Below are 72,089 nucleotides of genomic sequence, written 5' to 3'. Positions count from 1 at the left end.
AATTTTTTGGTTGTTGGTTTGTGTTTTTGCTTTTTGATAATACTAGCTATGAACATTTGCAAAATAGAGGATTTGTATTTTGGGAAACAGTGAGATTTCAAAAGTGATAATTAGTGGTTGTACATAGGTTCTGTGCAGTTTTTCTAAAATATTATTAAAAAACGATTTTGGCTGCAAATGAATGGTGTTTTCATTTGGCCCTTATTTATGATAGCCTTGTGCAGCCGGTGCATCACTTTAAACATGGGAAATAAGTGACGCTCTTGTGGCGCAAGGCCTTCATAAATAAGGCCCTGATTTTTGTTGTTGTTGGTTTGTGTCTTGCTTTTGGATAATACTTGATATGAACATTTGCAAAATAGAGGCTTTGTATTTTGGGAAACAGTGAGGTTTCAAAAGTGATAATCAGTAGTTGTACATATGTTCTGCGCAGTGTTTCTAAAATGTTTTTCAAAAAACGATTTTGGGGGCAAATCAATGGTATTTTCGTTTGGCACTTATTTATGATTGCCTTGTGCAGCCGGTGCATCACTTTAAACATGGGAAATAAGTGACGCTCTTGTGGCGCACGGCCTTCATAAATAAGGCCCTGAGTTTGTTGGCTGTTGATTTGTTTTTTGCTTTTTGATAATACTTATTATGAACATTTGCAAGATAGTGGATTTGTATTTTGAGAAACAGTGAGGTTTTAAAAGTGATATTGAGTGGTTGTACATAGGTTCTGCGCATTTTTTTAAAAATGTTATTCAAAAAACGATTTTGGGTGCAAATGAATGGAATTTTCATTTGGCCCTTATTTATGATTGCCTTGTGCAGCCGGTGCATCACTTTAAACATGGGAAATAAGTGACGCTCTTGTGGCGCAAGGCCTTCATAAATAAGGCCTTGAGTTTGTTTGCTCTTGGTTTGTTTTTTGCTTTTTGATAATGCTTGCTATGAACATTTACAAGATAGAGGATTTGTATTTTGGGAAACAATGAGGTTTCAAAAGTGATATTGAGTGGTTTTACATAGGTTCTGAGCAGTTTATCTAAAATGTTATTTAAAAAACGATTTTGGGTGCAAATGAATGGTATTTTTATTTGGCCCTTACGTATGATTGCCTTGTGCAGCCAGTGCATCACTTTAAACATGGGAAATAAGTGCTGCTCTTGTGGCGCAAGGCCTTCATAAATAAGGCCCTGAGTTTGTTGGCTGTTGATTTGTTTTTTGCTTTTTGACAATACTTATTATGAACATTTGCAAGATAGAGGATTTGTATTTTGGGAACAAGTGAGGTTTCAAAAGTGATATTGAGTGGTTGTACATAGGTTCTGCGCAGTTTTTCTAAAATGTTATTAAAAAAACTATTTTGGGTGCAAATCAATGGTATTTTCATTTGGCCTTTATTTATGATTGCCTTGTGAAGCCGGTGCATCATTTTAAACATGGGAAATAAGTGATGCTCTTGTGGCGCAAGTTCTTCATAAATAAGGCCCTGAGTTTGTTGGCTGTTGATTTGTTTTTTGTTTTTTTATAATACTTATTATGAACATTTGCAAGATAGAGGATTTCTATTTTGTGAAATAGTGAGAGTTCAGTAGTGAAATTGAGTGATTGTATATAGGATCTTTGCTGTGTTTCTAAAATGGTATTCAAAAAACGATTTTGGGTGCAAATCAATGGTATTTTCATTTGGCCTTTATTTATGATTGCCTTGTGCAGCCGGTGCATCACTTTAAATATGGGAAATAAGTGACGCTCTTGTGGCGCAAGGCCTTCATAAATAAGGCCCTGAGTTTGTTTCCTGTTGGTTTGTTTTTTTCTTTTTGATAATACTTGCTATCAACATTTGCAAGGTAAAGGATTTGCATTTTGGGAAACAGTGAGGTTCCTAAAGTGATATTGAGTGGTTGTACATAGGTTCTGCACAGTGTTTCTTAAATGTTATTCAAAAAACGATTTTTGGGGAAAATCAATGGTATTTACATTTGGTCCTTATTTATGACTGCCTTGTGGCACCGGTGCGTCTCTTTTAACATGGGATGCACTGGTGACGCAAGGCATTCATAAATAAGCAACTGAGTTTCTGTGGTATAAACTTTAATATGTTGCAAATTAGTGTTTATATTGTTTTCTTTTTGTCATTACTTTGTTGTTTGCTAATAGTGGTCTTGTATGTGTTATTTTTTTCAGAACCATAGATTGAAATCAACATTTTAAAAGCAAGCAAAAATGCCACCAAGGCAAAGGAATAGAAAATACACTATACGTAAAAAATCAAAATCATCAAAGGAAATACAAGAATCTTCTACAAGTACTTCAAAAAACACCAGAAAAGCTCCTGGTAAGACAATTAAGTCTTTTCTTCACAATTTATGTAGATCAAAAAGTAATGTTAATGGTCATAAGAATATCCATAAGCAGACAACAAATTTAAAAAGGAAGGAGAGGCCCTCATAAAATGTCTCTATTGGATCAGGAGATAAGACTATGGATAGCAATAGAAGGTTAAATCAATTTAGGGACATTCGTAGACGAATGTTTCGCAATAGGGTAGTTTTAAATTTGCTAAACAATGAAAAGAAAGGTAAACAGAGAGCTGCTTTTTACAAAAAAAGGAAAAGTGTAGAGAAGATTGTTGATCAGGCTTTTGAAGTTAAGAAAAAAAATATTTATTTTAGTAATCAATAGAATTTGAATACTTAATAAGGCAATTGATGTTTTCAAATTGAACAGTAGATGGAAAAGAATTATTAATCGGACTAATTTTTTGAAGTATTTTCTGGAGAATGGATGCATAGTTCAAGTTCTGAGCCATTTTTTAATGAGGAGAGTTACTTTCAGGAAAATGATTTGGTGCATGCAGTTGACACCAGTGGTCCAGCATATGAGGTGAAAGACGGTTGTCCGATGGAAAAAGAGAAACTTATGTCTAGAGATGCAGAAGAGGTGTTAGGTGATGAAGTTTTAGGGAGATGTACTAAGCGTCCAGTGTACACATGGAAATGCAGTAGTATTTGTAGTGTGTGACAGGATTCAATCGATTTGCTTCGAAATTTCTTACGTACATATAGTAAGAAAAGTCTAAACAAAAAATGAAGATCTTGCAAGAGTTAGATCCTTGCAGAGTGAGAGAAAGCACAGGTTTGCATGGGCATTCACTGGCTTGTCTTTCTAGAAAGGTATGTCAGAGTGTTTTTCATCATTTTAGGATGTTAGCAGTGCATCATAATAAGGTGAGGAAATTAGTGAGAAGGTTGTATCATGCAAAAAGTCCAGCACTTGATGGGGGAAAACATGGCGGCCGGCTGACTAGCGGGTCGCGGAGGTCTGGAGAGTGGCGGTGTCAGGCTAATGTGAGGTCGAGTGCCGAGCGTCAGTTATCGGAGTTTTGTTTCTCGTCTTAGCGGTACTTACTTGCTGTGCACCACGGCAGGCTATCGCAGGATACTGGAAGCCGTTTGCCGGCTTGATACAGGAGACCAGCGGAGTCGGCAGCGGATGGCGGAAGACACAACGCAGCAACCCGCCGAGCCCGAGACTGTGGGGGCGGAGTCACGTTACCTGCCGGCTGGGAGCTGGGAGCGAGCAGCGCAGGGTGTCTGTAGAGGTCGCCGAGTGCTCGCGAAAATCGGCACTCCAGTAAGCGGAGGAAGGGGTCAAGGCTTGGAAGCTGCTACATGCAACACAAGCAATACGGAGTTGGAAAGTGTTTCACAGCGGATTACCACAGAACAAGAACAAGTAAGCAAGAGGGGGAAGGAGGGGGACAAGCCCTCAGGTTACCAGTTGAGGAGCAAGAAAGTAAATAAGGAAACGTCTGTGGGACTAAGAGGTAATGAAAGCACACAAATTGGAAAAATAAATAACGAGGAGGCAGAGGAAAGTGCTTTCTCTGAGACTATAGTGCATAAATCTAAGGCTTCACCATCTAAAAAAGAGAGGAAAAAAAGACAGAAAAAAGAAAGGGCGCTGTTTAAGAACCCTATAGCTCCCTCACTGAACCTCTACTTTAAGCCAGTCCCAAAGGTGTTGGTGTTGAAACCTGAGCCTGTTTTGCAGCGTCAGTGTCAAAATAAGGTTGGCAAAGAGGTAGAATTTGAAGAAAAAAGGGAATCTCTATCTGAATATAGGGAAGAACTCGAACAGGATTGGTCAACTCTTTCTACACCTAACCCATTTCAGGTTTTAGAGATAGAGATGGATGGGGATAAGGCCAGTAGCGGTGAGGCTGAGGCGATGGAGCAGATATTTCAACCTAGCATACCAGCCACATTAAGTGAATTAAAAGAGAGTCCACCTATTGATGTCATGGATAAAAAAGTGGAAGATGATATATTTACAAGGAAAGAAGAATCCCCTAGGAATGAAAGGTCGGGGCTCTCTAACACGGAATTAACTTTAAGACAACAAGAGAGCTATGCCTCCACAGATGGGACCGTCATGGAACTCCTAAAAAAATTAGAGCGCGACATACATTTAGGATTTGAAGCCTCTAGAAAAAACCAAGAGCGTATTAATGCTACTTGCGTGTTGTTAGAGGACAAGATAGATAAATTAACGACTCGGGCGGGAGAGATGGAATCTGCAATGAAAACTATGCAGGGAAGGGTCCTGGACAATCGAAAGGAGATAGAGACTCTGTATTCCCAAGATAGGCACATGGATGAAAGGCTAGAACGGTTGGAAAACATGCAAAGGCGCAACAACCTAAAAATTCTTAAACTGCCAGAAGGAAAAGAAGGGACAGACTTAAAGGCGTTTGTAGTGCAGCTACTGAAAAAAGAGTTAGCACTAGAAGAAGATGAGGAAAGTCTGGCTCGTGACATACAACGGATACATCGAGATCCTTTTAGGTTGAATCCTGACCGGGCTAAGCCAAGAAAAATTTTGATTAATTTTGCGACTTACTCATTAAAAGAAAAAATTTTGTCATTTGCTTTGAAAAAAAAATCTATTTTAATAGATGGAATATCGGTGGATATAAGGTCAGATCTGTCACCAGCTACAGCAAATAGACAGTGGGAGATGGGAAAGCGGTTGGCGCCATTAAGGGAGCTAGGAGCCACGGCTCAATTAAAATTTCCAGCCTTTCTTAAAGTTATGTGGCACAATAAAATGTATAACTTTCGGACGGTGGAGGAGGTAGATGCCTTTTTGGATGTTGCAAGGGGATAAGGCTTTCGACCATAATAATTTCTAAATTTAAGGGACACCACCACTCAGACATCCACAGGCCTAGGCCATGGGAGTAATGGTTGGGTTTTCCAGGGTGGGAAGTGAGAGTAGGGAGAGGGGTGGGGTAAGGGAAAGGGAGAAAACTATAAAAAATATTCCTCATGAGCAGTCTTGCTGTGACTTAAACAGGAAGAAGAAATGGGCAGCACATGGCAAGCATGATAATTATAATGACCAGGGCCAGAGATAAGGAGTTAAGATTCCTTAGCTGGAACGTTAATGGGCTCCGAGTAAAATCTAGAAGACAGTTGATTCTGAAATATTTGGAGGATTCATCCGCACAGATCATCATTTTGCAAGAAACTCATTTAACACAAAGGGAAAGCAAGGAGATTTTTAGCACCCAAAAATGGATAGCAAACGCAATTTATACATCCCAAGACTTGGTCACAAAGGGGGTAGCCATTCTGATAAGGAAAGGATCCGACATAGTAGTCGAAAATAGTATAGTAGATAGTAGAGGAAGATGGGTGATTTGCAGTTTGCGACTTTCGGGAGAAACATTAACAGTAGTGGGTTACTACGGTCCGAATATAGACGATCCCGCAGTCTTAGAGAAAGTTGAGTTGGAGGTATTGGATTTTCCTGGCAAAGTAATCATGGCAGGGGATTTTAATACGGTACTAGATGGGAAGATGGATAGGGCAGGTAACTCTAGAGCGATAACAAATATTAAAATGACTGCCAAACTTAAGTCAATGATGGGGCAACTTGGGCTTTGTGACATTTGGAGATGGAAACTTCCACAACAGTCAGGGTTTACCTTCTATAACAAAAAATATAAACACAACTCAAGGATAGATTTTTTTTTGGTTGATTATAGATTGAGAGAGAGGGTTACGGATGTAGCTCATTTAGGGGCGCATTTATCAGACCACTCAGGGGTAAGTCTAAATCTGAGTTTGGAAGAAGAGAAAATCACTTCAGTTTGGAGGTTAGACCGGACAATTTTAGCAGATTCAGAAATCTTAGAGATTCTTAAAGAAGAGATACAAGTTTTCCTAGAAGTAAATGAGAGTTCAGCCAGGGACGACATAGTATGGGAAGCGTGCAAGGCATTTATGAGAGGCAGAATGGGAGTTCAGGGCGCAAAGAGAAGAAGATTGTATTATAGCCAGGTATCTAAGTTAGAAGAAGAGATTCGTGAGTGCGAAAGGAACCGGATTCCCCAGGATGATACTATTTTAGATGGTCCTTGTGACAAAAAACTTTTGGACCTAAAAGTTCAGCTAACTGCGATACTTGCACGACGAGTCAAAGAAAGATGGGAAGCTAGCAGGTTGGCACATTTTTCATATGGGGAGGGATGTGGCAAGCTACTAGCCTGGAAAGCTAAGAAAGATGTCGTACGCAATCATATTAAAGAGATTAAAAAACCAGGCACAGATCAAATTATATCGGAAAATAATTTGATGGTAAAAGCATTTCAGGAGCATTTCACGAAGGTATATGCAGAAGATTTGTGTCCAGATACAGGGGAGATTGAGCCCTGGCTATCTTTAATGAAACCACTATCAGATGAGGATATGAGGGGGCTTAATAAGGAAATCACTCAGGAGGAGCTGATGAAAGTTATTAAAGATAGCAAGAGAGGGAAAGCCCCTGGACCAGATGGTCTACCTGCAGAAGCCTATAAAGCTTTTGATACTACATTGGTCCCTACTCTTTGTCACCTATATAATAAAATATTTCGGGGGGAGGTGAAAATCCCAAACTCTTGGAACGAGGCAAATATTATTCTAATCCTGAAGCCAGGGAAATCCCCCAAAAATATGGATGCATATAGGCCGATTTCGCTTTTAAACTGCGACTATAAATTCTATACAAAAATATTGGCTGACCGGCTCAGTAAAATAATTCATAAATTAATACATGAAGATCAAAGAGGCTTTATTAAGAAGAGGTATTTAAAAGATCTTACTTATTCTTTGATAGGCATGATAGATTTAGCCTCTAAGTATGATTATCCCTTGGCAGCGATAGCATTAGATGCTGCCAAGGCCTTCGATCGTGTTAATTTTGTTTATTTAAAAACTCATCTGCAATATCTCAATCTAGGAGATAAATTTACCCACTCCATTTTTTCACTATACAGTGTTCCGACTTCACGTGTACTTATAAATGGCACCCTTACATCTCCCATAAGGGTAATGCGGGGTACTCGGCAAGGATGCCCCTTATCACCTTTACTCTTCAATATATATATAGAACCCTTAGCCTGTAAAATTAGAGAATCAGAAGAGATACCCCCTTTTGCAGTAATGGACTGGTCAAAGAAATTGGGTTTATATGCGGACGACATTATTGTTTATTCTTCTAATTTAGTTAGTTCATTGGAAAAATTAGTAAAAATAACAAAAGATTTTGGAAGGATCTCTGGTTACCAGCTAAACCAAGAAAAGACTGAGATAATGACTTGGAATCTCGATACAAGTACTGTAAAAACAACAGCAGAAATGAGATATCTTGGTGTTAGGATTACACAGAAGATTGAGGACTTGGTGAAAATTAATCTTGACAGAGTAAAAAAAGAGGTTGGAGATTTGCTAAAGGGCTGGATGAATATACCTCTGTCAATATATGGGAGATCTAATCTAGTAAAGATGATGATTATTCCAAAAATTACCTTTTTGTATGAAGCTATTCCATTATGTTTTAAAAAGGAATGGTTGGCGAAAATACAAAGCATGATAATTTCATTTATTTGGGCATCTAAATCCTCTCGAATTTCATGGAGGAAAATAAGAAGAAGCGTAAATAAAGGAGGATTGGCGGCTCCTGATCTACAAATATATGCATGGGCTTTTTGTTTGAAAAATTGCAGGATGTTATTGGGTTCTCTCGTTTATTCACAGATAGGTTTAAGATAATGCTGAAAGTATCGGGTTATCATGAGTTTGGTTACTTATATAAGTTTGGAGACCCTAAGTTTTTAAAAAAAGTGAAACTCAAGACTCTGAAAGATCTGGCTGAGACCTGGTATAAAATAAGAAAAAATACTAAGATTCCTTATCTTAGTTACATGGCTCCAATTTGGGAATCACCGGGAGCTCCGATCTGGACAAGAGATGCCTTAGCTTCAAATTTGATAAAGGAGCCAGATCTACAAAGATGGAGAGATCTATTCCAAGATGGAAGACTAATTTCATGGAGTTTATGTCAGCAAAATTGGGGCTTAGTTTTTTCAAGATACAAATATGTACAAATTCAAAGTTGGGCAAACCACGCTGTATCAGAGATTGGGCAGGAAAATGAACTTGAACTAAAACTGGAACGAGAGGCCTTTAAGAAGGAAGTTGCTTGCTGGTACTGGCAAATATTGGAGATGGAGGATGGGATATTCGACCTACCAGAGACCCTGTGGAAGAATAGCTTGCCAAGGATTGCTACAGAAGACCAATGGCAAGTAACTATGAGCATGCTATATAGAATTGTTAAACCTGCCAATCTAAGGCGAAATGTTTTATTTACTATCCACAGGGCATACTGGTCCCCCTACAGACTTTCCAAATTTAAGAATGGAGGACTGGTGGAATGTTCAAAATGCAAAGCCCCAAATGTTGATGACCTCCATATGTTTGTATCATGCCCGAATATCAAAAAATTTTGGATTGACGTAAGTAACTCCCTCTCCAAATCACTGAATCAACCCATTGAGGTAAGCCCGAGCTAATTATTTCTGGGAGATATGATTTGCAAAATAGAGTTTTGGGTAACAATGTAAGACTTATCTTTTATGCTATGTTATTAGCACGTCGGGCGATATGTAAGTTATGGGTCTCACCACTCAGTCCAACTTTATTGGACTGGATATTAGCCATGAGATATACAGCAAAGTTAGATATGTTAGATACCTCTAAAAGGAATAGAGGTTTTTGGATACCCTTCCTGCTAAATTTTGGTTAAAGTTATAGTTATGTTGAAAGTCCAATGATTAAGCCCGTGCCTGTCTCGCTGGTATTTGGAATCGTTAGCAAGGAATAGAGATGGTGGAGAATACACATCTTGGGTCAGATGGTCAAGAAGGAGTCTAGAAAGGGGACCAGACTCAAAAATATGTGCGGTTCACGCCCCATTACTCTAGACCAGCCCAAGAGACAACAATAGCCCAGAGGTCGGAAAGTAACAAAGATATGGGCGGCAAGACGGCAAATGAGGATAAAAAAAAAAAAACGAAAAAAAAAAAAAAAGTCCAGCACTTAAGCTTAAACAGTTAAACAGTGCTCTTTTGCATGGATCTGAAGTAGATGTGAAGACTATTTGTGAAGAAATTGAGTTTTGTTATTTTGGGAACAAAGAGGACAGTGTAGAAATGGATATAGTATTGGATGGTAATGTGGAAGACAATGTACAGATTTCAAGTACAGAAAAGTTTGATGAGGAAATTACCAAGTTTAAGGTGAAATCAAGTGAAAGGCCTAATTTAACTTGTGTGTGTTGTCGACGGACTCATTATAAGATTCAGACTAGGTTAGTTGATTTATATGCAAAATGTGAATTGGAAAATAATAGTGAATGGCAGGATTTTGTAAGTTATTTGTTGGTGGAGAATTCTTTTGATTTGAGTTTTGATCAGTGTATTTGTAATTATTGTTTAAAAAAATTAAATGAAAATAGAATGCCTGCTAGAGCTGCTCATAATAATCTTCAGTTGATAGATATTCCTTCTGAATTGATGGATTTAAATACTTATGAATCAATTTTGATTCAATGTGTCCATCCTTTTCAAGCTATTGTTCGCATGGAGTCTGAGATAGGGAAATTACCTCCTACAGATTTACAAAGAGGATTAAATGGAAGAGTTGTTTATTTGCCTCTAGATATCAAGAAAAATATTGATACAATTGGTGTAGAAAGAGTAGAAGAGGATCCTCTGGTTATTCTAGTTAATGGGGTTCCGACAAAGAGTAAGAAAATCTGGCAAGATTTAGTGGATGTTAGGAAAGTCAAAAAGGCAACGTTGTATTTGGTCAAAAACAATGAGTACTATAAAGATGTAAGTGTTGGAGCAGAGGAAACAGCTACAGAAGAAGACAGTGACTGTTCAGTTGGCCAAATTGAAAAAGTAGAAGTGAAGAAATATATGAACATCATACTGTTCATCCTTTGCATTCCAAAGAAGCAATGGGGAATGCAATTGACTTGTTTCAAATGAAAGCAGCAAAAGGAAGTCCCATTAGTGTATGGGAAGAAAGTTTGGAAGCTCGTTTTTTTCCACATTTATTTCCAACAGGTCGTGGTGGACGATATGACTAAGTATGAGCGGAAAATCCATTGCGCTCGCAGATTTTGCGGATTTTCGGTAAATTCGCAATCCGCGAGATTTGCGAATTTCCCGCAAAATCCGCAAAGTCGCACGCAGCGGATTTTTTTTGCGGCGCGCAGCGTTGGTGATACAATTTTTGCGGCGCGCGGCGTTTATCATCGTTTGCCGAGTAGTTTTTCTCGATATTTTGCGAGTGCTGCGCCATTTTGGATCTTGCTGTGTGATCCCGCGGGAATTTGGCGAGCGCGATTACGTCATCGCGGCTTGCCAACTTGCACAGCGAGAGTTTGTCAACGCGAGTACGGCGAGATCACGTCTCGCGGTACGTCGCAATTGCGAGATTTGAGATGCGGCGAGCAGCAACAATCTCGCACAAGCGAAAATATAAAATTTGTAATTCTGCACAAGAAATCCACCAGCAAGCAGCATAAACCTTCTTGAAATGATGATTTTTATCTGAATAACTCCTTAGGTTGACATTTGCCTGCACTTTTTTAGCGAGGAGTCCATTTTGGGGAGGGGGGGGAGGGGGTGGGAGGAAGGAAGTGCCCCACAGTCTTCAACTTCCTGTTCCTGTCCAGCAGGCTCCTCCCAGTGCTTTGTCCATCTCCTGGTCACTTTTCATTTGGATCTGGAGCTGGAAGGATTACTTTTTGTGGATGCTGCTGGATATTTGGATTTGAGGCCTTTTTGACTTTCTTTGGATCACTGTTGGATTAGAAATTTTACAAGTAAGTTTGTTTGGGGCATTACAGTTGCTGCAACTACAATTTTGGAATTTTCGATTTTTGGGCTGTTTTGGGGCCTTTTGCTCAGGGGTACTCAGTGGTGGGTGGACTGAGTCTTTCTGTGGGTTGTCTTGAACTTAAACATCATGGAGGGCATGGATGGATTGGGATTGTGCTGATTTTTCAGTGATTTCCGTTTTTTGGGGCTGTACTTGTGGCCTTTTCACCAGGGGCATTTGAGTCTAGCATGGGCCTAGTCTTTCTGTGGGGTGTCTTGAACTTAAACATCATGGAGGGCATGGATGGAATGGGATTGTGCTGATTTTTCAGTGATTTTCGTTTTTTGGGGCTGTACTTGTGGCCTTTTCACTAGGGGTATTGAGTCTAGCATGGGCCTAGTGTTTTTGTGGGGTGTCTTGAACTTAAACATCATGGAGGGCATGGATGGAATGGGATTGTGCTGATTTTTCAGTGATTTTCGATTTTTGGGGGTGTTCATGGGGAGGGACAGGCCATGTGGCTGGGGGCCATTTTGAGTGCTGCTACAGGCCCTGGCCATGTGCAGGGAGGCAAGTGGCCATTTTGAATGTAGGCATTGTTGTTAGGCCTGCAACCATTTTGCCTACTTTTCAACCTTTATGCCCAGGGGTAGTGAGTCTTGCATGGGCATAGTCTTTCTGTGGGTTGTCTTGAATTTAAACATCATGGAGGGCATGGATGGTATGGGATTGTGCTGATTTTTCAGTGATTTTCGTTTTTTGGGGCTGTACTTGTGGCATTTTCACCAGGGGTATTGAGTCTTGCATGGGCCTAGTCTTTCTGTGGGGTGTCTTGCACTTAAACATCATGGAGGGCGTGGATGGAATGGGATTTTGCTGATTTTTCAGTGTTTTTCGATTTTTGGCTGGGGGCCATTTTGAGTGCTGCTACAGGCCCTGGCCATGTGCTGGGAGGCAAGTGGCCATTTTGAATGTAGGCATTGTTGTTAGGCCTGCAACCATTTTGCCAACTTTTCAACCTTTATGCCCAGGGGTAGTGAGTCTCGCATGGGCCTAGTCTTTCTGTGGGTTGTCTTGAATTTAAACATCATGGAGGGAATGGATGGAATGGGATTGTGCTGATTTTTCAGTGATTTTCGTTTTTTGGGGCTGTACTTGTGGCCTTTTCACCAGGGGTATTGAGTCTTGCATGGGCCTAGTCTTTCTATGGGGTGTCTTGAACATAAACATCATGGAGGGCATGGATGGAATGGGATTGTGCTGATTTTTCAGTGATTTTCGTTTTTTGGGGCTGTACTTGTGGCCTTTTCACCAGGGGTATTGAGTCTGGCATGGGCCTAGTCTTTCTGTGGGGTGTCTTGAACTTAAACATCATGGAGGGCATGGATGAAATGGGATTGTGCTGATTTTTGAGCGATTTTCGTTTTTTGGGGCTGTACTTGTGGACTTTTCACCAGGGGTATTGAGTCTTGCATGGGCCTAGTCTTTCTGTGGGGTGTCTTGAACTTAAACATCATGGAGGGCATGGATGGAATGGGATTGTGCTGATTTTGCAGTGTTTTTCGATTTTTGGGGGTGTTCATGGGGAAGGACAGGCCATGTGGCTGGGGGCCATTTTGAGTGCTGCTACAGGCCCTGGCCATGTGCTGGGAGGCAAGTGGCCATTTTGAATGTAGGCATTGTTGTTAGGCCTGCAACCATTTTGCCTACTTTTCAACCTTTATGCCCAGGGGTAGTGAGTCTTGCATGGGCCTAGTCTTTCGGTGGGTTGTCTTGAATTTAAACATCATGGAGGGCATGGATGGAATGGGATTGTGCTGATTTTTCAGTGATTTTCGTTTTTGGGGGCTGTACTTGTGGCCTTTTCACCAGGGGTATTTGAGTCTAGCATGGGCCTAGTCTTTCTGTGGGGTGTCTTGAACTTAAACATCATGGAGGGCATGGATGGAATGGGATTGTGCTGATTTTTCAGTGATTTTCGTTTTTTGGGGCTGTACTTGTGGCCTTTTCACCAGGGGTATTTGAGTCTAGCATGGGCCTAGTCTTTCAGTGGGGTGTCTTGAACTTAAACATCATGGAGGGCATGGATGGAATGGGATTGTGCTGATTTTTCAGTGATTTTCGTTTTTTGGGGCTGTACTTGTGGCCTTTTCACCAGGGGTATTTGAGTCTTGCATGGGCCTAGTCTTTCTGTGGGGTGTCTTGAACTTAAACATCATGGAGGGCATGGATGGAATGGGATTGTGCTGATTTTTCAGTGATTTTCGTTTTTTGGGGCTGTACTTGTGGCCTTTTCACCAGGGGTATTTGAGTCTAGCACGGGCCTAGTCTTTCTGTTGGGTGTCTTGAACTTAAACATCATGGAGGGCATGGATGGAATGGGATTGTGCTGATTTTGCAGTGTTTTTCGCTTTTTGGGGGTGTTCATGGGGAGGGACAGGCCATGTAGCTGGGGGCCATTTTGAGTGCTGCTACAGGCCCTGGCCATGTGCTGGGAGGCAAGTGGCCATTTTGAATGCAGGCATTGTTGTTAGGCCTGCAACCATTTTGTCTACTTTTCAACCTTTATGCCCAGGGGTAGTGAATCTTGCATGGGCCTAGTCTTTCTGTGGGTTGTCTTGAATTTAAACATCATGGAGGGCATGGATGGAATGGGATTGTGCTGATTTTTCAGTGATTTTCGTTTTTGGGGGCTGTACTTGTGGCCTTTTTACCAGGGGTATTTGAGTCTAGCATGGGCCTAGTCTTTCTGTGGGGTGTCTTGAACTTAAACATCATGGAGGGCATGGATGGAATGGGATTGTGCTGATTTTTCAGTGATTTTCGTTTTTTGGGGCTGTACTTGTGGCCTTTTCACCAGGGGTATTTGAGTCTAGCATGGGCCTAGTCTTTCTATGGGGTGTCTTGAACTTAAACATCATGGAGGCATGGATGGAATGGGATTGTGCTGATTTTTCAGTGATTTTCGTTTTTTGGGGCTGTACTTGTGGCCTTTTCACCAGGGGTATTTGAGTCTTGCATGGGCCTAGTCTTTCTGTGGGGTGTCTTGAACTTAAACATCATGGAGGGCATGGATGGAATGGGATTGTGCTGATTTTTCAGTGATTTTCGTTTTTTAGGACTGTACTTGTGGCCTTTTCACCAGGGGTATAGTGTCTTGCATGGGCCTAGTCTTTCTGTGGGGTGTCTTGAACCTAAACATCATGGAGGGCATGGATGGAATGGGATTGTGCTGATTTTGCAGTGTTTTTCGATTTTTGGGGGTGTTCATGGGGAGGGACAGGCCATGTGGCTGGGGGCCATTTTGAGTGCTGCTACAGGCCCTGGCCATGTGCTGGGAGGCAAGTGGCCATTCTGAATGTAGGCATTGTTGTTAGGCCTGCAACCATTTTGCCTACTTTTCAACCTTTATGCCCAGGGGTAGTGAGTCTTGCATGGGCCTAGTCTTTCTGTGGGTTGTCTTGAATTTAAACATCATGGAGGGCATGGATGGAATGGTATTGTGCTGATTTTTCAGTGATTTTCGTTTTTTGGGGCTGTACTTGTGGCCTTTTCACCAGGGGTATTGAGTATTGCATGGGCCTAGTCTTTCTGTGGGGTGTCTTGAACTTAAACATCATGGAGGGCATGGATGGAATGGGATTGTGCTGATTTTTCAGTGATTTTCGTTTTTTGGGCCTGTACTTGTGGCCTTTTCACCAGGGGTATTGAGTCTTGCATGGGCCTAGTCTTTCTATGGGGTGTCTTGAACTTAAACATCATGGAGGGCATGGATGGAATGGGATTGTGCTGATTTTTCAGTGATTTTTGTTTTTTGGGGCTGTACTTGTGGCCTTTTCACCAGGGGTATTGAGTCTTGCATGGGCCTAGTCTTTCTGTGGGGTGTCTTGAACTTAAACATCATGGAGGGCATAGATGGAATGGGATTGTGCTGATTTTGCAGTGTTTTTCGATTTTTGGGGGTGTTCATGGGAAGGGACAGGCCATGTGGCTGGGGGCCATTTTGAGTGCTGCTACAGGCCCTGGCCATGTGCTGGGAGGCAAGTGGCCATTTTGAATGTAGGCATTGATGTTAGGCCTGCAACCATTTTGCCTACTTTTCAACCTTTATGCCCAGGGGTAGTGAGTCTTGCATGGGCCTAGTCTTTCTGTGGGTTGTCTTGAATTTAAACATCATGGAGGGCATGGATGGAATGGGATTGTGCTGATTTTTCAGTGATTTTCGTTTTTTGGGGCTGTACTTGTGGCCTTTTCACCAGGGGTGTTGAGTCTTGCATGGGCCTAGTCTTTCTGTGGGGTGTCTTGAACTTAAACATCATGGAGGGCATGGATGGAATGGGATTGTGCTGATTTTTCAGTGATTTTCGTTTTTTGGGGCTGTACTTGTGGCCTTTTTACCAGGGGTATTGAGTCTTGCATGGGCCTAGTCTTTCTGTGGGGTGTCTTGAACTTAAACATCATGGAGGGCATGGATGGAATGGGATTGTGCTTATTTTGCAGTGTTTTTCGATTTTTGGGGGTGTTCATGGGGAGGGACAGGTGAGGTTCCGTGACGATTTGAACCCGTGTTTTCAATATTGTCGGAAATACATAATTTTGGTATCAATGAACCGCAAATGATCCATTTAGCATATCCTGGTGTTTTCGCTATGCTACGAGCAAGAGTACTCCTGTTACAAACACATTTCCGAACTACCCATGACATCCATCTTAGATCATGGCAGCCATTTTGTGTTTCTTGCCCTCACATACGCAATAACCTCTGATTACTTCATTTCGATTAAGGACACGTAGGCTTAGCCGGTGATTCACCTTTCCAGTGACACGTGCACCTTAGAACAGAACACGCTGTAGCTGCATGACTCGACAAAGGCTGCCTCCTCTGCCCGAGGCCAGTCCTGCTATACTGGTTCTTGTGTTCGTTGGCCTGATCATGATTAGGCGGCCGAAGCCGGTAGCCTTGCCCATTTTACAACCCACAAACATCCCTTATCCTGCTTTTCTATCTTCTGCACCTGGCTCTGCTCCTTTCCTTCTGGGCCTTTATTAGGGGGAGGTAATGAAATTTACGATGAGGCGGTCCGGGTCTTGAATGAAAAGTTGACATGAGATTATGATGGAAAAGTGGGAACCCCTCGTTCGTAATGTTTTGACATCAGATATTGTCGACGATTCCTGTGCAACGCCAAATATTTATTGTTTAGGACACAAAGGTTTGGGAATGTTTTACATGTAAAGAATTTGCCTCAAGCTCAAATTTTAGTATATAAGGAGCAAGCCTTTTTGTACAAATCGAACAGGCTCCTAGATACTGCCCGTGTGTAGTTTCTGTGACTTCTGTGTCCCTGCAGTAATAAACCTTTGGTCTTTGACGCCACCATCGAGACGCCCGTGTTTCTGTTTATTTGTGCACCGAGACAGGTGGAACTCCGGGGTCTTCGGGTGTTATCCCTGACACCTCTGGACGGAACCAAAAAGTCCAGAACTCCAATTGGCGCCCAACATGGGGCGACGTCATTCGGTACCGGTCCAAAAGCCTGAAGAGTTCGAGAAGCTTTGTGTGAAGATTCCTGAGGGAGGCGCCCCACTTCATCGATCCCGGCATATCGCAAAAGTGGCCCGACGTTCTCTTCCACGAGGGTTCCCGTTCGGACGGCTGCAGTGGTCCGTTGCCTTGACCGTCGCCCTGTCTTGGACCCGAGGTGCAGTCCTTAGTACGGCGAAACGTGACGGGTTTCTCCTTGGTGACGTCTTCAGTGCCTCAGTTAAGTATTTAGTGGTTGCTAGTTGGTTACTTCGTAAGGGTTGTTAAAATCCTTTTAGTTCTTGGTTTGGTTTGGTTTCGTAAGATTATCACTGGTTGTTCTGGTTACGATAATCTATTGGTTTAGTTTGGGTATCGATACATTTGTTCGCTTTTGGTAGGCCTAAGTTCTTGGTTCGAGTGCACATTCCTGTTTGTGTTTGTTTGTTCTGTGTTCCGGATTATAAAATGGTAAGTCGGAAAAATTGTATGTTGTCGTGCTTTGGTTGCAACAGTGATTCCCGGTTGGAGGACTCATGTCTGGTTCCTCCGATCGGAACTCCCCTATATGATCTTTATTGTAAGTTTGGAGTGGGTCCTATATCTTATAATGAGGTGTGGGTCCGATACACTGAAAAAGATGGTGTCCTTAGTTGGCCACTACATGGTAGTTTTGAACCTGAAGTTCTTGACAATTTAGAAGTAAAATTGTTTAAGAAGAAAGCCCGGCCGGCAATGTTTGATACTTTCCGTTACTGGCGAAAAGAATCTAAACAGAGAGAAATTAAAAGGTTGAAAAAAGAACATAAAGAGCAAGAGTTAACTTTAGAACAAGCGGCTAAACAGCTGCAAGATAACGAGTCTGAGAAAGCAATGGAGATAGCTACTAGAGAGCGTAACTTAGCGATAGATAAGTGCTACCCAGCCTTGCCATCGAGTACAACTAAGATAGTAGAGGACCCCGAAAACGATCCTCTGTTGTCTTACTTGTTACGGTCACCACCACCGTATGCACAGGGTGCTACGGCTCCACCTGTACCGAATGTTCAATTGCCGGTTGCTGGACAACCTGGTATTCCTGCTCCTGCCCCTCAGAATCAAGTTCCTGTACCTCCTGTGGTTAATGTAAATGTTCCTACGGCACCTCCTCTTCCTGGGTTGCCGACTTCTCTACCTATACCTATATTGCTTACACCTACTGCTTCACAAGCTACCTTACTTGATACTCCTACTGTCCCTGTACAATCTGTTCCAACTGCTACTGTGTTTTCTACATCTGCTAGTATTATGACTCCGCTTTCGGTTCGTCGAAGAATCACTGATTCTGTCTCTAACATTCTGTCTCCTTTCTATAAATCTTTAATTAAGACTCCTACTTCTGAGTCTGTGCAGAGACGTAGTCAGCTCCCAAGTACTGAGGAACGGGGAATATTAGATTCCACGGCACTCCGATGGATTTCGAAGAGTAGGAGATATAGTACGAGAGATGTACTAGATACATTTATGCAATGGAATGAACCAACACAACGATATGTCTTCGACGAGATGTGCTCTCTTTTACGTGAGGAACTAGAAGAAGATGACTCTGAATTGAATTTAGAAGACTTAATTAAGGTTCAGAAAGAGTTTGCTGCAGGTATGATAGTAGGTCAAAATATAAAAGAAGCGATGGAACTGATTTTAAGTTATAGGAATGATCCATCACTTCGTTCACCGAGGGACTTAGAGAAAAGTAGTACGAAGCAGAATCGCCAATATCCAATGAGGGAGGTTCCACCAATTTGGCGCGAAGCTGTGCAAGCTGATGCGCTCAATGGTATTGCAGCTGCTCCGGCACAATTCCAAAGAGTGTGGATACACATTCCGTGGAAGCGAGCTGAAGTATTGGCAGTGAAACAGGCCTTGCCAGATCCGCGTAAAAATCCTGCCGGATATTATAAGGAGTTAGCACAAACAGTTGAGGCTTGTGTAATGAATCTAGCGGACATTGACATGTTATTTGGGAATGTAGTTCCGCAACCAATTTGGGCTAAAATTCGTAAAGAGAATCACCCAGTTGCTCTAGGTGGTGATTGGGCGGCTATCATTGCAGCAGATGGTCAGCAAATAGGTGGTTCCAAACCCGAACCTCTAATTGCTAATCTTCCAGGTAGGATAATCGACTTAATGAAGACTCTGATGCCAGCATTGCGTGTTAATTGGGACAAGTTGTCCGCATGCAGGCAAAAGAAAGACGAAAGTGTCTCCGACTTTTTCACGAGGTTCGAAGAGACTTTTGTAGATCACAGTGGTCAGGATATGAGCACAGAAGGAGGACAGAGACTGTTTGTCGATAAATTTGTACACAATTTGCTACCTGAGCTATGCAATAAATTAAAAGATTCCGAGAGTGCGTGGGCTGTCTCTACAACTGCGCAAATACTTGCAACTGCACAGTATTATGAAAATAGGGATAAAGAGGAGAAAGAGAAATCAGATAAGAAAACGAAAGACTTAAAAACTAAAGTTCTTCTGCAACAAGCATATCCGCCTCGCATGAATCAGACCAATACACAGCAAGGATCATATCAAAGGACAGATTATGGTTCTCAGAGACCACAATACCAGTGGAATCAGTGTGGGTATTGTAAGAAAGAAGGACATTATAAGAATGAGTGTCCAGTCTTAGCGCAAAATAGCGCAGCAGCAGCTCAGAGAGGCCGTGGTGGTTTTGTGCAAAATTCTAGAGGTCGAGGACGAGGTACTATGCCTCCACAAACAAATGATCGCCCTTCCAATCACTTTGATCAGCGAAATGGACAGTCTGCCCAACAAAATAGATCTCAACAGTATCATGTTGAGGATTATTGTGAAGTTGATGAGGGATTTCAACAAAATGAGTACTAGGACAGCCATGGACAGAGAGAGGGGGTAGTATCAGTTCCAGTGGATCAGAGTGGGCCTTATGTCGCAGTAGCAACATCAGGTGTAGTCGAACCGTTTCTGTTGGATACTGGTGCCGCAAAAAGTTCTATCATTCATGCGAAACTCCCTGGCGCACCTTTGTCCGGCTTAACAAATGTTTCTGTAGGTTTTTCAGGAGCCCCTGTTTACAACCCTGTATCTGGTCCTTTGTCTATTTCTGTTGGACCGTGTCAATTGAAAGCACCCCTGATTTTGACGACAGGTTGTAATGAAAATCTACTTGGTTTAGACTTGTTAAAACGCCTACATGCGACATTGTACTGTTCTCCGGAAGGAGTACAGCTTACGTTGGGTAAACGAATCACCTCTCCGATGTACTTGTCAATGGATGCACTCCCGCCAGAGCTGCGTTCACTCCCTGATACTCTTTGGGCGACTGGTCCTAACGATGTAGGCCTTTTAGAAATACCACCATATGTAGTTACTTTGAAAGCAAATGTCAAATTTCCACGAATTCCTCAATACAGAATCTCTAGTGAAGGCGAACGTGCACTTTTATTAATCGTGCAAGATTTGATTAAGAAAGGGGTGGTTGAAGAAACTAGAGGAAATGTCTGTAATAGTCCTGTATTGCCAATTTTGAAACGCACTGATCCTTCAAAGCCTCCAGTATATAGATTTGTTATCGACCTCAGAGAGGTTAATAAAATTGTGGTTCCGCAGTTTCCTGTAGTTCCAGACATTACTGCATTGTTAACATTGATTCCTGCAACAGCTACATGGTTTTCAGTCATCGACTTGAAGAATGCCTTTTTCAGCATTCCAATAGCCGAGGAAAGCAGAGATATTTTCGGCTTCTGTCTAGGAGGTCGAAGCTTCAGGTTTAAACGCGCTCCACAAGGCTATTGTGAGAGCCCATCCATTTACAGTCAGGCATTAAAAAGTCAGTTAGATTCCTTTGTACTTCCTCCAGGTTCTGCTCTAGTGCAGTATGTATGACCTTCTAGTGGCTGCCGATGACAAGGAAACTTGCAAAGCAGCTACGATTTCGTTATTGTATCATTTGTCTAATTTGAATCACAAGGTGTCACCTTCGAAAATGCAATACTGCTGCCAAGAAGTGACCTACCTAGGTCATCTCTTGTCAAAGGAGGGAAGGAAGTTGACCCCAGAGAGAATAAAAGCAATTACGCAGATGAGTGTTCCTCGCACACAGAGAGAAGTACGTGCCTTTCTAGGTATTACCTCTTACTGTAGGCAGTGGATCCCAAATTTTTCTCTTTTAGCAAAACCGTTGGTAGCTTTGACTGGGAAAAATGTTCCGAGTCCGGTGCCATGGTCTGCTGAATGTCAGGAGAGTTTTTCTGAGTTACGAAATGCACTATGTTCAGCTCCTGTATTGGGTACACCCGATTACAGCAAGCCATTCACGCTCTATGTTCACGAGAGAGAAGGTTGTGCGTTGAGTGTTCTGACACAGAGATTCGGTGATAAACAACGCCCTTGTGCGTACTTTTCATCAACATTAGATCCGGTAGCTAGAGCGTTACCTAGTTGTTTGAGAGCTACAGCGGCAGCTGCGGCTTCCATTCGACAATCTGCTGGTTTGGTGATGAATAACATGCTAGTGGTCATGGTTCCTCATGCTGTGGATACACTCATTAACAGAACAAAGACACAACACCTTACCAGTGCTAGATTATCTGGCTATGAGCTGACACTGCTAGCGAGTCATATTCAGATCAAAAGATGCAATGTATTGAATCCAGCAACACTGTTGCCGGCTAATCAAGAGTCGAGTGATTCCGAGCCCCATGATTGCTGTTTCAGAACCGAAGAGGAGACAAAAGGACCAATTGATTTAAAAGACACCCCATTGTCAGAACCAGATGGCACGTTGTATGTTGATGGATCATGCTTTAAATTGGAGAATGGTGATGTGACTGCTGCCTATGCAGTAACGACTTTGAGTACGATTGTGGAGACTGCAAGAGTGAGTCAGAATTCTGCCCAAGCTGCAGAATTAATCGCTCTAACGAGAGCGTGTGTTTTAGCTAAGGGAAAGAGAGTGAATGTGTTCACAGATAGTCAGTACGCGTTCGGCGTGGCCCATAATTTTGGCCGTTTGTGGAAAGAAAGAGGTTTCATTACGTCCCATGGGACTAAGATTCAACATGGTCAGCTAGTTAACGACTCGTTGGAATCTCTAGCCTTGCCGACTGAAGTTGCGATTGTGAAATGCAGTGCGCATAAAGCAATCACGGATGATGTTGGTCGTGGGAATGCTTTTGCTGACGAGACCGCTAAACAGACAGCTAGAAATATGATGAGTAGAATGTATGTTGCAACGTCTGCAAGATGGATTTCCGAGTCTGGAATGTGTGAGGATACAGTGGAAAGTGTGAAAGAGATTCAGGAAGAGGCAACTGAGGAGGAAAAGCGTGCATGAAAAGAAAGTACGGGCAAGTTGGATTCGAGTGGATGTTGGATTGACTTGTCGGAACAACAGCGTTGGATGTTGCCTGATGCGTATGTGCTTGCAGTGGTGACAATGGCACATGGAGTAGCGCACATAAGTTCTAAAGGGATATGTAAGATGTTGGCTCCAGTCTGGAAGAATGATGGGATTAGTAAATGTGCAGAAAGAGTGGTGAAAAATTGTATGGTATGCCTGATGCATAATCCTGGCAAGGGAATCCCTACTCCTGCTGGTCACTTCGCTCCACCCTCTTGCCCCTTTGAAGTGATTCAGTTAGACTTCATTCACATGGATCGGTGCAATAACTTAAAGTACGTCCTGGTGGTAGTTTGTGCTTTCTCCAGATGGATCGAAGCATATCCACTAAAGGACAACACTGCCCTATCAACTGCCAAAATTCTTCTCAAAGAATATTTCCCTAGATACGGAATGCCACGGATTGTATGGTCAGATAACGGAAGTGAGTTTGTAGGGAAAGTTATGCAGAGTATGTGTGCCGGTTTAGGAATAAAGCAAAAATTTCACAGTGCTAACCATCCCCAGTCTGCTGGTTTAGTTGAGGGTTACAATGGCACCCTCAAACTACAACTCGCTAAAATACAGGCATCCACGGATTTATCCTGGCCAGACGCACTACCCTTGGCTTTGTTATCCACAAGAGCGACTGTACATTCTAGAGTAGGGCTTAGTCCGTATGAAATTGTCTTTGGCCGTCCTGCTAATATTTGGGAAGTGCCAAAGCCAAAGGAATTTTGTTCTCTGGAATATCCAATGTTGATTGATTACCTTTACGACTTGACTGCTAAATTGAGTCTTATTCACCAACAGGTTTTCGATGCATTGCCAAAGCCACCGGAGAGTCCAGGTCATCAGCTGAAACCAGGTGACCACGTTGTGGTGCGGAACTTCGCCAGGACGAAGAACCTTCAGCCCAGATTTGTTGGACCCTATCAAATACTACTAGTAACGAGAACTGCTGTTCGTGTGGCTGGACGCAAGCACTGGATCCATGCGACACACGTTAAACGTGTGCCCCTGCCACTTCCTTATGACAACTGGATTAAAAAGGGAATTGGTGCCTCTGAGTTCGAGCGAACACCCAAGTTTGTCCCTTTCAGCGATGCCGAACTGATAACTGACACTTCGAACTCTGACTCTCCTCCTGAAACTACTTCTTTGATTCCTGAACACTTGCCCTCTGCATCAGAAGAAACTTTGCCATCTGCGAACTTGAACATTGTAACCTCTGCTGACAACATACTGTTTCCTGATCAAACAGTTCCTGCAAAATTAAGATACAATTTACGATCTCGCAATATGGACAAATAAAGCAGGAAACTGCCTATTTTACACATTTGAAATTTTAACACTTTGCCTCCAGCCAGGAAGTTTGCTATTGTTTTTTATTTAAATTGCCTTGCCGTCTGGGTAGCCGTAGGGTCGTGGCTGTGTGCCTAGTTGAATCTGCAGGGGTCAGACACAAGGTCGATCTTTCTGTTGGTTCTGGGAACTCTCAGGGCTGATAGAGGCATTTTCATCTACGTACACATCATCAGTGGTCGCGAGCGGATTGTAGAAGATGGAGCTTCCTGCGCTGCAACGAGAAAATGTGATTTATGTTCGCAGAAACAGACTTTACAGAATTCTTCATAGCAAATGTTTTCTGATGCAATGTGCTATTACATTTTTAATTGTTTTAATAACGTTGGTGGGTGGAATCGTTTTTGGTATAAATTTAATCTTTGTGCCAGTAACTACAGTACCTCCCCTTGATCCTGCTACCTCTACTGTTTCTTCCATACACTCTTTTTCACTCGTTTCCTGAACATGAACAAGCTCGACGTTCAGAATTTATCAATAACACCTTCGTACAACTCTTGCACCAACACCAACTGGTGGTCAACACTACAGACTGCTGGGTGTGTGGCTTGATACCCCACACTATGGATAAAGGCATTCCCTATCTGTTTTTGCCTTTTAGCTATAATGGATCATTTCAGGCCCTTCAGACCATTTTTGCCTATGCCCTTGAAACCTATCCTCCGCGTCCACCACGTTCCACTAAATATAACTCTGCCAATAAAGCTTTAGTCCAGGGAATTATTGACATGATCAAGGACGTCAATAATACTCCATCTTACCCTAGAGACGAATTGCGAGTATATTTGAGTTGGAACTCTACAGAGTATCGCCTTAGCTTGGGAGAAAGCAAGCGAAAAAGCTCCACTCCAATCTGGGTCGTGCATCACAGAGGTCAGGTCTGTTTGCAAGGTAATGGGAGAAATCCGAGAGCTCAGCTAGGGAGGAGTGAGTGCGTAGAGACTTACGTGTTTCCGTCTAACTCTTCCCCTGCTTTTCTTACTGCTAGGGGTACCTACTTCATCTGTCAAGACAGAGCGTATACATGGTTGCCTGCTGACTTTTCAGGTTCATGTTATATTGCTCGATTGTTGCCTCCAACATACACTGCTTCTTCTGACTATCACAAGACCAGAGTAGCAAGAGGTGTTTTCAGCAAGGAAGATACCACTGGTCAGGAAGCTGGAGACTTCTTCAAAGGTTTCCTTCCGTTCTGGGGGCCTATGGCCAATAGTAGAAACATACGTCAACTAACACGGGTAGTTGAATCTACTATTACCAAAACTGCTGGTGCCCTTAGCAACTTGACAGCTGAGCTTCAGGCGGATAGACTCATGACGTTGCAGAACCGTATGGTTCTAGACGTAATACTTGCAGATCGAGGTGGGGTATGCAGAATGATCCAATCGAGCTGTTGTGTCTTTATTCCCAATAATGCTCCAACAGTCTATGAGGCGATCTCTAAGCTACACAAGATTTCCGACTCTATACATGTAGACAAGGGAAACTGGTCCTTCATGGAGTGGTTGTGGACTCTGATATCAGCGTGGGGATGGAAGGTTCTGATGGTCATTGGTGTCATCTTAGTATTCCTATTCTCATGCTGCCTGATTATCCAGTGTGGTCCTGCTTTGTGTAGTCTCTGTGCTGCAACCTGTTTTAGAAAACCACATGCGTTTGGAGAAAAGGCACGAGAAAGGATGATGATACAACAGCATGTCACTGACCTGATGAGCATAGAGTTGGACTCTGACATAGATTGAGTAATTGCCTATGTAAGGGCAAAAGGAGGGTCTGAGGTTCCGTGACGATTTGAACCCGTGTTTTCAATATTGTCGGAAATACATAATTTTGGTATGAATGAACCGCAAATGATCCATTTAGCATATCCTGGTGTTTTCGCTATGCTACGAGCAAGAGTACTCCTGTTACAAACACATTTCCGAACTACCCATGACATCCATCTTAGATCATGGCAGCCATTTTGTGTTTCTTGCCCTCACATACGCAATAACCTCTGATTACTTCATTTCGATTAAGGACACGTAGGCTTAGCCGGCGATTCACCTTTCCAGTGACACGTGCACCTTAGAACAGAACACACTGTATCTGCATGACTCGACAAAGGCTGCCTCCTCTGCCCGAGGCCAGTCCTGCTATACTGGTTCTTGTGTTCGTTGGCCTGATCATGATTAGGCGGCCGAAGCCGGTAGCCTTGCCCATTTTACAACCCACAAACATCCCTTATCCTGCTTTTCTATCTTCTGCACCTGGCTCCGCTCCTTTCCTTCTGGGCCTTTATTAGGGGGAGGTAACGAAATTTACGATGAGGCGGTCCGGGTCTTGAATGAAAAGTTGACATGAGATTATGATGGAAAAGTGGGAACCCCTCGTTCGTAATGTTTTGACATCAGATATTGTCGACGATTCCTGTGCAACGCCAAATATTTATTGTTTAGGACACAAAGGTTTGGGAATGTTTTACATGTAAAGAATTTGCCTCAAGCTCAAATTTTAGTATATAAGGAGCAACCCTTTCTGTACAAATCGAACAGGCTCCTAGATACTGCCCGTGTGTAGTTTCTGTGACTTCTGTGTCCCTGCAGTAATAAACCTTTGGTCTTTGACGCCACCATCGAGAAGCCCGTGTTTCTGTTTATTTGTGCACCGAGACAGGTGGAACTCCGGGGTCTTCGGGTGTTATCCCTGACACCTCTGGACGGAACCAAAAAGTCCAGAACTCCACAGGCCATATGGCTGGGGGCCATTTTGAGTGCTGCTACAGGCCCTGGCCATGTGCTGGGAGGCAAGTGGCCATTTTGAATGCAGGCATTGTTGTTAGGCCTGCAACCATTTTGCCTACTTTTCAACCTTTATGCCCAGGGGTAGTGAGTCTTGCATGGGCCTAGTCTTTCTGTGGGTTGTCTTGAATTTAAACATCATGGAGGGCATGGATGGAATGGGATTGTGCTGATTTTTCAGTGATTTTCGCTTTTGGGGGCTGTACTTGTGGCCTTTTCACCAGGGGTATTTGAGTCTAGCATGGGCCTAGTCTTTCTGTGGGGTGTCTTGAACTTAAACATCATGGAGGGCATGGATAGAATGGGATTGTGCTGATTTTTCTGTTTTTTTTTCTCGATTTTTTGGGGGTGTATAACTGAACTGATGTTCCTCTGTCTTCCATTGTTTTTAGGTGCACAAGACTCAAGAGAACCACCGGTGCCAGGAAGAAGTCCTGCAGCGGTGTGTGTGTGCAGCATAACGTCACCCGACGTCACGTCTGGCCTCAGACAAATCTACAATTCATGCAACTGCGGCCTGCTGTCTGAGCAGAAGAAGCAAGTTACCAAGGAGGCTGGTGTGCCAACCGCCACGTTTTTTGGGAGCAAAAAAAAAAGTATGCCTGCAGCAGCAGGATCTGCTGGGGACCAAGCTGGGAGCAGCACCCCCGCTCCATTGGGTTCAGTGCCTCCACCACCACGCCAACTTAAGTCAAAGCCCTTGAATGCTTCAGAGGCAGTCAGTGTACTTCTCCAATCACCATCGACCATTGATGTTGGCTCATCGCAAGAAAGTAGCAGCAATGTCCCTGAATCAACACAGGTTGTTGTAACTCATCTGACAAGTGTTGAACAACCACAGCCGCAACAACAACATGTGCAAGTAGTACAAGCCCAAGTACATGTGGAAGGAGAGGCAGCGCAAGGAGATGCTCAAGCAGAGGTGCATGGAGGGTCACGACAAGTTCCCACAATAGTTGTCCCTCCCGAAGTAGGGGCACATCAGGAAATCGACAATCAAGCCGAGGTATCATTGGAAGCCACTCCTCCTGATGATTATTCATTGTCTTCCACATCCCTAGCAAGGAAAAGATCAAGGTTGGTGTCTACATCTTCTTCAAGCCCACCGCCTTCTGATGATCTGGATGACGAATGGGTACCACCACGGCAGCCTGAGAGTGAGGCACACCATGATCTGACAAAGATACCTAAGCGTAAAAGGAAGGTCGTCGAAAAACTCATAGCTATGGAGTGTGATGAGGCACAACAAGAAGTGACGCATACTGCTGCTGGTGAAGCCTCTCACGATGACGACGAGCCAGTCATCATAAAGGTCACTGCAGCCCCAGCAGGCATGCAGCAAAGAGACATTTTGACCCTATCCCGGGAAGCTGCTGAGCGTGATGATGATGTCGAAGAGGAGGCAATGGAAATGGAAACACAACAATCATTAGATTTGGAGTTAACTAGTACACCAACACCTACCGCTTCTATATTTCTTCCTCGCAAGAAGGGACCTCCATCCACCTCAACCTCAATTCGTGGTGGTGAAAGTGCAAAACGTACTGAAGTTCGGCAATCCACATCCTCCACTTCATCTGGCATTAGCAGCAGGACCACCACCACCAGTATCGCCGCCTCCTCCGGCCCCCACAGACATTTCCAGTCTCCAGTTTGGGACTTCTTTAGTGTTTGCCCAAGAATGGAAAACGTAGCCATTTGTAGCATGTGTAAGTTTCGAGTTAGTCGTGGTAAGTTTGGTACCAACTATGGTACCGGAGGCCAGAGAGGTCATCTTCAGAGAGCGCACCCTGTCCAATGGTTTGCGCACCTAGAGGCGGTCAAGGAAGCCCGAATTGCACGTAATGAAAACGTTGATTTTTCATCTGATGATGACGAGGAGGAAGAAGACGATTCAAACACTTCACTTACACCCAGTACCCCTGTCAGCAGCACACCCCATGTGAGGCACACTAAGAGTGTGGGAGAGAGTGAGACATCAATGCGGAAAAGTTCATCAGCGAGCGTAACTGGGTCGAAGATATCATCATCATCCCGTAAATCCTTGGTCCAGGGCAACATTAAAAAGATGTTGTTTACAGAAGCGCAATATGAACGCAACCACCCACTGACGCGTCTGTATAACACTAAGCTGGCTAAAATGCTAGCTCTGGACCTTCTCCCTTTTTCTTTTGTAGAAGGGGTTGGTTTTCTAGAATTAGTGGCAGCGCTCTGCCCTAAATGGAAGGTTCCTAGCCGGTTCTATTTTGCCCGAGTTGCGGTTCCAGCACTACATGAAGATGTTCTGGAGGTGATTGGGGCAGCTTTGCAGAAGAGTGCTGTTCACACTATACATCTGACAACAGACATGTGGACCAGTGGCGCAGGCGCTGATTACATGTGCATCACTGCACACTGGGTCTCTTTTTCAGGGGCTAAAGCAAAGCTAAACACAGGTGTTGACACGGACATTGTTTTTAAAGCTGCTCGGAAACATGCAACACTAGCCATGTTTGGTTTGGAGAAACGTCACACAGCAGAAAACATTTTGGATGTCTTTAACACAAAGGTCCTTAACTGGCTGTCCCCACTAAAACGCCAGGTTGGTTATGTTTCCACGGACAATGGCGCCAATATAGTAAAGGCCATGAGGCTGGGTAACTATTTCAGAGTGCCGTGTTTGGCGCACTGTATAAACCTGGTTGTCCAAAAATTCTTGGGTAATAAAGGCAGTGCAGCGTACAGAGTATTGGACACCTGCCGATAAATGTGCAACCATTTCAGCCATTCTTTTAAGGCCCGGAAGCAGCTGAGGAGCCTGCTATATCAACGTCAAATGCCAGTGAAAGCACTCATCAAGGAGGTGGTAACACGTTGGAACTCAACCTTCTACATGCTTGAGCGTCTGCATGAGCAGTATACGGTACTCGATCAATATTTCTTAACAGAGGGTACAGCTCAGGATGACCTGAGGATGGGTGCGGCGCAATGGAACATAGTTCAAAGCCTGACACGCATGCTTCGTCCTTTTGAGTTCTTCACGCGTGCAGTCAGCAAGGAGGACTGTAATTTGGGAAAAGCTATCCCATTGTTGTACATGCTGGAGGACCAACTGAAGGAGGTGTGTTCTGTGTTTGAAAAAGATGTAAAAAACCAAGACTCTTTTGTTCTGGCTGAGAAATTATTAGAGCTCCTACAAGGTGATGAACGTCTTAAAATGATCCACTCAGAAGAGCATTACATTTGTGCTACTATTCTGGATCCACGCTACAAAAAGGCGCTGGCAGGCCAAGCATTCTTTCCTTTTGATGATGAACATGTTCCAAAGTACAAACGTTGGCTAGCCTTGTCAGCCAAGAGGTTTGAAAGAGAACGGCTGAAAATTGAAGGAAATGGCAGTACATCAGCAGGCCATCCCCAGTCAAAACAATCCACTTCTGCACCTGTGGCTGTGGCACAAGTGACCTCTCAGCCGTTAAAGACACCGGCAACCGGATCATCTGCACCAGACACAACAGAAACATTGGAGGCTGAAGAGGATTGGCTAGCTCTGCGTGGGTTTGGTTCTCAAAAGGTCAGAGGCACAGCAAGAGCTAAGCAAAGTGGAGGAACCTTGGATGAGGACCTTGAGTCGATGGTGAAGGACTATCTGAATGACTCAACAGAGGTCTATGTTAATTCTGACCCATTGGCGTATTGGCATGGGAAAAAAGAATTGTGGCCACAGCTCACCAACCTGGCTTTAAACTACTTGTCTTGCCCACTCGCAAGCGTGTCTTCTGAACGTGTTTTCAGTGCTGCTGGTGGCATTGTAACTCCCAAACGGAGCCGCCTCTCGCCCAAAAATGTGGAGAGGTTAACAATGATCAAGATGAATCAGCACCTCATACCACCAGATTTCAGAGTACGAGAAAGCGCGCCGGATGAAGATGAGGTGGCCAGCAACATAGATGAGGGAATTTCTACTCTGTCAGGTGACACTGAGCTCACCCTGCCTGAATTCGCAGAGTATAATGACGAAGCCTTATTCTCATTCCTGGACCGTGATACCGAGCCCTGAAAATGAGACAACGAATCAATAACTTTCTTTTTCGTCCTTATTCACTTTTATTCCTGTGTGTCTGTCTTTCTTTGTTGCGCACAGTTAATATATTTCAAACTTTAATCAGATAATCACAAAAACAAGCCCATCAGCAGAACTGTCTTCACTGGTTTGCTAATTGATTTGAAGTTGCCGCAGTCTGCATTCCTCAGGTTCACAAGTTCAGAAGAACATGCTCCTCTATCCTCCTCCTCCAGACTCCTATTTCCATCCAACCAGAGGGCTGGTTTACGCCCAATGAAGAAAGACTCAGCACTTGTGGGGGTGTTGTTCTACCTCTTTGCAGGTGAGTTGACGGCTCTGGGACCATTGTTGGGAAGCTCTAATACCGGATAAAAGTGGTTTGGACCAAATCCGAGGCGCAATTTTTTTAGTGTTGTTGCTGACTTGCTTGCCTTTGAGGTGCTCTTAGGGGGGGTTCCGTCTGTTTGTGGGTGAGTTTCGGGGTCTGGGAGCACTGCTGGGACACTCTAATCTTGATTGCATTTGCTTTTCAGGAAATCCGTGGTGGCAACCCCGACTTATGGCCTAGCTACGCAGCGCGTTTGGACCGAAGGCCGAGAAATATTGCAAGTATGAGATTTTGCTTTTGGCCTGTTTGGGGGTGTTATGCTTCTTGGCGGGTGGGTTGGCGGGTCTTGGGGCATTCCTGGGAAGGTCTAATACCGGGTAGAAGTGGTTGGGACAAAATCCAGGCCGATTTTTTTTTTGCTATTTCTGACATTTTGCTCAATGTAGCGTTTTCGGGGGCCTGTTTGGGGGGATTCCTGGTGTTTTGGGTGAGTTTCGGGGTCTGGGAGCACTGCTGGGACACTCTAATCTTGATTGCATTTGCTTTTCAGGAAATCCGTGGTGGCAACCCCGACTTATGGCCTAGCTACGCAGCGCGTTTGGACCGAAGGCCGAGAAATATTGCAAGTATGAGATTTTGCTTTTGGCCTGTTTGGGGGTGTTATGCTTCTTGGCGGGTGGGTTGGCGGGTCTTGGGGCATTCCTGGGAAGGTCTAATACCGGGTAGAAGTGGTTGGGACAAAATCCAGGCCGATTTTTTTTTGTGCTATTTCTGACATTTTGCTCAATGTAGCGTTTTCGGGGGGCCTGTTTGGGGGGCTTCCTGGTGTTTGTGGGTGGGTTTCGGGGTCTGGGCGCACTGCTGGCTATATATACTTTACTTTGCAAGAGGTTTGAAGCAAATCCATGGTGGCAGAGGGGAGTTAGGGCCTAGCTGCAGAGCGCGAGCAGAGTGATTTGGGAAATTTGGAAAAAAATGACTAAGTCCCCATTTTTGTACTTTTGCTCTTTGGCTGTTTGGGGGTCTTCTACTCGTTTTCTCCTGGGTTGACGGCTCTGGGGCCATTGCTGGGAAGCTCTAATACCGGATAAAAGTGGTTGGGACAAAATCCACGTCGATTTTTTTTTGCTAGTTCTGACATTTTGCTCAATGTAGAGTTTTTGGGGGCCTGTTTGTGGGGCTTCCTGGTGTTTGTGGGTGAGTTTCGGGGTGTGGGAGCACTGCTGGGACACTCTAATCTTGATTGCATTTGCTTTTCAGGAAATCCGTGGTGGCAACCCCGACTTATGGCCTAGCTACGCAGCGCGTTTGGACCGAAGGCCGAGAAATATTGCAAGTATGAGATTTTGCTTTTGGCCTGTTTGGGGGTGTTATGCTTCTTGGCGGGTGGGTTGGCGGGTCTTGGGACATTCCTGGGAAGGTCTAATACTGGGTAGAAGTGGTTGGGACAAAATCCAGGCCGATTTTTTTTTTTGCTATTTCTGACATTTTGCTCAATGTAGCGTTTTTGGGGGCCTGTTTGGGGGGCTTCCTGGTGTTTGTGGGTGAGTTTCGGGGTCTGGGAGCACTGCTGGACACTCTAATCTTGATTGCATTTGCTTTTCAGGAAATCCGTGGTGGCAACCCCGACTTATGGCCTAGCTATGCAGCGCGTTTGGACCGAAGGCCGAGAAATATTGCAAGTATGAGATTTTGCTTTTGGCCTGTTTGGGGGTGTTATGCTTCTTGGCGGGTGGGTTGGTGGGTCTTGGGGCATTCCTGGGAAGGTCTAATACCGGGTAGAAGTGGTTGGGACAAAATCCAGGCCGAATATTTTTTTTGCTATTTCTGACATTTTGCTCAATGTAGCGTTTTCGGGGGCTTCCTGGTGTTTGTGGGTGGGTTTCGGGGTCTGGGCGCACTGCTGGCTATATATACTTTACTTTGCAAGAGGTTTGAAGCAAATCCATGGTGACAGAGGGGAGTTAGGGCCTAGCTGCAGAGCGCGCGCGGAGTGATTTGGGAAATTTGGAAAAAAATGACAGTCCCCATTTTTGTACTTTTGCTCTTTGGCTGTTTGGGGATCTTCTACTCGTTTTCTCCTGGGTTGACGGCTCTGGGGCCATTGCTGGGAAGCTCTAATACCGGATAAAAGTGGTTGGGACAAAATCCACGTCGATTTTTTTTTGCTATTTCTGACATTTTGCTCAATGTAGCGTTTTTGGGGGCCTGTTTGTGGGGCTTCCTGGTGTTTGTGGGTGAGTTTCGGGGTCTGGGAGCACTACTGGGACACTCTAATCTTGATTGCATTTGCTTTTCAGGAAATCCGTGGTGGGAACCCCGACCTATGGCCTAGCTATGCAGCGCGTTTGGACCGAAGGCCGAGAAATATTGCAAGTATGAGATTTTGCTTTTGGCCTGTTTGGGGGTGTAATGCTTCTTGGCGGGTGGGTTGGCGGGTCTTGGGGCATTCCTGGGAAGGTCCAATACCGGGTAGAAGTGGTTGGGACAAAATCCAGGCCGATTTTTTTTTGTTGCTATTTCTGGCATTTTGCTCAATGTAGCATTTTCGGGGGCCTGTTTGGGGGGCTTGCTGGTGTTTGTGGGTGGGTTTCGGGGTCTGGGCACACTGCTGGCTATATATACTTTACTTTGCAAGAGGTTTGAAGCAAATCCATGGTGGCAGAGGGGAGTTAGGTTCTAGCTGCAGAGCGCGCGCGGAGTAATTTGGGAAATTTGGAAAAAAATGACAAAGTCCCCATTTTTGTACTTTTGCTCTTTGGCTGTTTGGGGGTCTTCTACTCATTTTCTCCTGGGTTGACGGCTCTGGGGCCATTGCTGGGAAGCTCTAATACCTGATAAAAGTGGTTGGGACAAAATCCATGTTGATTTTTTGTTGTTGCTATTTCTGACATTTTGCTCAATGTAGCGTTTTTGGGGGCCTGTTTGGGGGGCTTCCTGGTGTTTGTGGGTGAGTTTCGGGGTCTGGGAGCACTGCTGGGACACTCTAATCTTGATTGCATTTGCTTTTCAGGAAATCCGTGGTGGCAACCACGACTTATGGCCTAGCTACGCAGCGCATTTGGACCGAAGGCCGAGAAATATTGCAAGTATGAGATTTTGCTTTTGGCTTGTTTGGGGGTGTTATGCTTCTTGGCGGGTGGGTTGGCGGGTCTTGGGGCATTCCTGGGAAGGTCTAATACCGGTTAGAAGTGGCTGGGACAAAATCCAGGCCGATTTTTTTTTTGCTATTTCTGACATTTTGCTCAATGTAGCGTTTTCGGGGGCCTGTTTGGGGGGCTTCCTGGTGTTTGTGGGTGGGTTTCGGGGTCTGGGCGCACTGCTGGCTATATATACTTTACTTTGCAAGAGGTTTGAAGCAAATCCAAGGTGGCAGAGGGGAGTTAGGGCCTAGCTGCAGAGCGCGCGCGGAGTGATTTGGGAAATTTGGAAAAAAATGACCAAGTCCCCATTTTTGTACTTTTGCTCTTTGGCTGTTTGGGGGTCTTCTACTCGTTTTCTCCTGGGTTGACGGCTCTGGGGCCATTGCTGGGAAGCTCTAATACCGGATAAAAGTGGTTGGGACAAAATCCACGTCGATTTTATTGTTGCTATTTCTGACATTTTGCTCAATGTAGCGTTTTCGGGGGCCTGTTTGGGGGGCTTCCTGGTGTTTGTGGGGGAGTTTCGGGGTCTGGGAGCACTGCTGGGACACTCTAATCTTGATTGCATTTGCTTTTCAGGAAATCCATGGTGGCAACCCCGACTTATGGCCTAACTACGCAGCGCATTTGGACCGAAGGCCGAGAAATATTGCAAGTATGAGATTTTGCTTTTGGCCTGTTTGGGGGTGTTATGCTTCTTGGCGGGTGGGTTGGCGGGTCTTGGGGCATTCCTGGGAAGGTCTAATACCGGGTAGAAGTGGTTGGGACAAAATCCAGGCCGATTTTTTTTTTTGCTATTTCTGACATTTAGCTCAATGTAGCGTTTTCGGGGGCCTGTTTGGGGGGCTTCCTGATGTTTGTGGGTGGGTTTCGGGGTCTGGGCGCACTGCTGGCTATATATACTTTACTTTGCAAGAGGTTTGAAGCAAATCCATGGTGGCAGAGGGGAGTTAGGGCCTAGCTGCAGAGCGCGAGCAGAGTGATTTGGGAAATTTGGAAAAAAATGACAAAGTCCCCATTTTTGTACTTTTGCTCTTTGGCTGTTTGGGGATCTTCTACTCGTTTTCTCCTGGGATGACGGCTCTGGGGCCATTGCTGGGAAGCTCTAATACCGGATAAAAGTGGTTGGGACAAAATCCACGTCGATTTTTTTTTGCTAGTTCTGACATTTTGCTCAATGTAGCGATTTTGGGGGCCTGTTTGTGGGGCTTCCTGGTGTTTGTGGGTGAGTTTCGGGGTCTGGAAGCACTGCTGGGACACTCTAATCTTGATTGCATTTGCTTTTCAGGAAATCCGTGGTGGCAACCCCGACTTATGGCCTAGCTACGCAGCGCGTTTGGACCGAAGGCCGAGAAACATTGCAAGTATGATATTTTGCTTTTGGCCTGTTTGGGGGTGTTATGCTTCTTGGCGGGTGGGTTGGCGGGTCTTGGGGCATTCCTGGGAAGGTCTAATACTGGGTAGAAGTGGTTGGGACAAAATCCAGGCCGATTTTTTTTGTTGCTATTTCTGACATTTTGCTCAATGTAGCGTTTTCGGGGGCCTGTTTGGGGGGCTTCCTAGTGTTTGTGGGTGAGTTTCGGGGTCTGGGAGCACTGCTGGGACACTCTAATCTTGATTGCATTTGCTTTTCAGGAAATCCGTGGTGGCAACCCCGACTTATGGCCTAGCTACGCAGCGCGTTTGGACCGAAGGCCGAGAAATATTGCAAGTATGAGATTTTGCTTTTGGCCTGTTTGGGGGTGTTATGCTTCTTGGCGGGTGGGTTGGCGGGTCTTGGGACATTCCTGGGAAGGTCTAATACTGGGTAGAAGTGGTTGGGACAAAATCCAGGCCGATTTTTTTTGTGCTATTTCTGACATTTTGCTCAATGTAGCGTTTTTGGGGGCCTGTTTGGGGGGCTTCCTGGTGTTTGTGGGTGAGTTTCGGGGTCTGGGAGCACTGCTGGGACACTCTAATCTTGATTGCATTTCCTTTTCAGGAAATCCGTGGTGGCAACCCCGACTTATGGCCTAGCTATGCAGCGCGTTTGGACCGAAGGCCGAGAAATATTGCAAGTATGAGATTTTGATTTTGGCCTGTTTGGGGGTGTTATGCTTCTTGGCGGGTGGGTTGGCGGGTCTTGGGGCATTCCTGGGAAGGTCTAATACCGGGTAGAAGTGGTTGGGACAAAATCCAGGCCGAATATTTTTTTTGCTATTTCTGACATTTTGCTCAATGTAGCGTTTTCGGGGACTTCCTGGTGTTTGTGGGTGGGTTTCGGGGTCTGGGCGCACTGCTGGCTATATATACTTTACTTTGCAAGAGGTTTGAAGCAAATCCATGGTGACAGAGGGGAGTTAGGGCCTAGCTGCAGAGCGCGCGCGGAGTGATTTGGGAAATTTGGAAAAAAATGACAGTCCCCATTTTTGTACTTTTGCTCTTTGGCTGTTTGGGGGTCTTCTACTCGTTTTCTCCTGGGTTGACGGCTCTGGGGCCATTGCTGGGAAGCTCTAATACCGGATAAAAGTGGTTGGGACAAAATCCACGTCGATTTTTTTTTGCTATTTCTGACATTTTGCTCAATGTAGCGTTTTTGGGGGCCTGTTTGTGGGGCTTCCTGGTGTTTGTGGGTGAGTTTCGGGGTCTGGGAGCACTACTGGGACACTCTAATCTTGATTGCATTTGCTTTTCAGGAAATCCGTGGTGGGAACCCCGACCTATGGCCTAGCTATGCAGCGCGTTTGGACCGAAGGCCGAGAAATATTGCAAGTATGAGATTTTGCTTTTGGCCTGTTTGGGGGTGTAATGCTTCTTGGCAGGTGGGTTGGCGGGTCTTGGGGCATTCCTGGGAAGGTCTAATACTGGGTAGAAGTGGTTGGGACAAAATCCAGGCCGATTTTTTTTGTGCTATTTCTGACATTTTGCTCAATGTAGCGTTTTCGGGGGCCTGTTTGGGGGGCTTCCTAGTGTTTGTGGGTGAGTTTCGGGGTCTGGGAGCACTGCTGGGACACTCTAATCTTGATTGCATTTGCTTTTCAGGAAATCCGTGGTGGCAACCCCGACTTATGGCCTAGCTACGCAGCGCGTTTGGACCGAAGGCCGAGAAATATTGCAAGTATGAGATTTTGCTTTTGGCCTGTTTGGGGGTGTTATGCTTCTTGGCGGGTGGGTTGGCGGGTCTTGGGACATTCCTGGGAAGGTCTAATACTGGGTAGAAGTGGTTGGGACAAAATCCAGGCCGATTTTTTTTTTGCTATTTCTGACATTTTGCTCAATGTAGCGTTTTTGGGGGCCTGTTTGGGGGGGCTTCCTGGTGTTTGTGGGTGAGTTTCGGGGTCTGGGAGCACTGCTGGGACACTCTAATCTTGATTGCATTTCCTTTTCAGGAAATCCGTGGTGGCAACCCCGACTTATGGCCTAGCTATGCAGCGCGTTTGGACCGAAGGCCGAGAAATATTGCAAGTATGAGATTTTGCTTTTGGCCTGTTTGGGGGTGTTATGCTTCTTGGCGGGTGGGTTGGCGGGTCTTGGGGCATTCCTGGGAAGGTCTAATACCGGGTAGAAGTGGTTGGGACAAAATCCAGGCCAAATATTTTTTTTGCTATTTCTGACATTTTGCTCAATGTAGCATTTTCGGGAGCTTCCTGGTGTTTGTGGGTGGGTTTCGGGGTCTGGGCGCACTGCTGGCTATATATACTTTACTTTGCAAGAGGTTTGAAGCAAATCCATGGTGACAGAGGGGAGTTAGGGCCTAGCTGCAGAGCGCGCGCGGAGTGATTTGGGAAATTTGGAAAAAAATGACAGTCCCCATTTTTGTACTTTTGCTCTTTGGCTGTTTGGGGGTCTTCTACTCGTTTTCTCCTGGGTTGACGGCTCTGGGGCCATTGCTGGGAAGCTCTAATACCGGATAAAAGTGGTTGGGACAAAATCCACGTCGATTTTTTTTTGCTATTTCTGACATTTTGCTCAATGTAGCGTTTTTGGGGGCCTGTTTGTGGGGCTTCCTGGTGTTTGTGGGTGAGTTTCGGGGTCTGGGAGCACTACTGGGACACTCTAATCTTGATTGCATTTGCTTTTCAGGAAATCCGTGGTGGGAACCCCGACCTATGGCCTAGCTATGCAGCGCGTTTGGACCGAAGGCCGAGAAATATTGCAAGTATGAGATTTTGCTTTTGGCCTGTTTGGGGGTGTAATGCTTCTTGGCGGGTGGGTTGGCGGGTCTTGGGGCATTCCTGGGAAGGTCCAATACCGGGTAGAAGTGGTTGGGACAAAATCCAGGCCGATTTTTTTTTGTTGCTATTTCTGGCATTTTGCTCAATGTAGCATTTTCGGGGGCCTGTTTGGGGGGCTTGCTGGTGTTTGTGGGTGGGTTTCGGGGTCTGGGCACACTGCTGGCTATATATACTTTACTTTGCAAGAGGTTTGAAGCAAATCCATGGTGGCAGAGGGGAGTTAGGGCCTAGCTGCAGAGCGCGCGCGGAGTAATTTGGGAAATTTGGAAAAAAATGACAAAGTCCCCATTTTTTTACTTTTGCTCTTTGGCTGTTTGGGGGTCTTCTACTCATTTTCTCCTGGGTTGACGGCTCTGGGGCCATTGCTGGGAAGCTCTAATACCTGATAAAAGTGGTTGGGACAAAATCCATGTCGATTTTTTGTTGTTGCTATTTCTGACATTTTGCTCAATGTAGCGTTTTCGGGGGCCTGTTTGGGGGGCTTCCTGGTGTTTGTGGGTGAGTTTCGGGGTCTGGGAGCACTGCTGGGACACTCTAATCTTGATTGCATTTGCTTTTCAGGAAATCCGTGGTGGCAACCACGACTTATGGCCTAGCTACGCAGCGCATTTGGACCGAAGGCCGAGAAATATTGCAAGTATGAGATTTTGCTTTTGGCCTGTTTGGGGGTGTTATGCTTCTTGGCGGGTGGGTTGGCGGGTCTTGGGGCATTCCTGGGAAGGTCTAATACCGGTTAGAAGTGGCTGGGACAAAATCCAGGCCGATTTTTTTTTGTTGCTATTTCTGACATTTTGCTCAATGTAGCGTTTTCGGGGGCCTGTTTGGGGGGCTTCCTGGTGTTTGTGGGTGGGTTTCGGGGTCTGGGCGCACTGCTGGCTATATATACTTTACTTTGCAAGAGGTTTGAAGCAAATCCATGGTGGCAGAGGGGAGTTAGGGCCTAGCTGCAGAGCGCGCGCGGAGTGATTTGGGAAATTTGGAAAAAAATGACAGTCCCCATTTTTGTACTTTTGCTCTTTGGCTGTTTGGGGGTCTTCTACTCGTTTTCTCCTGGGTTGACGGCTCTGGGGCCATTGCTGGGAAGCTCTAATACCTGATAAAAGTGGTTGGGACAAAATCCATGTCGATTTTTTTGTTGCTATTTCTGACATTTTGCTCAATGTAGCGTTTTTGGGGGCCTGTTTGTGGGGCTTCCTGGTGTTTGTGGGTGAGTTTCGGGGTCTGGGAGCACTGCTGGGACACTCTAATCTTGATTGCATTTGCTTTTCAGGAAATCCGTGGTGGCAACCCCGACCTATGGCCTAGCTATGCAGCGCGTTTGGACCGAAGGCCGAGAAATATTGCAAGTATGAGATTTTGCTTTTGGCCTGTTTGGGGGTGTTATGCTTCTTGGCGGGTGGGTTGGCGGGTCTTGGGGCATTCCTGGGAAGGTCTAATACCGGGTAGAAGTGGTTGGGACAAAATCCAGGCCGATTTTTTTGTTGTTGCTATTTCTGGCATTTAGCTCAATGTAGCGTTTTTGAGGGCCTGTTTGGGGGGCTTGCTGGTGTTTGTGGGTGGGTTTTGGGGTCTGGGCGCACTGCTGGCTATATATACTTTACTTTGCAAGAGGTTTGAAGCAAATCCATGGTGGCAGAGGGGAGTTAGGGCCTAGCTGCAGAGCGCGCGCGGAGTAATTTGGGAAATTTGGAAAAAAATTACAAAGTCCCCATTGTTGTACTTTTGCTCTTTGGCTGTTTGGGGGTCTTCTACTCATTTTCTCCTGGGTTGACGGCTCTGGGGCCATTGCTGGGAAGCTCTAATACCGGATAAAAGTGGTTGGGACAAAATCAACGTCGATTTTTTTTGTTGCTATTTCTGACATTTTGCTCAATGTAGCGTTTTTGGGGGCCTGTTTGTGGGGCTTCCTGGTGTTTGTGGGTGAGTTTCGGGGTCTGGGAGCACTGCTGGGACACTCTAATCTTGATTGCATTTGCTTTTCAGGAAATCCGTGGTGGCAACCCCGACTTATGGCCTAGCTACGCAGCGCATTTGGACCGAAGGCCGAAAAATATTGCAAGTATGAGATTTTGCTTTTGGCCTATTTGGGGGTGTTATGCTTCTTGGCGGGTGGGTTGGCGGGTCTTGGGGCATTCCTGGGAAGGTCAAATACCGGGTAGAAGTGGTTGGGACAAAATCCTCGCGGAAAAGTCTTTTGACACTTTTTGTAACTTGGGGTTCGTTAGGGTTAGCCCTAGCAGCAGGATTGCATGTGTTTCGGGGTGTTCTAGATTTTTGCAACTGAGTTCTGGGGTCTTAGAGCACTCGTGAGAATGTGTAATTTTGGTTGCAAGTCATTTGAAGAAAATCCATGGTGGGAAAGGGGGGATTTGGCATAGTTAAAGAAAGCCTTTGCCACTATTCTTAACTTAGGGTTCGTTAGGGTTAGCAGTATTTCTATTGCATGTGTTTGGGTGGGGGGGTTTTCGAGTCTTGGAGCGATGCTGGCTATGGATACTTTTGCTTGGTTGCTTGCAAGTGGTTTGAATGCAATCCACGGTGGGTAAGGGGGTACTTGGGCCTACTTTTACTTTCAAAGTACGTTTTGTCACCAGTTTTCTGCTAGGCCTAGTTTTTTGAGATTTGATTGGGGGTCTTCTACATTTTTGCGACTGGCTTTAGTAAGGGTCTGGGTGGGAGCACTGCTGGGAAGATCTAATTTTGTTCTAAAACACAGTTTATAGGACACCTAGCTTGAGGGGAAAGATCCGCTACATTAATTTGCCCATACTTATTTATCCTTCAAAAGGTGACTCTAACAGAGCACGCACTTTCAAAAATATTGTACTGTCTACTAGGAAAATCAAAGTGTGACTTTTTGCACTCCACAGCCTACATACCTTATATTTATTTATCAGTGGTGTTGTAATATTATATCACTTCCTGTTTTTCGTTGAATAATTACAGGCCGGGTTTCAGTGTGTGCAATGGGGAAAAAAGGATGGAGTCAGGCTTCACATTAGCGAGCCACAATTCAGCATCAGGCAGGCAGTGGACAGGGTGTCTTCTGGTCACCAACATCGATGGACAAAGCGTCAGCTGCAATGGAGGAGTGCCGCTAATAAGAGGATTTTTTTTCTGCAGGCAACTTACTTATTAAATTCAACAGGACAACTACAACAACATACAGATACAGTATCCTTTGTCTTTTTCTCTGACTGTGACTGCATTTCTTGGATCTCTCTCTGCTTCTAAATTGATCCCTTAACACATCACTTAGTCCACTCCACTATCACATCTGCACCACACATAGTCATTTGTAAGTGCTCCTACGTAATTCGCAAGTCGCAGCACGCCCCAGCCCGTAGAGGACTGGGATGGCCCCAATGATGAAGCATGTCACCAAGGGGCAACCCTGGTGAGTGAGGGGACACCTAGAAAAAGAGCAATTTCTCCTTTTCTATCTACTATACCTTCCAGACCAACCCCATTGAGTGTTGTGAATGGATTTATAGTGACCAGCAAGGCTCTCAGGTATCTGGCAACAGAGACCTTATGTTGAATATAGTTATCAATAATTCCACACACGCCCTGTACTGTCGCATTCTTTCTTCCACAGTTGTCGAAAGTACTACTTACTTTTCACTGACATGCATCCAGTAGTGCATGCACTTTCAAAGATTGATGGATAGGTTTGTACCCAAAGATTTGTTTATGTTCAATTGTTTGTCCATGCTGTGCTTTTTTTACAGGGTGTCTTCTGGTGGTGACCAACATCGATGGACGAAGCGTCGGCTGCAATGGAGGAGTGCCGCTAATAAGAGGATTTTTTTTCTGCAGGCAACTTACTTACCAAATTCAACAGGACAACTACAACAACATACAGATACAGTATCCTTTGTCTTTTTCTCTGACTGTGACTGCATTTCTTGGATCTCTCTCTGCTTCTAAATTGATCCCTTAACACATCACTTAGTCCACTCCACTATCACATCTGCACCACACATAGTCATTTGTAAGTGCTCCTACGTAATTCGCAAGTCGCAGCACGCCCCAGCCCGTAGGGGACTGGGATGGCCCCAATGATGAAGCATGTCACCAAGGGGCAACCCTGGTGAGTGAAGGGACACCTAGAAAAAGAGCAATTTCTCCTTTTCTATCTACTATACCTTCCAGACCAACCCCATTGAGTGTTGTGAATGGATTTATAGTGACCAGCAAGGCTCTCAGGTATCTGGCAACAGAGACCTTATGTTGAGTATAGTTATCAATAATTCCACACACGCCCTGTACTGTCGCATTCTTTCTTCCACAGTTGTCGAAAGTACTACTTACTTTTCACTGACATGCATCCAGTAGTGCATGCACTTTCAAAGATTGATGGATAGGTTTGTACCCAAAGATTTGTTTATGTTCACAATTGTTTGTCCATGCTGTGCTATTTTTTCTTGTCTCCCAAAACCTTTCCCAAAAACCCCCGTACCCATCCATTTTTCAAACCCTAACCCTCTTCCCCCGGGCTGTGTGGTTTTCATTGATGTGTGACTAAATTACAGCAATAAATCCACACACTTGCTGGGGAGGATAAGGTGATAGCAACAGGCTGGTGAAGAAATCCGAGGATATATTCTTACTCTGCTTGACAAAGACCCATGGCCAATGTCAAAGAACTTCAACCAAATTAGTTATACTTTAACATTTGTTAGGCTACAATGTGGCACTGTTCTAGTGTACTTTTGTCACCTGCTATATTCTCTATTGTACCGTTGTATTGCTCAGGAGGACAAACCAGATTTCATTTTCTTTTTTTTCATAGGCATGCAACTGCCACTGTGTCACACCAATAGTACCACCGCTATGAGGAAATTTTATCCGCCCAGGATTGCCAACCTTATTCGCTGTTTCCCGTGGAGCCAGCCCTGGGCCTAGCCCTACTTGCAAACAGAAATTACAGGTAAGATAGGTGTTTGGTTGAAGGTAGTATAATGGAGTATTAGGAGAGACGAGAGATTGGATTGACGGTAGTACTACTAAAGTTCTAGGACTATTCAGGAAAACAAACTTACTGTTAAACCCCCACCCACCAGACTCAAAAGCAGTAAAAAACAGGTATGGTCAGATAAAGTTTCAAAAAGTATATTTTTATAGCCCTAACAAAAGAATCTCCCGCAAGACCCTTCCTAACCCCAACGATTGTCCTTCAAAAGTCCCCAAAAATCCCAACTCCCAATTCCCACCCCCCAAAAGTCTCTAAAAAAGGGGCAAGGGACACTATGGCAGGGAGCTGTTGGAATTAGCAGCCAGGGCATTATGCTCCTTGCGGAGGGTGGCAAGTTCGAAGCGTAGGCCCTCCACCAAGTTCTTATAGTTATGGACCTCCTGCTCCAGGTAGGACAGTCTGAGGGATAAGCGGCGCCGGTGTGCCTTGCAAATCCTGTGAGGGGCAGCTGCTTTCTTTGCTGCTCGGCGGTGGCGTTTGGCTTTGGTAGCCCGGCTCCGTACCGCTGGAGCACTGCGCTGGCTGGCAGCCCGCACGGAGGAGGATGCAGCTGTGTCAGTGGACGTTGTTGTTGTACCCGACTGCGTCTCCTCCTCCTCCAGGGCCACCAGCCGCCGATATTCAGCGACAGTGGCATCCAGCCTCCATTGCCGGGCCATTCAAGCCAGCTCCTTCCTCCTTGATGGTGTCTTGGATTTGGAAGGAGCAACTACATGAAAAAAGAAAGACATAGTCTGTAACCAATGCTCCTTAAGATTAACACAAAATGATTGAGCAGAAAGTTGTCACAGTACAAGTAGCAAATTGAAAGCACAGTACATAACTATTGAGGACAGTATCTATGTAACCTCCGACTTCTTCATCCTTGCTCTAACATTAGTGGGAGTTTCAGGAACAAATTCTACGAGCACTATGGACTTCCATTACAGTCGACTATGACAGTACACCACTCTTATTCTTCTTCTTCTCTCTTGTTTAGGAAAATTGGTACGTTATCTTATGCAAGCCTGCATAATGCCAGCGCAGTGAACTTACACCCGAGAAAAACAGACGCACACCATGGTGAGTGAGACAGACTTGCGTTACTGTACCGGTCCAGTACATGCAGGTGGTGAAGCTCTTACTTTTCTATTACGGGTGGCACTAAGAATACTCTGTTAAAAGGGCTACTGCTTAATTAATTTAGCTTTCACCCTACAGTGCAAATGAGTATTGGAAAAGGAAAATGAAGAAGCTAAATTATCTGATTATCTATCACTTCACATGTAAATGTAAATGTATTGGCATTTATATAGCGCACTACTTACCCGTAGGGTCCCAAGGCGCTTCGACCGCTGCGAAACCCTTCCTGGCTTCCCTGAGAGATGGTCCCTTAATGGGTATCTCCAGGGTGAGACCAGGCATCCCCGGCGGTCTGGTGGGGCCGTTAGTGAAGATGAGGCAAGCTAATGCCCAGAGTTGCCGAGTGTGATCGCTGATCAGAGTGGGCACAGAGGCGAGAGAATTATCGAGTCCGCTGACCCTAGTCCTGAAACCTGCCGCACCGGGAATCGAACCCTGGTCCCGGGCCGTCCTCTGCTCTCGGGTCTGCCGCCTCTATGGGATGACTTTAGGTGCTTTACTTATTATTGAGTGAACAGTGATACCCCCACACATGAATGACGTACTACTACTAAACTAAAGTTATTAAGAGAGGTAGGGAGTGTCCACCGTAATAACCGGATATATGCTGTGCTTGCAGTCGCAATACAAACTACTGCTACTATTCATGGTAGTATTTGGACAATGTTACAACTTCTTTTCCTTGCCTTTCCTACACTGGAACGGACGTGCGGGTGCGGTGTTACATGCTCTTCAAAGTAACACTTAGTTCATCCAGTGACCGTCTACTCTATAGATACACATATGCTATCTAAGAGTCAGATAGTACCATGAATGATCCAGGCATCCATCCATTCAAAGTATATGCACACATACAGTTTCTGTCTCACCCACCCAGGCTGTTCTCCTTCCACCCATCCTTGCTTCATCATTCACCCAGCCATGCACCATACCATTTTCTTTCCTTCCCAGCCACCTCGGGGACCAAGCAAACACATATCATTCTTCTTTGCCAGTCATCATTACATTTCTTTTGCTTCCACACTTACTTACACCCTTCTTTCGCTTTTCGTTCATCCCATCCATCAGATCTGATTGGGATTCTTCTCGCCAAAAACTTCACAGCTAAGTCGAAGTACATTTAGAGGAGGCTACTACCTGGTTTATTTATAATACACCCGTGCAGAAAGCACACTCTGCAGTCTTCAATCTCAATGACTAAGGAATGTATAGCTTACCTCTGCCCGCCACCACCGTGTGAACCCTCACAGGCATGTCCTTGTCCGGCACTTGCACCGCCTCCTCCCCAGAGTTGTCCTCCTTGTCCAATGCCACCACCACCTCCGCGCTGGCCCCGTCTCCAGATGTTCCACCTACAGAGTACATTTAATAATGTTAGAATACACCACTCACTACTATATAGTATTTGGTCTAGGAGGAAGAAAGAAATGTGAAAAAAACAGTATACAATTTAATATTTTATGACTGTGTACTCTAGAGTAAAAATGTCCCTTTTTCCAGGGAAGGCTGTTCTCTTGCTGCAGTTTTTTGCACAACTGATGAATGTTTGCTTTTTACTTTTTAACACGCACCACTTTTTCTCCTAACAGACAGAAGCTTGACTTCTAAGAACACAAGCAGGATCAAGTTCAAACCAGGTGAGAGCTCGGCTCGACCACAAGAAATGTGTCCAATTAATCGTCAGCACTAAGCACTTTTCCATTTTCAGTTACACGTTCACTTTTATGACAAACTTGATTTTAATAAATGTGTTTACTTTTAATAAAGCTTTTAAACTTAAATAGACTCTGTGGTTTTTGGTCCTCCAGACTAGAGTGGATGAGCTAAAGGTTTTGGAATTTTTGCAAGCATGAGTCCGTGCCTCTGCCATCGGTGACTTGGGAGCTAAATGACTCTGCCACACTATCTAGTCAGTAAGGAGATTGGGGGTTCAACTACAAAGTCTGTTATCACTGAGGTATGTGGAAAGTCTAACAGCACCTATTATAATTGATAAGCTAAGCAATGCATTATTTAGTGTCCATAGTTCTGTTTGTGCAGATTTGTCCCTGCAACAGTAGTAGAATGGATTGTCCTCCTATCCAAACCAAAAGTAAAGTAGTATCTTATTCGTTCTTGGTGGTCATTCACCTTTTTATTGTTGGCAATGGTCAAAGCATAAACATTTAGAATACTTGAAAAGACATTATGGACAATCCCAGAGGACTGCACTCAGTGCATAGAGCTATTGCTGACTAGAATGGGAGTCCAATGGAAATGCCAAATGTGCAATCTTAGTTAGCTACACAGACAGACTAATAAGAATAATCTAGTAATACCACACGGAGTCATAGTCGAAGCAGGATAAGAATTTAGATCCTGTCTACAAGAAGATCAAAGACGATTTAGAAAAAACCGAATGAGGAACACTAGGAAAAAATAAGTACTCTATATTAAAATTAAAACTTACTGGGGCCAGCAAAGGAGCCCTCGCCCGCCCGGTCCTGGCCTGCATCGTCAACAGCACCCTCCTCCTCCTCCTCCTGTGTCCTCCTCTTGCCCCTGGGGGAAGCTGATGTACAACATGAAAGAAAGAAAAACAGAAAACATGGATGATATTTCTCAACCAAATCAAACATTTCAAAAGAACTAACAAAATATTTTTGCGAAATAGCAAATAGGGAACGACTCCACGGGATATATTATTGACCAATCTCATGTGGTCGACTACGTCATTACTTTAGTATTGCTTGATTTGCGGACCGTCGAATTGGACACTACCCTATGTAACTCACTAAACAAAGTACTAAAAAGGTTTGCCTAGGATTGGCAGGCAGCAGTCCGCAGCACGCAAAGTGACAGCCAAAGTCCATCGTGATTGAAGATCAGCGACAACACTAAAGTTTCCTACTACATTAACCAGTCATTAAAATACTCAAACTATTAATCCACCACCACTATTTCTTCTTATCGCCATGTGTACAAAGGAAGGACTGGACTTGAGTCTGTAGGGGCTGATTTAGAAGCCCCTTGCGGCTCGTTTGCTCCATTGTTGCTTGACTTTTGTGACGCAGCGACAGCACAAAAGAGGCGCAATGGTGCGGCGTATATTAACAACGTGACGCATATGGGAGATGCATCACGTTGTAAAGCCCTGCGCCAATAGGGGGCTTTCCGGTGCAAGGGAGGGCGTTCCTGCGCAGGAACGCATCCTAAAAGTGGCTGAGGGAAATCTACAAGATTTCAATCAGTCACTTTGAGGACAATGATGCGTGACTCAAACCCTGCGCCTGCTTGAAGCACACGTACGGCTTGACGCAACATTGGGGAGATAGGGCACCCCAGAGCATTGATGGAGCTGCACCATCGTTGCGACGCAACTCCAGCAATGCGCCGCCTTTACGGCACAGATGCGTAACGCTTTGGTGACGTTTTGGGCCCATGGTGCGCCGCATTGTAAATACGGCGCACCATGGGTGATGGTGGCGTGACGCACAATTACTGGCGCATCCCTGCGAATTTGCAGGGATGCGCCGGTAATTAAAAATCTGAACCTTAGTGTGTAGCATTACGCAGTTCTTTAAACTACACTCATACATAATTTCACAGGCCAATGAAATGAACACAAAATCTAAAACAAATAAGCATAGTAGCAACACTACTGAGAAGAAGGAGAGCAGTGTACCTGAAATGCACAGAAGATTTTGAAATATAATTTACCTACAATGTAATGAGCAGCATTATTGCTCTTGGTAAAAAACCAAAATTTGCAATATAATAACACAGCAGGAGAAAACATAGTAGTAAAGAAATAGCTACTACTACTCACCAAGCCTGGGGATCTCAAGGCCAAGGAGGTCGAGCAGATCTCGCTCACGGGTCAGGACATCCGTCCAGCGGTGGGTGGCCTGGTTATAGGTGCGCCAGACCCGAGAGTGGTGGTAAATGGCCTGGCACACCTTCTCCCACCGCTTCCGGCGCTCCCGGGCCCCGTACCCGGCACTGATCTTGCCGCCTCCCATGATGGTCCTGGGGAGGCGGCGCTGAACATAAAAAACGAGTTGGCCCACCTCCTCCGGGGTAAAGATCTCCCGTGGCATCACTAGCTCCCCCCTCAAACGCCCGCACAGGAGCCGGACACGGGGTGCGGGACCCTTCCCCTTCTCGGGATGCTTCCCGGCTCCCTTCACCATGGTCTGGGCGGAAAGAAATAAAGAAAATAGAATAGGGAAGAGAAGAAAAGAAAAGAGTTTACAAAAGTAGTTTAAAATTAACCAAAAGTAGTAGTAAACACAAAAATATAGGGCTAGAAAAATAGAGGGATAGATAATAAGTAAAATAGATTAAAAAAAACTTCAAACAAGCAAAGGATGGCAGAGATTGACAGAGGATACAAAGACCATGCCCAGAACCATAGCAATGAATGAGAAACAAGATGGCCGCGCCCGTTCACGACTGCGCGGGTAAGTTCGCGCGAGATTTTCCTTGCGAACACGCGCGAAACTGTACTGGCAAGCCGCAGACTTTGCGAGATTACACTTCGCGCCCGGAAACGGAAATACGTCAAGCAAACAAGATGGCTGCGCTCTTGAACGACCGCGAGGGTAACTTCGCGCCTTGCGCTACGAGCGGCACGCAAAAAACGCACAAAACCTTGCCAACTAACACGCCGCAAAAAAAAAAAATTGCATATTCGCACGAATTTGCGGCTTCCGAATCCGATCTCACGCGTGTTCGCGCCCCGCGAACCCCGCGAAATTGCAGAAAAACGAGTTTTTCAAAACTGAAAGCACTCGGCAGGGGCAAGAGTTCAAACTCATCATTAGTAACAATTCCCTGTAGTGCTTCCTGACTGGGGCCCCTCCAGAATTCAGTTGCTAGTTGCAACAATTGTATGACCCTGCTCTGACCCTCACAGCAGGCTCATAGAATAGCTACAAGTAGGCCACAAAGGTCCTGGGGAAAAAAAAGGCACTGCAACAGAAAGCAAAATTACAGATAAGGAAGCAGGTGCCAGACTGGAATTTTAAAACAGTGACACATTAATAAACTAACAGCAAATTAATTCATCTCAGTTGAAGCAGGGCTGGTGTGCTTGCTTTTCCCCCCCATAATCTACAGTAATGATGAACCAGGTCCAGAGGGTGGCATTGATGTAACAGAGGGTTGCAGTGGTGAAACAGAGGGTGCTGGGAACCTGTGATGATGAACCAGATGTAGAAACAACATAATCACGACCGTTGCGTGCCAAAATGTAAGTTCGCAATTGCAAACTGGTACGAAACCCTCGCGAACTGGCAGAAATCCTTGCGAACACAAAAAAAAAATCAGCAAATTCGCAAGAATTCGCGGATTTTGCGGATTGCGAGTTCGCAAATCCGCAAAATTCGCGAACGCGAGATTCGCAAAATTCGCCCATGGTTAGATATGACGATCGACCAGTTCAAATTCCTGCAGCTGAATACCGGACTTTAAGATTATATGCTGAAGATCCAAGGTTTCGGCAATGCATTCCGTATTTGTTTCATCTACTGTATGAAAGTGATTTGTATGGGCTTTCTTATGCAGTTAATCATATATTGAAAAGTGGAGCTCATCTGCAAAATGTTTCAGCAAGGGACTTTATGGAGAAAGTCAATGTGCAAGACAGTATTTTGGAATCTCAGCTAATCAATCTCATGGCATGTCAGCGTTGAACAAATGAGCATTGGTTCCGTCGTCATGGGGAATTGAAATGTATGCTAAGAAACTTAGGAACTCCTACATGGTTCCTTACTCTTAGCTGTGCTGAGTATGCATGGGACGACTTACTTCAATTTCTACGAGAGGCAAATGGAAACATACAATATATAGAATTGAAAACACCTGGAGAACTGTGTTCTTTGGATCCAGTGAATGTTTGCAGATATTTTAATCATAGATTTGAAGCTATGATGTCTTTTATTACCAACAAAAAAAATCCTCCCCTTGGAGAGGTTTTGGATTTCTTTTGGAGGAAGGAATATCAAGCGAGAGGTGCTCCTCATATACATATGCTGTTATGGATTAAAGATGCACCCAAATTTGGATTAGATTCGGATGAAACAGTGATGAGTTTCATTGAACAGTATTCAACGTGCTGTTTCAAAAACTACTGAAGAAAACAGTTTAAGGCAACAAGTTTTACGTTTTCAATCTCATCGTTGTGGAAAGTACTGTCGTTGAAAATTTAAAAACAAGGAAAAGTACTACACGAAATGTCGTTTTGCGTTTCCACGACCAGTGATTTCTAAGGGAAGAATAAATAATTAAATGTCATCTCTACGACATACTGTGACGAGGAAATCTCCCAAAAATACATATAATTTAAAAAGAAACGAAGAGTCCAAGTACATCAACGACTACAACCCAGTGATTTTGTCCATGTGGAATGCTAACATGGATATTCAATTTGTTGCTGACAACTCTATTGCTGTGGCTCGATATGTGACATCTTACAGCACAAAAAAAGAAAAGACAGAACTGAAGGAAATGTGGGAGGACATTTCACATGAAAAGAGTCTAAGCAAGAAATTATACAGTTTCAGTCTGAAGATGTTGTCGCATCGAGAAATTAGAGCATATGAATGTTCTGATCGGTTATCATCAGCAAGTCTCTATGCCAAATCAAGAACAATAATTTGGGTGAGTCTAGGTCTTGCTGCAACACGAAACCGAGTTTTGAAATCTGTACAAGAAATTGAATATTTGGCGGAAAAAGAACCAAACAGTACAGATATTTTGAAGACAAATATGTTGGATACATACTATCCAAATAGAAGTACTCACCTTGAGAACACTTGTTTATATGAAGTTCTGCAAAACTACAGTTATAAGAGGAACATCACAGAAGATATCAATAATGGAAAATATGCTGTCATTGGGTATGAAGGATGTCTAGTGAAGCAGAGAAAAGGCCATTTGATTGATCATCGAAAATTGAGTTGCGAAGCTCCAGACAAAAGAGAATTTTACTATTTAGCTCTTTTGCAACTCTTTAAGCCATGGCGTACAGAAGAGGAACTACTTGGAGATTTTCTGTGTTATGAAGACTCTTTCAATGCAACTAAGGATACCATAGAATGTCCTGTTTTTCCAAATTATCTGCAAATGTTGAACGAAGAAATAGAGCAAGAAACTACCATTGCTGAAGAGATTGCTAGAGACAGTTCTCAAGACAGTCAGAGTTCTACTTCATTGAGCCAGGATCCACTAGGAGGACCAATTATCCAAAATGAAGCTGCAACTGCCATGGATGAGGTAGAAAGAGCTATGGAACAAGCTCAAGAGGATGGAGTTAACTTAGAAGATTTGGTAAAGCAACTAAACGTTGAGCAGAAAAAGATATATGATGAAGTCACAGAACAGATAGAACATGGATTCAGACATGAGAAAAAAGAGTGCTCATGTACATCATTTGTGCCTGTCCGACTGTACGTAAGTGGAGAAGCGGGGACAGGAAAAAGTTTTCTGATTAAAGCCATTTCAAGTTATCTGCAGAAAAGAACTGATTCACCGCTGTCTTGTGTTGTAACTGCTCTAACTGGTCTGGCAGCACATATCATTAAAGGGATTACTCTACATCGTTTATTGATGCTGCCAGTTGAGCATGATAATAAATTGCATTACAACAAGTTATCTGGAGATGCGTGTTCTGAAGTTTCAAGAGTCTTGAAGAAAATGAAACTTCTTATCATTGATGAAGTAAGCATGGTCTCAAATCTAATGCTTGCTTTTGTGCATTTGAGAATGCAAGAAATTCTTAGAACAGAGTATGATGTGTTATTTGGAGGAAAACACATTATTGTTTTTGGAGATCTATTGCAGTTGACTCCAGTAAAAAGACAACCAGTGTTTAAAATGCTCACTCATGAAGATACCAGGAAGTCCCTTGGAAGCTTTGGAAACGTTAATATACGGTTACATTTTAAATATGCTGAACTGCTTCAAAATATGCAACAGGCAAAGGATGAAGATTATAAAAATATTCTACAAGATATAAGAATTGGAAAAGTAAGTGAGCTTGGGAAAGAAGCTTTACATTCTCGAATAATTTCAAATTTGTATCCGAATGAAAACATTCTTCCAGAGAATATTTTTAAAAAAATGACTGAGAAGAAATCTGGGATATGTTTGATGCCAACTCTACAAGAATGTTCCATCTTCAACAACAAAATGTTAGAGTTAGAAAATGAAGAGATTGTGAAACTGGAAGCAATAGATAAAATAGAGCATATGGGTGCAACAATTGTTTTGTCCGAAAATTTGAAAACCAAATCGGATTCATTAGAGAAAAGTATTTCTAAAACAGCTGGTTTTGAAAAGACTCTGAATGTGTGTTTAAATTGTCGTATTATTTTGAGAAGGAATTTAAATGTTGAAAGAGGTCTGGTAAATGGAGCAATGGGTTATGTAATTATAGAAATAGAGATGGAATTGAATTTTTTAAAATAAAATTTGATGGTATTCAGCAAGTAGAACAAATCAGTTGTTGTTCTGCTAGATTTTTACTTGTAAAAGACTTATATGTTCGCCGAAAACAGTTTCCTTTTTGTTTGGCATATGCAGTAACAATTCATAAATCTCAAGGTTCAAGTGTAGATAATGCTTTAGTGAACATTGGAAGATCTGTGTTTAAAGAGGGTATGGCATATGTGGCATTATCCCGAGTCAGAACTTTATCAGGATTGTACTTGATTGAGTGTGATGAGACAAAAATTTGTGCAGATCTAGATTGTGTTAAAGAATACAATAGGTTAAGAAGAGAGTATGCTCCACATTTGCCTCAATATCCTCTGTTTGAAAAACGTGTGGTAGGCCAAAAAAGAAGAAATGAGGATAATTGCAGTGAGGTAGTAGCAAAAAGACAAAAAGTAGATGAAACTGTAATTCAAAACAGAAAGAAAAAGGATTGTGATGAAAATGTTGTTGGATTTCAGTTTGAAAATAGTTCTGGTGTCAACTGCTATGCTAATGTAGTGGTTGATTTTGTTTTTTTTCTTCAAACTTTACAAGAACAGATTGTTGAAAATCGGGATCAAAGATTGTGTGGTTTATTGAATTCTGTGTTTGAGAAATGTAGCAGTGATAGAGCAAAAATAGAAAGTGTAACAGATATTCAAAATATTTTAGATATGTGTTCTGGTCAAGATAAATGTTCACAGAACATTCAGCAGGATTGTCAGGAATTTTTAATGTATATGTTTGGTGTTTTGGAAGATGAAGGTGTAGATGTAGATAATATTTTCAGCCTTTCTTATCAATGGCAGCATAACTGCCACATTTGTAGTTCATCAAGTAATATTAGAATAGACACTGAAAGATTTATATATTTGACTTTACCAGACTGTAAATCAGTGTCATTTAAAAATCTAGTTAAAGCAGCAGATCATAATATGGTGTGTACCCAACGTAACTATCCAATGCTATCCACATTATTTATACAAAGTTATGGTCAGTATATCATTTTAGTTTTCCAACGATGTAGACCTGATGGAACTAAATTGACAACTTCTATCAAAAATGTTGTGGCTTCTCAGTTATCAATTTCAGGAAGAACCTTTACAACTGAAGCTATTATTTATCATGACGTTCCTTCGACAACTTCAGGACATTATACATGCTACCTAAAATGTGAAAAAGGATGGAGTTACTGCAATGATTCTCATTTGACTTATAAACAACGTTTGCCTTATGACTCTACAAATTCTTACCTAATGTTTTTAAAACCAAAGTTTTAGTAAAGGGAATTGGCCTTTGAAGACGGGAATAGATAATAAAAGTTAGTTAGTTAGTTAGTTAATCTAATGTTTTAAATTATTTATCTCATATAGGTACTGTAAGTGGATCTCAAAGTAAAAAATAATCATATATCAGACACGATTTGGCCGTAAGGAAAGTGTAAGGTATGATGTTCTTAGGTTTCATTTCATAGGAAGTCGATGAAATGGAAGTTATAGAGAACAGCAGACTTTTTTCCACCAAAAGGACCTTCACTATCTTCTATTTGGCCTCACGGAAAAGTACGTGAATTAAAGATTAGTGTACTTATATGAGTTATAAGTTTTTATGTTTTTTTTAAAAACAATCTTTTAGATTTTGTTTTTTTCCCGCTGCTATATGATGAAGAGTTTGAACTCACTAATTTAAGTGAAATTCAATATATTCTGAGAACAGCAAAAAAAAACTATGTAATATGTTGTATAAGGTATTCTACAGTTTGCATTGTGTAATTGATATTGTATTCCCATTGTCTCACACTCATTTTCCTTTTTCCACCCTTATTTAGCTCTCTTTACTCACTTACACTGCCTTTCTTTCACTTTGTTTCATCACTGTTCCTTTACTCCACTTCATTCACAACTCCTCAATCCAATTTCAACTGTCCGCATTTCCTCTCTCCCTTCCACCTCTTTTCATCTTTCTCACATTTTCTCAGTACCACTGCTTTAGTTCTCTTCCCCTCTATTTCCTTCTTTTGCTCCTTTACTCTTTTTGCAATCTTCACTCATTGTACTGCAGTTCATTCAGTCCTTCTCTTTGTCTTTCTGTGTACTTACTTCCTCACTCCTTTTTCCTCTATCGTTCTATATTAACCTCAATCCTTTCATCCCTTCACTCTGTGACTCCCCTTCACTCACTCTCAGTCACCTTCCATTCCTGTTTCTTATTAATGGATCATCATTTAGACTCCTTTCCCTTTCCCTCATTTTCCTTTTACTTACTTCTCTTTCCTGATTCCGTTTTGATATCTCACATTCTTTTAGTATTTTACTTATCTTCAGTAATTTGTTCTCCTTCTATTTATTTTTCCCTCTTATTTGTCCTTCTACATTACTTTATTTCTGTTTCTGTATCCTTCACTCTTGCTTTATTTCTTAGTATACTTTTTTTGTTTTTTTTCCTCTTGACCTGTTTCTTTTATTTTAAAATATATTTTTTACTAATTATAACTTTTTTTTCTTTTGTCTTTCACAGATTCAAAGTGTAGTTTTAACATGGAGTAAAGTTTTCAATAATTATATGGTAAGTGTGATTAAAAAAGTAGTTTATCATCACCCTTTGCTTTAACTTCACTACTTTTCTCTCACCCTATTTCACTCCTAATTCCTTACTGTGCTTCCCTCACTTATTCTTATCCTCCTTGTTTACTTCTCTTTTCCTTACTTTCCTACCACATTCAACTTCTTGTAGTGTCCCTGCTCATTTGAACTCCTTCACTTACCTTTTTTTTCTGATTCACTTAGTCCCTTTCTGACACTCCTTCCTTTACTCTCTCTCTATCACTCCCCATATCTTACCGTTATTCACTTTTATCCACCCTCTTTCACTCCTCTTTACTTACACTCACTGCTATTTTGTTTCCCTCTGTCACCGCTGTTCCTTTTCTCTAGTTCTGTCACTACCTGTCATTCCCCATACTTAACTCTCCTTCCTTTTACTTTCATCACCCATTCACATTCTCCCAGAACTTCAACTTTAGTCTTCTTCCTCTTTCTTCTCTTCCTTTGCTCCCTTATTCATATTCCTTTTCTCATTATTTTTTTTTTCTTTTTTTAAAAAAAGTGCGCTGACGGAACGCGCCCCAGTACGCGAACCGGGGCGCTCACCGGTACGCACACCGGAAGCGCACCAAAGTGAAAAAAAAAAAAATGAATATACTTTGAAAAAAAATATTATATTAATATACAATATAGGGTTCATTTTTATAAAAACATACCTTTCTCAGCTATAGACATTTGCGAAAAAATAACCTTAGAAATTCACTAAAAAGTACATAAGTATAAAGCCCTATAAAAAGTTAAGAATTAGCAGGTAAAAAACCTATGAAATTCACAGAAAACACCAAAGGTTTCACACCAGTTATAGTTAGGAATTAGCAGTTAAAAAATCCTTTGAAATTCACTGAAAAAACCATAGGTTTCACACCAGTTATAGTTACCTGGAAATTTTACTGACATAAAACCATTGAAATTCCCACGTTGTAGTTAGTTGGACTCACTATAACTTGCGCGTGTAATGCACTGCTGATGACATCACATATTACATCACTCATGACATGGTCAGTGACATCACTCATGACATCACTGATGACACCATCCTTGTGACAGAGAGACTGACCTACTTTCACTTTAAAGTAACCCTTGAAACACATTTTGAAAAATAAAAACTAACATTTTAAAAAAGTGGACATACCTATACCAGTTACAACAACCAATTTAGTAATTCCACCATTTATATTCACATCCACTCACTCACCAACACTTCTATATAGTCACTCATACATATACTCATTAATCATATGTAGTGAGACACCTATACATCCGTTAACACACCGACAGTGTTCCAAAAGTTGCTCACACACATACTCACACATGCAAATAAACTATTGAACATCCATTTATTTGCATATACAGCTATACACACACTACCACCTTACTTCTAAGGAAACTTACACATACTTAGTCTCTTAAACAATCACTTATAGAAACACATACTTATTAAAACAAGAACTCTTTCAATCTCTCACTCTCACATATACTCAATTATATACACCAATACTCACATATACTAGATTAAAACATATGTAGTTACTGATAAAGACACTAGTGAGACATTCATTTACTTACTAACACATACATACACACTCATTCACCCTCACAATCCTACACATATGCTGTCTTCAAAACACATACAAACAGTGAGTCAGTCATTGATGCATCTATGTGCTTAGTAACACCCCCACCAAATCAAACAGATAATAGAAAAAAACATCTAATAATCCATATACAAACACATGTAGCTACTCACCAACCCATGCACCCACTTATATGCAAAGTGAGACACAGATACAAACATTTAAATATTGAAACAATACTCGCTAATATATGTATTCACAATGATACACTTAATAAGCTAGTTAACCAATCATTTTTTCTATCCATTAAGACACTTATTTAACCATTTATTCTTCCATCGACCTTTACATATACATATATAAAACATATTTATTATTCAGAAAGACACACATTCACTGGATGGTGTCATCAGTGATGTCATGAGTGATGTCACTGACCATGTCTGATGTAATATGTGATGTCATCAGCAGTGCATTACACGCGCAAGTTATAGTGAGTCCAACTAACTATAACGTGGGAATTTCAATGGTTTTATGTCAGTAAAATTTCCAGGTAACTATAACTGGTGTGAAACCTATGGTTTTTTCAGTGAATATATATATAAACATAATATTAATTAAAAGTACACAATATTATTACCGAAGGATAGCGTAGGGGTAAACATTACTATTCCCTCTCTAGAGAATGCAACAGTAGGGAAAGCATTGGATAGCGTAGGGGTCAAAATTACTATTCACACTCCAGAGAGTGCAACAGTAGGGAAAGCGTTGGATAGCGTAGGGGTAAAAATTACTATTCCAACTCCAGTGAGTGCAACAGTAGGGAAAGCGTTGGATAGCGTAGGGGTAAAAATTACTATTTCAACTCCAGTGAGTGCAACAGTAGGGAAATCATTGGATAGCGTAGGGGTAAAAATTACTATTCCCATTCCAGTGAGTGCAACAGTAGGGAAAGCGTTGGATAGCGTAGGGGTAAAAATTACTAGTCCAACTCCAGTGAGTGCAACAGTAGGGAAAACATTGGATAGCGTAGGGGTAAACATTACTATTCCCACTCCAGTGAGTGCAACAGTAGGGAAAGCATTGGATAGCGTAAGGGTAAAAATTACTATTCCCACTCCAGAGAGTGCAACAATGGGGAAGCCGTTGGATAGCGTAGGGGTCAAAATTACTATTCCCACTCCAGTGAGTGCAACAGTACGGAAAGCGTTGGATAGCGTAGGGGAAAAAATTACTATTCCCACTCCAAAGAGTGAAACAGTAGGGAAGGCGTTGGATAGCGTAGGGGTAAAAATTACTATTCCCACTCCAGTGAGTGAAACAGTAGGGAAAGCGTTGGATAGTGTAGAGGTAAAAATTACTATTCCCACTTCAGAGAGTGCAACAGTAGAGAAAGCGTTGGATAGCGTAGGGGTAAAAATTACTATTCCCACTCCAGAGAGTGCAACAGTAGAGAAAGCGTTGGATAGCGTAGGGGTAAAAATTACTATTCCCACTCCAGAGAGTGCAACAGTAGGGAAAGCGTTGGATAGTGGGAGGTTAAAAATTACTATTTCCACTCCAGAGAGTGCAACAGTAGGGAAAGCGTTGGATAGCGTAGAGGTAAAAATTACTATTCCAACTCCAGAGAGTGCAACATTAGGGAAAGTGTTGGATAGCGTACGGGTAAAAATTACTATTCCCACTCCAGAGAGTGCAACAGTAGGGAAAGTGTTGGATTGCATAGGGGTACATTTTCATATCTCCACTCTAGTGAAAATAAATTAATATAAATCACATTATTATAAATTAATCAATTAATACATTTTAATCACCAATTAAGAATTAATGAATTAGCAATTAAAAATGAATTAATAATTTATTCTAAATAAATAACATGTTATAATAAATATATAAAATTACTTTCCACCCTATTCCCCTACAAACCCACAACCCGCTACGAAAAATAAAATAATGGTATTCACATAATTATCAATTAATCAATTAATAATTTTTTTTAATCAATTAACAATTAATTTATTACCAATTAAAAATTAATTAACAATTTATTAAAAAAATACCAATTAATTAATGAACATGTTTAATTATTTATAATTAAAATACTTCCCACCCTATTTCCCTATAAACCCACAACCTGCTATAGAAAATAAAATAATATTATTCTCATAAATATCAATGAATCAATTAATAAAAATGAACTATCGATAAACAATAAATTAATTAACAATTAAAAATGAATTAACAATTTCTTCAAAATAAATACCAATTAATTAATTAACATACTTAATTAATTATAATTTAATTACTTCCCACCCTTTTTCCCTATGAACCCACAACCCGCTACAGAAAATAAAATAATAATATTCACATAATTATCAATTAATCAATTAATAAAAATTAATTATCAATTAACAATTCATTAATTAACAATCACAAATGAATTAACAATTTCTTCAAAATAAATACCAATTAATTAATTAACATATTTAATTAATTATAATTAAATTACTTCCCACCCTATTCCCCTATAAACCCACAACCCGCTACAGAATTAAATTACGCAAAAATTAAATAACATAAAATTAATTACTTACAATAAATTACATATAAATATACACTTTTCACACATAAACTAACATATAAAATGCTTAAAAAAATTAGATATATGATTAAAAAGTCGATATTTGTATTCACCTATATTCTGTACTTCGATATTTTGACTGTCTATATTTTTTAATTCGATATTACAGTACTTACCTTCAAAACGATATTTTGGATGTCTATATTCTGTCCAGTCGATATTTTGTCCATTCTATATTTTGGACTCGATATTTTGAATTCGATATTTAGACAATTTACCCAGTGTAATATCTAGATAAAAGGTCAGTCTCTGTAAACCGTGGCATGTGTAATGCAGGGAGAGAATATAGTTGAAGGGTAACAAGTGTTCCAAGGCCTATGTTATAGTACCTATATGGAATATAACAGGATTGTAGTCCGAATTTACACATCCCTCCTGTCCACAAATGTCACAGCTAGCAGTTCCGCACTACTCAAGGCACTACACTGTCCCCTCTGAAACTTTTTGCAAACAAGCTCTTTTGGGTAACCTTTATGGTTAGAGCGGATTGTGCCACAAGCAATAGTGTCCACTTTGAACAATTCCTTAAACAATTGCATAGCTGTGTAGATATTATCAAGGTACAAATGGTGACCTTTGTTAAACAGTTCTCTAGCAAGTTCCCACATAATTTTCTTTGAAACTCCAAAAGTGGACGGACAACCAGGGGAGTCAATAGTGGAATCCCTACCAGTGTACACCTGGAAATTGTAGACATATCCTGTACTACCCTCAGACAACATATACATCGTAATTCCATAACGGGCCCTCTTGCTAGGAATGTACTGCCTAAAAACTAAACAACCCGTGAACATGACCGAAGACTGATCAATAGCTATTTCTTTCCCTGGAATATAGATCTCTGAAAATTGATATACAAAGTGATCAAGAACAGGCTGAATCTTAAAAAGACGGTGACAGACAGGGTGTTCTCATGGCAAAGCCAAAGCATTATCAACAAAATGCAGCATCTGACGCAAAATTCAAGACCGATTATGACTCATAATTGCAGGAAATGTGGCTGTTGACATCAAGGGACTGGGAAACCAATTTGAAGCCAGGGACGTCTTCCTTATCAAGCCCATCAAATAAAGCAAACCTAAAAACTTCTTCATCTCATCCAGATTTGTGGGAGTTCACCGGGTAGCTCTAGAGCGGGGCCTAAGTCTGGCACTGTTGTCCTTTAGAAACTGTTCAGCATACAAATTAGTCAGCTCAACAATCTCGACCAAAACTACATCATCTATTAACAACTTGAAAAAACGGTATAGGCAAATCAATTCACAATCCACTTTACATCCTGCATCACCACTAAAGGCAGGCAACACAGGCTGTACCATGTTTGGATCAACCCAGAGTCCAGCACTTCCAATAGGAAGCCTTGCAGCCTCAGGCTGAAATTCCGACCCCTCTTGCTGCACCAACGACACATCAGTGTCCTCCTCAAAAACAGGCACTGAGTGTAGCTTCATCATCAGATGATTCCTCTGGGATGGAAAACTCACTGCCAGAATCTTGCACTCCCTCCTTTCTCTCAGACACACTGTCAGTCTCTTTATCATGGTCAGAGGAAGATTCAAAAGACATGCCAACCATTGCTGAGCAGTAAATCTATGGCTAGCCACAATCCTTACTAATAAAACTAACTTGTCAAACAAGTCAACAACAACAAACACTTTGTAAAATAAGTAATCAACAAAATGTGCTTTATCATAAAGACCTATATACTGCAAACCTATACCACTCACTTGCCAGAAGCAGCTAGACTCACCACCACCTACTCTACACAGACACAGTAAGGATCAACAATATCCCACTAAAAAAGAAAAAGAAAAGAAAATTACACATATGACTACACACAACACATCGCAAAGAATTTCAAGCTCAAAACACTAACTAAATATGCTGCCCTTATAACGCTGTTGTAATTTGTCAGCGATGGGGTTAGCATTATCAGAAGCCATCCTGTATTTAGAGGATATCTTGTCCGTTATGAGGAATCCATTTTGTGTTTCTATCAGCCATTTTGTTTGCCATGTGCTACCTCGTGCTCGACATGCGCTTTGTCCTACCTTCCTATTAACTGCTCCTGAAATCTGCCTAGAGACGAAATATATTTAGCCTTTCCTGCTTCTCACATGCTCAGTTGAGCTTGCAGCTGTCCTTGGAGCTGTCCACAGACTGTAACTGTCAGGATGTATTCACCAGAATTAGCAACTGTTAGCTCCTCCCACTTGTTGACCTTATATGTAGCTAAAACCAGCATTTTGTACTTGTACCACCTTCATTTGAGCCCCTGTGTGGATATAAAAAGACCAAGCATACATTACCGAAGGGTGCTGTGTGAATGCAGTTCCACCTCATGAGGTTTAATGAACTCTGTATTTTTTATTCCAGCTTCTGTGCCAACTTCTTTCTATTGGTCTGAGGACTCTGTCCAGAGAAGGGAGAACCCCTGGCACTGGTAGGCCTTGCTGAGGCCCACTACTACGCCACTTACATATAATTAATTCATGCAAGACAATAATACTCATTTGGAGTAAACACAACAAAATAAATGTTCTTACCAAATAAATGCAACTACAAAAAAACTGCAGAAAAACTACTGCGGAAACCGCAAACAAGAATCAAAAGCTTTGCACTAGAATAAAAAGGAGAAATAAAAAGTTACACTCACATATGCAAATAATGCACCAGTCCACAAACAATCCACCAACCAAGCTAAGGGGTAGGAGGGCCTAAAAGCATAAGGCTGATCTGCCCCTAAAAAGGGCAGAAACAGCCAAAATATTCACCACCATAGGAGGGGAGCAACCCTTGTCCAAGAGGCCATTTCCCAATGCCAACATTTAAAAAACCCTGGTGTCTAGTGGCTTAAGCCCCCCTTGGGGACAGGTGTACCTAAATCAAATAGCTGTTATGCCCCCAAAGGGGGCAGAAATGGCCACAATAATCCCCCCATAAAGGTGAACAACACTTGCCCAAGGGTCCGCTCCCCAACAACATTTTTAAAAATACTTGGTGTCTGGTGGCTTCTGCACCCCTTGAGGACAGATGGGCCTGAAAACATTTGGCCGATCTGTCCCCAAAGTGGGCAGAAATGGGCACAAGCATCGCCTCATAAAGGGGAGAGACCCGTGCCCAAGGAGCCGCCCTCAAACATCAAAGAAAACAAAATTAAATCCCTGGTGGCCTAGTGGGCCACACACAATTTTAAAAAATCAGCCGATCTGCCCCTCAGGGGGGCAGAAACGGCCAACATTGGGCTCCCCAAAGGGGAGCGACCGTTGTCCAAGGGGCCGCTCCCCGCAAACATCTTTGGGCACAATTATTTTTAACAAAAGGGTCCGATCGGCCCCAGGGCGGAAAAACTGGTAAAATAATGCTCTTCAAAAGGGAGCAACCCTTGCACAAGGGGCTGCTCCCTGCAAACATATCCCTGGTGGTCTATTGGGGCAGAATTGAAAGAAAATATGGTCCTATCTGTCCTCCAGGGGGGCAAAAATGGCCTCAATATTGCTCCCCAAAGGAGAGCAACCCTAGCCCAAGGGACCACTTCCCACAAATGTATCCCTGGTGGCCTAGTGGGCATGATAAGAAAAATGACCCGATCTGCCCCCGGGGGTCAGAAGCAGCCAAAAACATTGCCCCCCCCAAAGGGGAGCAACTGTTGCCTAAGGTGCCCGCTGCCCGGAAACAGTTGATTACTTAAAAAAAAAACCCTGTTGTCTACTAGGCATTCCTGCCACACAATCGCACGATTGTGCATCAGGAAAGCTCAAAAGATGCACTGGAGGAAAAGAAAACTCTTTCCTTTCCCCGATGCCTCTTTTGTTTAAATCCCCCTCCCCAAGGAGAATCTCACCTCCTCTCTTACCAATGTATTAGAAGAAAATGCTTCCAGCGGGTCCGATTTCGTCTAATGATGTTCGCACGCGTGGCTCTATGATGTCATTAGATGACGTGGAGGAGGGGCAGGGGGCAGTGCCAGGGCATCCGCTGCCTTCCCCGGTGGGAGCAACATTAAGGGCAGCCAGCAGGGGAGCGCCAGTAGGTGGGGACCAGGACGGCCAGGAGCCATCTGACGCACACGCCCTTCATGACATCGGACAGCTCCCGGCCGTCCAACACACGGAAAGCGTTAAGGATGGGCCACTGCTGCCTTACCGGTTCATTTCATTTACTGCAAAATTTTCAGGAAGTGCTGGCCCACAATTGAAACAGTGTTCTTAGTTCCTGTTTGCTTCAGTAAATATAAAAAAATATACAATAATTTTCCAATATTAAACCTTTCACAGTAGTATTTGCAAAGAGGTAACAAATTGAGTTATTTGCTTTAATGAGAGTATTCATACACTGTTCACTTTGATCAATAAAAAAGTAACTTTGTAGCAATTGAGGTCATGCTTATCTCTGCAAAAACATTTTTTCATGTGCTCAGCTAGAGCAGTGCAGAAAATAATGACAAACCTAAACTCCAGCAAGATCTGACTTAGCAGAAAGCTGCAGTATGCAACAGAATATTGAAAATAATGGTGGGAAGTGACCCTTTGAAATATGCATGATATAAGGTAAGGCAATTCTAGGCAACTGCCTACAGTAGCATCAGGGCAGGGTGCCATGTTAATCATGCAGGTGGAAAACTTAGCCTTATTGCTCTTGGGGTCATCAAAATGTTTCCTTGCTTAGGAGGGAAAAATTGACCCTTGGAGTTTTCACTAAACCCCCTGATGTAGGTGCTAGCCCCACCCCGGTCCCAACACTACTTTACCACTGTAAAGAGCAGACATTGTGCCTGCAGCTCCTGTATCTGTATAATGCGCCTCTGCTTCTCTGATTCATTAACACAGAAAGGCACATATTTCTAAGATCGTGCAAAAAAAAACAATTACCAAGCTATGAAATATTTGGCCCTCAGCCTTTTGCTCCATCTCATTTTACTCATCAACTATCTCATTACTTTGTAAATGTCTATGGAATGGTTGCTCGGGGATATAATTATTGATTTTTCCAGACCCCATAAGCTTTAAGGCAGTGGTGTCCAATGTAATTCAATGAGGCCCAATTATTAACATTTTTAGTATATCCACGTATACTAAATTATCATATAATATATTGACATAGTGAGTGGGTATCCTTAAAACAAGAAATTGATCCAACCCTCTTGGATCCACGTTGGAATCTTCTGCCTTTATCCAATGGCCACTGGCAGTGGTGTCTTATTGAGGAAGAGTCATTGTTGTGACACTGAAATCTTAGTGTATACACACTTGTTTTATCCAGTGTGAGTGTGTAGAGCATTCAAAAATGTTCAACAGTCACATCCATGAAAGGGTTAAAGGCTGTTTACATAAATAAATCCTCCTAGAAATGTATAATTGAAGAGTTTCCAGACACAGACCTAAAATAAATGTACATAAAACAAATCTAAATAGAATTGCTTTACATAGTTAGTGTTTATCCTGAAAATCAGGTAGGAATCTAGTCTTCCTGTGAGTATCTTGAGATCTCTTCTTCTAAAGGTGGACACGCTAGAGAAAACATAGAAATAGCCATGCCAGAGATATCCAGAGGTCCAACATGGCTTTAACAGCCAAACAGAAGCGGAGTCACTAAAGAAATGAATGGTCTCATTACGATCACTGGTCAAGGCCTAAAATATCCCCATTCTGATTTTTACTCACACCCTCACCAGATTTATTTCTATTCCCTCAAAAAAATACATTGAGGTCCCAATTCCTAAACTAAATTTCATAGTGCAGTTCACAAACTTAGGGGCATATTTACAAGCTCCTATCGCCACCACAACATCATTTTTTCTGTCGTTGTGGTGGCGTTAGGGGCATCGCCTTATTCAAAAGGCAGTGTTAAGGGACTTAACATGGCTTAACGCCACCTTGTAAATAAGGCACCCTTTCTTGTTATACATAGCTTGAAAGGAGTGGGCAATGGGTAATACGGTGCGCATTCCACCGCAACACCCATCGATATTGACACTGCCAAATATTTACAAGAGCAGCATAAACATGGGACCGCACCAAAATTAAGACCAGGGAATACCTGGCCTTAAACAGGCACAACAAGGATAAATGTTTCATTTCTCCTCCTTTTAGTTGTTTCTATCTGTACTGCGTTGTGTATTACAATTAGTTTTTTATTAATTGCGGTTTTATTATGCTGTAGATATTCTTTTTTTAAATAAATCTTTCATACATTTTTAATATAAAGATCCCATATGTACTTAATGTAAAGTAAATTTTGTTTTTTAATGTAATCAAACAAATGTATTTAAAAAAATACATATTTCTCAGGTACCACAGTACGTTCACAGATCCGTAAATATAGATGGGCTGCTATTCTATGGCTTTTTCTTCCCGATCCCGTGATCAGAACAAATTGGTGGATTCGACAAAATTGTTACAAATTACTGCGCATATGTACACCCCTCTTCTGTCTTTATTGACATCAGTGTGAACATATTTACAAGTATATATCAACCACCTTAAGTCTGCTATTCCCAAAATTGGCCTATTTTACCAGTTCCGCAAATATGCAAATTTGTGGAACAGATTCGCAAATTTACTCAAAAACACACCCAAACCTTGCCTGCTACATTAAGACACCACCCTTCCACATGGAAAACCACACCCAAAAGTGGTTACTTCTCCGCTGAAATCTCTACAAGGAGGATGGAGAACCAGCATAGCTGTGATTTTAGACAATGGCAGAAGCTACATCGCCCTTCCGAGATGAGAAGCCACAGCTTGTTGAGGATGAAGAAGAAGACTCACCACCTCGCAGAAGGAAAAATGATGTGTGGACTTTTATATACCTTCTGGGAAAAGAAAGGTAACAGAAAAAAATGTCAAGTGCACTATTTGTGGCAAGCAGTTATTCAGAGGCACTGTAAAGTAGTATTTGCATGGGACAAGTTCTATTTGGAAACACCAAAAACAATTCATGAGAGGATCTACCACCAGATGATGCGCGCGAAAGCAGGCACAGCAGGACAGTCGACCTCTCTAGCAGCAATGGAAGTACCATCTTCAGCTGCAGTCATTACAATACCAGATATCTGTGAGGAATTGTGTGACATGGTTATTCACTGAATGAAATGCCACATGCTTGTCACTGTTAAATGTCATCTGTGGGTGCATTCTTGATACAGTGAAGTAACGCTGTTAGGTATTTCTTTTTGCTTACAGTGACTACATAATGTTTGCTGAAGAGTGGAGACAGTTACTGTTTTCCATTTCCTCATCCTTACCCTTTTGATTACCGTTTTGACTTTTTGTTAAAAGAAAAAGAAATTTAAAAACCATTCTACAACCCCCACCTTTTTGTTAGAACCACCATCTACTCAAAGATTTAACTCTGTGTTTTTAATGTATAAGTGAGTGTATCAGTGTGACAGTGGGTGAATCAGTGAGTGCATGAGTGCATGCCTGGGTGTGTTCGTGTATAAACTAGTGAGTTCCTGAAAGTGTTAGCTAATGCAGCAGAGTGAGGTTGGGTGTGTCAGTGTATGCATTAGTGTGTGCCTGAATGTGTTAATGGATACATTACTGTTTGGCTGGCTCTGTCAGTTTCTGCATTATCATATGCCTCAGTATGTGTGTGTGTGCATGTGCGCATGTGTGTGTGTGTGAGTGTGAAATTTACTATCTGATGTTTGTGCAGCTTTCACAGGGTATGGTGCTGGTTGCAGCTTTAGCTGTTTTCCTCTGTCTGGCATGTGGTCATGTTAATTTGGCCATCTTATATGACTGGGTGTTGGGTGTGTTGGAGTGCTGGCTGCAATTTTGTGTGTGTGCAAGAGTGTACTGTTCTTGTGGGAATTTGAACTTTGCCTGCGGAAGATGGAGGTTGAGTTTTTCTTGTGTTGTCTCTGGATCATTGATGCATTGTTTTTACGCGTGTCCTGTGTGTAAGGAAAGAAACTGATAACGTGAAGTGGTATGTCTTGTTTGCCCTGTGGAAAAGGAAATGGAATGACATACAGCCAGATTCATAATTGTAAAATCGGCTCGCAAAGTGCCAGATTCTGAGAATCTGGCCCTTTGCGAGCGCAATTTTTGCATTTGGGATTCATCACCCCAAATGTAAAAATCGCGAATTGCGAAATCGCTAAATTGCGAGGAATTGCATTTAAGGAATCTCTATTTGATTCCTTAAATGCAATTTATGAACCATTTTTGAATTGCGAAATCGCTATTTTTGGCCGCTATTTACCGCGAAGTCTGACTTCGTGGTAAATAGGGAAAACTTAGAAAAATGCACTTTAGTGCATTTTTCTAAGTTGTATGTTACACACACACATGTCCTTTGGACATGTGTGTGCGCAACATCAGTCTACATTTACATTTCAGGGGTGCTATAGGGTGTCCTTTGGACACCCCTGGCACCCTTGGAATCGCATCCTTATTTGGGATTAGCAAATTGCTAATCGCAAATAAGGAATGACTCCCCATTCATTCCTATGGGCCAATGAATATGGAGTTATTCCTTATTTGCGATTAGCAATTTGCTAATCGCAAATAAGGTAGCTGTAGAAATCCCAAATCATATTGCGATTTCTACATGAATCCCGTTTTGCGAGTCATTAATAGCGTTTCCTTAATAATCGCTATTAACGACTCGCAAATCGGGACATTGATGAATCTGGCTGATAGTGACGTGGTGCATCTGTGCATGCATTGGCTGAGTGGGTATGCTGAAGAGTGTTGAGCATGGATGTTGTGAGAATGTGACGATGTATAGATTTTTGGTGTCCCTGTGCTGGGTGAAGTCTGCAAATTGACGACAGTTGTAGGCAGAATGGAGACCTAACGGGACCTACTTCTTTGTGACTGAAACATTGAGCTTAACATGAAACAAAGAACTATTACCTGAATGGCTCAAGACTCTTTTGTGAACATTCTGCCTGGCAACAGGGTCATTAACTCATTCTTTTATATGTAAAGGTAGAACAGTAACAGTCTAGAAAATAATTCACTGAAGTTGAATGTCTCGCGAGGAATCATGAAGCAGAAAATACACAATTGAGAATTGTAAACATTTGTCTTGAGCAAAATTTGATAGTAACTCCATTGTTTGCAAAGGCGAAAATTGGAATTCTTCGGGCGGTAAAATGAGAAGATTGAACTCCGACTCATTGATGCACTAAATGTTTTCTGCATACGCTCACAACTGTTTTGACTGAGAAACTACTTATGTAAAAGCAATTCCCATGAAACCTGAGCATTTTATTGTGAATGTGAATGACTACAGTGACTACAACTGAAAATGAACTATGCAGTATAAAAAGTGGTTGTGCAAAATTTGAAATGTGACGAACTATACTTCTACATACATACATAGGAGATGATTTACAATCCCCTTGCGCCACCGTGATGCACCGGTGGCGCCACCCGCATGACTTTTCCTGTCCTTGTGAATATGGCCCCTTTGCATGCAGCACTTTGCGTGAAAGGGGCATTCCATGGGTGTTGCTGTGGGTGTTCCTACACAAAATCCATGGAACCTGACGCATTTCCAGATTTACAAGAAATTATCAATCTGGAAATGCGTTTGAAGGTTATGCCTCCCCAGGGGAGGCGTAGGGAGGCATTGTTTTTCTTTCTATGTGTGCTGTATTCTGCAGCACACATAGAAAGATGAAATCACCTCTATTCATTTTTTACGTACAGGAAGGTGTCCCGTCCTGCACCTAAACAATCAGTAAAACAATAACTTTTTGCAAGTTCCATGTGTGCTAATGCAGCACACATAGAAGTTGAAAAACATAATTTCTGATTGTTTATATGCAGGAAGCGAACCCTGCACATAAATAATCTCCCCACAACGCAGGCATCCTTGCACCATGCTGCAAGGTTGCCTGCCCCGGCACATGGCAGCAGTTTGTGTGCCAGCACAGGGGGAAGCATTTAGATGAGACATATTATTGTAAATATGTTGCATCCCTGTGCTTTGAAAGGGACAGCCAAATGGATTGCAGCACTGCACTGAGTCACTTTCTTTTAAATCTGCCCCAAAGTTCTTTAGATATACGTAACTTGAAAGTGTAACAATCATAAAAACATATTTATTGACTTAAATAGCAATTATTGATATGTCAATAAGAGAACTTTTGAGCATGATCACTCTACTATAATGTGATGATGCCAAAGGATTCTAGGAAGTACCATCACTTTGATTTTTGTATCCAGTGCCTACCAAAAACAGAAGATGCCAACCGCATATGATGAGGCTGTTGTGCTTTCATGCAGTCCAAGACAGAGATAACTCTTCTTTATTGGTGGCATTAGAAGTTCAGTACATAAATATTACTTGCAGTGCTTCAGCAGAGAACAGTTTTCATGAGATAAAAAAATGCACAGAACACCTTGAAGTTTGGAACCGTTGCACAGAGGCAGTGCAGCCATGCTCTTAGAAAATGTAAGAAAGATACACATGTAATTCATTTCAGTCTCTGTGATAGAGATAAGGGTTCTGGCTGAAAATGGATTTCGGGAATCCAAATTGTGTAGCCTTGGCTTTTCTAAGGTGTTCAGCAAAACAATTTGAATGTTCCCGGACAGCTCAAGAAAAAGGAGAATTCGGCAGGATTTTTGTTCTAGAATAAGATTTATTAGAGGTAACAAATCCACAGATAACTCAAATGTCTGTACTGAGGACAGCTGGGATTCTAAAAGAAGTCAAGAAGAAAGATTAGCTTCTGATCACATTGCCTCATTAAGAGGTTGTGCGGATATCTTCAGCACTGCAAGTACAACAATTCATCGAAGTGAATTTGTTAACAAATGAAATCGGTACTTCCTAATTTTGAGGAAAAATCAATATGGGAAGCCAGCCTGTTTACCCCAGACTTGTGAATCCCCATTTTGGAAAACAATGGCGCATATTTACAAGCCCCTATCGCCACCGGAGTGTCACTTTTTTGTCGCTCCAGTGGCGTTGCCCCATTTTTAATATTTACAAGGTGGTGAGAACCACTAATTGGGGTATTTACTAACATTTGATGCCGTTTTTGTGTCACAAAATTGGCGCAAAATCTGTTTTCCCGATTTACTTTCCGGTGATAAACTTGTTTAGTGCTGGAAAAAACGGGAAAGTAATGTAAAGCAGCACATAGTGCCAAGGGTGTGTACCATGGGCGGAGCATGGGCATTCCCATGCAACCACTCAAGGTTTCTCACACTAAATCCAATTTACTAAACAAAGTAAACAGGGTTTAGCATGGGAAAACTGTGCCCTTTTAAAGTAGGCACAAGGAAGGAGAAATTGCAGCATTTCTCCTTCCTTTTCTGACATTGCAAAGGTTTCTAATTAGTCTAAGCATAGTCTTTTTTTCTGGAAGGCTTCCCTTATAGCACAAAATCTATGCTAGACTCATCTTGCACCATGGCGCAAAGGTGTTTGCGTGGCGCACAGAAGCTGATTTCAGCGCTGGAGAGGTGCAGCATTTGTGGCAGCTTCAGTGCGCTACGTGAAAAATGGTAAATCTCCCCCTAAGCTTGACTTAAATCCACCTTGTAAATATGCCCTTTTCCGCCGCAGTCCTCTGCGGCCAAGGGGCATGTAATGGGTGGTGCTGTGGGCGTTCCACCACGACACCCATTTCTTTTTGATGCTTCCCCAGATTTACAAGGAGGTGTAAATCTGTGGCAGCACCAAAAACTAACGCCATGCAAGAGCTGGCGTTAGAATGGCACACAAGGAGAAATGCTTTTATTTTTCCTCATTTTTGCTCTGCACACATAGAAAGAGCAAAAAGCCATTCCCCGAAACGCAGGTACCTTTGCACTATGGTGCAAGGGTGCCTGTTTTGGAGCTAAGCAGCTAATTGTAACGCCAGCACTAGGGAGAACACAGGGGTGCATCGGATTGTAGTACATTTGCTGCTTCCCTGTGTTTTGAAAGTGTTGGAGCGCAGTGTCGCCAGATTTTGCACAGCTCTGTACTCCAAAATCTTTTAGTAAATATGCTGCCATATTTTTCACAGCATTTCTATCAGGTTTTGTGTGAAAACCTTTTAGAAACCAATACACATGATATCTCGGATGAAATTCAGGGTAAATAATGTACTGAATAAGAATATGAAATGCTTTCAATTCCTAAAATAAAAGGAATTGCTGCAACAGTTATTTAAATATATGAAATAAATGACAATGAGGTTTAGGAGGGAAAGAAAACAAGGGCTGTGATAGTCAGTTTTCTTTATCTACTGTACCAAGACAAGAAGAAGCTTGGAGACTAGCCAGAAAAAAAGAAGACTTGAAAGTAAGTAATGTTCGGTAGCCCTGTTCAAATCCCAGCATCAACTCAACATCGTGTGATTCTGGGCAAATCACGTAATCTGCTCTTGTGTACAAAAATGTGTAACATTGTCTGGTTCTCTCATCAAATTTTCCAAAGCACTTGGGCCAGATTCGTGCTTTGCAAAAAATATAAATAAGAACAAAAGTGTGTTGAGCCACAGAGGGCTCAAAAATGCTTTGGTCGTTCGATGCAACCAAAAATTGTAGGGAGCAGCACACGAGAAGTGGGAGATATGATGAGGAATCCTGTGGGTTGTTAAGTGTCACTTTCGGAACTTCTCTTACCAACTCTGGTGAGCAGAGATGTTTCCCAGTTCTGTTTCTTGAAAGCTCTGGTCTGTCCAAGGTAGTGGCAACCCATTCCTTTAGCCACTGTGCTGCTGACAATGTAACACCAGGGCAAAC

This window comes from Lissotriton vulgaris, chromosome 2_1, assembly GCF_964263255.1.
Source record: "Lissotriton vulgaris chromosome 2_1, aLisVul1.2, whole genome shotgun sequence".
NCBI classification, from domain to species: domain Eukaryota; kingdom Metazoa; phylum Chordata; class Amphibia; order Caudata; family Salamandridae; genus Lissotriton; species Lissotriton vulgaris.
The sequence above is the reverse complement of the archived record's forward strand: the minus strand, read 5'-3'. Positions refer to the sequence as shown.